This window comes from Saccostrea echinata, unplaced genomic scaffold (genome assembly GCF_033153115.1).
Source record: "Saccostrea echinata isolate AGI-Se365-2 ecotype Australia unplaced genomic scaffold, CSIRO_AGI_Sech_v1 ptg000054l, whole genome shotgun sequence".
Lineage (NCBI taxonomy): Eukaryota > Metazoa > Mollusca > Bivalvia > Ostreida > Ostreidae > Saccostrea > Saccostrea echinata.
The window spans coordinates 36,904,685-36,976,773 of NW_026889803.1; the positions used below are offsets into that span (position 1 = coordinate 36,904,685).

General features: G+C 33.0%; 3 protein-coding genes across 3 annotated transcripts; 1 reads left to right on the forward strand and 2 right to left on the reverse strand.

Annotated features, from left to right (window-relative positions):
• The first annotated feature begins 13,178 nt into the window (after window positions 1–13,178).
• Window positions 13,179–26,929, forward strand: LOC133204847 (uncharacterized). The gene is made up of 5 exons (XM_061340593.1): window positions 13,179–13,230; window positions 20,890–21,210; window positions 24,336–24,491; window positions 26,464–26,556; window positions 26,658–26,929. The coding sequence occupies exons 1-5, from the start codon at window positions 13,179–13,181 to the stop codon at window positions 26,927–26,929; spliced, it is 894 nt and encodes a 297-aa protein (XP_061196577.1).
• A 1,838-nt stretch (window positions 26,930–28,767) lies between these two features.
• On the reverse strand, window positions 28,768–30,138 carry LOC133204849 (uncharacterized protein K02A2.6-like). The gene has a single exon (XM_061340594.1). It carries the CDS (start codon window positions 30,136–30,138, stop codon window positions 28,768–28,770), a length of 1,371 nt encoding a protein of 456 aa, XP_061196578.1.
• Window positions 30,139–31,117: 979 nt separating this feature from the next.
• Window positions 31,118–32,801, reverse strand: LOC133204850 (uncharacterized protein K02A2.6-like). Its single transcript, XM_061340595.1, has 2 exons — window positions 32,330–32,801; window positions 31,118–32,211 (listed from the first exon to the last, which is right to left on the reverse strand). The coding sequence occupies exons 1-2, from the start codon at window positions 32,799–32,801 to the stop codon at window positions 31,118–31,120; spliced, it is 1,566 nt and encodes a 521-aa protein (XP_061196579.1).
• Between the last annotated feature and the right edge of the window lie 39,288 nt (window positions 32,802–72,089).

Consider the following 72,089-nt stretch of genomic DNA (forward strand, 5'->3'; position numbering starts at 1 on the left):
ACATCTTGTGTGAATGATGGAGGATCTCTAGCAATCATCGCTGGCAGTTCAATGGAATCCGCTATTGATACTTTTCTGGATTCAGTGGGGTAAATTTTAGTATATTTCTTTATTGTTATGTCTATTAAAGCAATATGAGCTGCAACTTTGATGTCGGAAATTTTTGTTGCAATATTGTAATTAACTATTTCAATTTCAGTTTATAAACATTTATTTTTTATATTTACGATGGAAGAACGATTGAAACAGAACCATATTATTGTCGTCCTGTACAATATGGATTTCTTAGATAATACTCTACCTTCCACTGTACAGAAAGTTTTTCTTCTGAAACAATTCAATACTTTATTTTAGTCTAATTGATAGTAAAGATTTAAGTTACATACAGGTTTATCATAAAATCACATTTTAACAGTAAAGAAAAATTCTCAAAAATGCAGCTCATATCGCTTTAATTAGAAGTTAGAAACGTTCTGTTTATCTTGACAAGGAAACTACATGTAAATATATTTTATTTCAATTTCAATAGACAAGAAAAAATAAGAAAATCCATGAAACATGTCTGAGAAATCAGACATTGATAATTTTCCAGTGGTTCGTACTGCATTTTCATTATACTTAAAACTAAGTCGGAAATTTCACTTTATTTACAATTTAATAATATAATATCAACCGGTGCCATCATCAAAACAGTTCTACTCTATCTCTTCTTGATACAATCAGTTCTACTACCATAGTCACATTCATTATTAAAACATTAGTATGACATCATCTTTTGTTCATTCCTGGGAAGAATCAATCGCCCCTTCTTCCTCACTTCTTTCTAACTTTGAATAATTTTGCTCACTTTTTGCAGGAGCACATTGTTTCTTCTATATTAGGGATGCAAGGGTGTTTGGACAATAGTCAATGCCCTATTCGTTTCTGACTTCAGCGATGAAAAAGCTTAAAATTTTGTTGATTTCTTTAAAATTACTAAAATCTTTCTTCGTTGCTTGAGCTATACCTTTGCTTTCATTCTGGACAAGCAATTTTTATCATTCTTATGCCTCATTTTAAAGAGGCAATACCCGCTTAGATTCTTTGCTCAGTGTATAGAAATAGGGGGAGTTTAGATAAAGGTATGGATACTTGTACTCAAAGATAATTAATTGAATACATAAATATAAATATTATATCTGTCTTACAGGCGACAGTCGTCATATGTGTACATCGGATATGACGTGGATACGACGTCATCCTACAAACTTAAAACTCTATCTGGAGAGGCTCAACAATACGAAAATTTCTACGCCAAAAATATCAATAATGCAAATTGGCATTGTGTTTATCTATATTTGAGCAGCTGGTTTGTAGGGACCTGTGACTCATACTACTTTTATCTTTGCAGCACTATCCCAAATCTAGGTATGTTCGAATTCTCAAAGTGATCTCTTTAAAGTTTTGACATAGATTTAAATGAATATTATTTTTTTTGAGTTTAACTTCACTGTGTTTCTTATTATCATGTAATGATGTTTTTTTATCGTTAGCAAATTATGTAAAGCGGAGGAATACGAATACCCCTTAAATTGACTAGTCAATAAGATTCAGAATAAAATAATGTGACATTACGTACCAGTAATTAATGATAAATGACAAAAATTTTATTGCATGATCTTTCACATATTACATCTATTACGTTTTACTGGTCTTATCATTACCATCAATACTATGTTTAACCCTTGATTATATTTGAAATTTTCAATTTATCATTTTTATTACCATCTTCTTCTAAAATGAAATATATGGAGATAACGAACAGTATTCAAGCTCAAAAGTCCATTATACAATACAAAATAGGAGCAGAGCAAACACGGACCTCCAAACATCAGAGGTGGGATCAGGTTCCATGGAGGAGTGAGCATCCCCTGCCGACCGGTCACACCCGCCGTGTGCTCCTTGTCATGATCGGGAAATAACGGAAAAATCCGCTGACAATTCAGTGTGTAAATAATGGCCTAACAATTAGTATGAAAAACGTCAGTCAGCATTTGACTCAATGATAAATTGTATTTGCTGACAAGGTCATTGTATCGACCATAGAACTTACGAAATGATGACTTTAAACGAGACAGCTGATATTCTTGTTTCATCAACTTATTTGTCAATAATTTACCTCGTTTTAGAAATTGTACATGCGTAGAGCATGCTCTTGCGTATCGAATCAACTGAGAGATATATACCCCGTATGCAGGTGATGAAGGTATATTGCTGCATAAGTAAGGGAAGTTGACGATTGAAAAGTTAAAGTCATCATAAAGCTTGGTTGTTAGATTACCATTAACGTCTTTTTCAAGTAAAATATCCAAATATGAAACAGATGTGTCAGACTCTGTGGTATCTTTTATCTCAAGTTCACCAGGATATATCGTATCGACATAAGAATGAAAATAGCCATTGTTAAATGACAATACGTCTTCGATATATCTAAATGTCGAGTTGAAGGCCACAGCAAGTGTTTTCTTATTTTCACGTACAAGATTTTGGACAAATTCTGCTTCATATGAATACAAAAAAAGGTCTGCTAATAACGGGGCGCAATTGGTACCCATGGGAATTCTAAAAGATTGTTGGAAGACCTGGTCTCCAAAAACCACATAGATATTGTCAATCAGAAACTCAAGCATCTTTTTAATGTCAACTTCAGAGTACTTGTGTGTACAATCAGAATGTTTTTAACAAAATAATTTTGCAAATGACCAATGACAAGGTAAGTATATTTACGAGTTCCATTTTTATTGAAAAAGCAGCTGTCAATGATATCAAAAAGCCTGGACTTTAATTTATCGTGGGGAATGGTTGTGTATAAAGTTGAAATGTCGTAAGTTTTTAAGCTGTTGATTTTGGTAAAATCTTGTGATTTCAAATTTTCCAAAAGTTCCTTGGAATTTTTAAGTATCCACATCTGATTTACACCACTTCTCGAATATATTGTTGCACAGTACTCTTGAAGTTTCTCCTTCACTACTGTTAATATTTTAGTGAGGAGTAAAGAAAGAGGCTTGGTTGAACATTTACTGGAACCCGCTATGTATCTTTGTTTGTAAGGATTTTTATGAAGTTTCGGAATCCAATATAAATATGGTAATTCGAATTCATTTTGGTTGTTTGGAATATTAAAAATATTCAAAACTGACATATGATTTTGAAGAATTTCTTCCTTAGAAAGGGAACTATGAGTATAAGTTGGATAACCACTTGTAGAATTAAATCCAAGTTCCTCTAAAATACATTTAATATAATGAGCCTTACAAACAAAGACAATGTTGTTACCTGCTTTGTCAGCAGGGACCAGTGCGTACTGATCATGTAATCTATCTAATTCTTTTTTCACTTCTGGATTATTGAATACAGAAGGATAGATGGTTTTCATATTGCCTCTCAATCTTTTTATGCGCGATTTTAACATACATCTGATACATTTAATCCATTCTGACAAAGTGTCAAGGTCTTTTTCATGTCTGGCCCATCGCCTGGCGTAGTCCTCTACAGAATCCATAATATTTATGAAATTCTTACGCCAGTTGAAGGATCTGGGTTCCCTGAATTTAGGACCTTTTAAAATTAGTGATCTAAGGTCCTCATTATTAATATATTTACGTCATCAGTAATAACGTGTCCAGCAGGACTATAGTTATAGGGCGAAGAAGAACATGAACACGATGGAGGATTATGTTTCAGATATTCGATATCCAGGCCCTGTAAAGTTTTCATGTAATTAAAAAGTTTGGAAGCAATAGTCGATGTATATTTGTAGGAAATACAAGGTGTAGTCTTTAACTTGAAATATGTGGAATACAAGACTGGACCCTTTTGTGATTAAGAATATTACTTATATTAACCGCGTCAATTCCTTTGTTGGCATATTGAAGTTTAAGGAAAAAACGGATTGTTTTAGCTGCATTTTCTTCAGTAAAACGCGGGGGTTTAAAAAGCCTATGATTGGTAATATCCATAACTACAGATCCGAGCCTATATTCTGGTGTCGAGGAATCAAAAATGGACTTTCCTTGACCTTTTCAAGAAGACTATTTAAAAGTTTCAAAGGGACAGAGTAAAGTTTGGTGCGAATATGATGTAGACCTAACTGTTGATTTACGTAAGGTAGTAATGAATCAAAAGAGACATCGTGTATTAAAGGTTTATTGCAAGACCGATGCCCATGACTACGCTTACGTCTCTGTGTATGGTTAAAAAGTCCCATCACATTTACATTGTTACACTGTGGACTGGAAAGATTTCCAACACTATCGACATAATTAGACATTTCAATTTTTCTATGGATAGTATTTTATTTCGTTGTTAAAAAATTGTTTTATATCCAAGAGAAGATAAATTTAGAGTTTTTATTTTCTTCCAATTCGGTATCAAGTAATTCACTCATGCAGGAAACAGAAAAACTTAAGGGATTACACCTCAGAACCGAGCACTACATATACATGTATGAATAAATTTATAAAATCTTTTCTGAGTAGAAACAAATCAATATATAGCTTTCAATGCTAGTCTGATTAAAATCACCCTATTTCTACTTCCCGAAAGGATAAAAAAATCCTACAATTGTTTGAATGCTGTAGGCGACTGATGTGTATGTCGAATCTTTTTTTTTTTTTTTAAATTTTTTTTAACTGTATGCACAGTATTTTATAAAAAAAACTAACTTTATTTAGTCCAGAATGTGTTAAAAAATATCAAAAGGGAAAAAAAACTGAGTTATCATTATAACGTATTCATTTATTTTGGTACAATCCTTTTCATTTTATTTATTCAGGTAAAGTGAGCTTTTCTTAATATAGATTTACCAGCTTTCTTTTGCCTCCTTCGGCAACGCAATGTATTTTGTTTGAAGGAAACAAATTAATGCAATTAACCTTAGAATTTTTATGACAAAGAACTTAAAGGTCAACATTTTGTTTTTTTTTCAACACCCCAACTACCACAACGGAATCACAATCAACGTCTACAATGACTTCAACATCCATGAAGTCCACTTCAACTCAATCTACTGCCATCATTACAGAGGCAGCTTCTTCAACCTCAACCTCAACAGCAAAAGAATCAACATCAACTCTATCAACTGCCACCATGGAATATTCAACTTCTTCACATTCACCACAAAACTGTACGTGTCCGAATGGTTGTATCATTAGATATACATCCACCATAAATTCTTCTGAAGAACTGGACGCAATAATTGCAGAAATAAAAAGAAAGATCAGAGTGAAGAAATCCACCTTGTCGTCTTCTATCCGGAAGAGAATATCAGCAGACGATCCAAGACCGTCCGCCAAAACCTTTGGTTATATTGGGGTTATTATCATTGTCTTAGTCGTGGGAGGAATTGTTGCTTTGGATTCCCCATTACTGTTGGTTGAGTTGAAAAGAATAGGAGTTAATGTACTAAACCTGATTAAGTAATGAATTTTGATTGCCCTCTACAATTTCATGAGTTTTCCAGAGGTCGTTCATATCAAACTAAGAAACGACGTAAAAATTATTAGAATCGGTCATTTGTCAATACCTTTCAGTGTGTAAACTAAAACTTCACTACCATAACCTTAAACTTATTTATTGAACATGTTGATTCTAAATTAATCAACAATTTACTGAACACACTGAGAACTGTGAGGTTTTTACTCCAACTTATTGTTTATTTCAAAAATCAAAACTAGATACGTGTACCTTTAATTAGAAAACAGAAAAGATCTCTAATATTTGCATAGGAAATAAAAGCTTCATATGTTGTTTCAATAGGCGATGTAAACACTGCTACGTATCTAATGAAATCAAGAAAAGTTATGAAAATGTTCAACTGAAGAAGTGTCAATTATTTGCTGTTAAATTAACGTTGGCAAAAGCCTATCAATATTAATTATCTCACTTTAAAGTAGATTGTTTTATCCTATGTGAAACTACTTAGGTTGTGTAACAAAAGCGTGTTAAATATATATGAGATTCTTTTTAACTTTGACTGAATGTTTACAAGTCTCTTGCGTACTCGTCCCGAGAGAAGACCATAGAACTTGGGAAAAATATAAAGGATAATTATTATAGAATAGTATCTATACCATAATCTTGAATATCAAGGGGGAAAATCATTAAAAAAAGAAGATGCCTTTTGAAAAGAAAGGGATATAATATTTTCCAGTTTCCGAATCCATTGGAACATCAATTCAAATTTAATCTCTAAATCTTTTGTAAAAGTGTTTTTCTTTTTTTACGATGTTGGAATAAAACTTCTTATAGACTATAGTTTTATAACCAAGTAGCAAAATAACAGATGCTTCTCATTACCAAATACATGTTTTTTTCCCTACAAAACAGCAATACGACCATTTGGTAAGCTATACTTGTCAAAGAAGGTTAAAAATTACAGCTCTTATAATAGTAATCTTTTAATTGACACAGTGATAATCTATAAAGGAAACAGATACCATCATCACTCCAGAATATGTATTGCCCCTAGATCCGCAATTGTCTTTCTCATCTACTGAACTGACTGTCAACGAATCAGGTGTTGGATCTAATTACTTAAACATAATGTTAGTTGTGTGTGTAAATTCAATTGTGTCCGTTTACTCGATCGTGCTAAGAACACACCGCGGTGTGACCGGTCCACAGGGGATGCTTATTCCTCCATAGCACCTGATCCCACCTCTGTTTTCAGAGGTCTGTGTTGGCTTTACATATAATTCATGTTATTAGTCCCCTACCGGTGAAACCGGAGGGGACTATAGGTTTCCTCTGAGTCTGTCCGTCCGTCTGTCTGTCTGTCTGTCCCTCTGTCTGTCTGTCAGTCTGTCCCACTTGGTTTTCCGCACTTTTTTCCTATACGCTTGCAGATATTAAGCTGATTTTTGGCATGTGAGTGTATCTTGATGAGTTACAGATCAAGTTTGCATTTCGTTCCGCTTGAATGATTTTTGGTGGAATTACGACCTTTTCAATTTTTCAGGGTTTTCCGCAATTTTTTTTCTAAACGCTTGTAGATATTGAGCTGATTTTTTGGTATGTGACTTTACCTTGATGAGTTATAGATCAAGTTTGCATTTCATTCCGCTTCATTGATATTTGACGAAATTATGGCATTTTCAATTTTTAGAGGGAACCAGATTACAATTGCCGGTGGGGGACTAGTATTGCTAATGCAATACTCTCAGAATGCTTGTTTAAATGGACTTTTGAGAATGATCATTGTTCGTTATTTCACATTTCATTGCTAATGTATTGGTGGTAGTTCTTGTATTTGAAAACATATAAATCTTACGATTCGAGGTACATTTGAAGTTTCCAATGGGGTAGATCAAGTGTTAACAGTGCAATGATAAGCATATATGTCAATACGCCAACGATATCCACAGTGCTGTTTCATCGAGTTTTTAGGTTAAAAATGAAACAGAGTACTAAATCGTTCTGAAAGAAATGAATACACCCTTCCCCTGATAATAATCACTTGTTTCCATTTCGAATAAATACATCTTTATTTTATACCTATACATTTGTGTTCCATGCTCGTAGGTTTTAATAAATTATCCATCTTTATCAACATTAAAATACAATGTTGTTATTGACAACATAGTAAAGATTGTACCCAAGCTCCTGCAGTAAATCTTGATTGGGAAGCATTGAGGAATGTTTCATTATGACTTGACATATATTTGAACTACATGTATGTTCTGGAAATGAAGAAATGCATGCCTAAAAATTAATTTTCAGACGCTCCTATATCCAAAATTACCCTAAACTGTGGTTAATTGGAGGGAATATAAACATGGGAATCTGGTTGCATGTTATTCTCATATATATATATATATATATATATATATATATATATATATATATATATATATATATATATATATATATATATATATATATATATATATATATATATACATATTTAGCAATGATTTTCTCAAGACCATTTTCCTTAATTATTCTTAGAATTGAAGTGGCATTCACACGAGTTGTGACACAGGAAACGAAAGTGACTTGTTCAATCATTTTCACATTTAAAAACCAAATGCCTAATAATTATATATATATATATATATATATATATATATATATATATATATATATATATATATATATATATATATATATATATATATATATATATATATATATATATATATATATATACATATTTAGCAATGATTTTCTCAAGACCATTTTCCTTAATTATTCTTAGAATTGAAGTGGCATTCACACGAGTTGTGACACAGGAAACCAAATGCCTAATAATCTAATAAATGACGCATATGAGTTGATTAATGCTATTTTCACTATATTAGTATTTCATTGATGCCTAATGCCGGATGAAATGAGTATTTTTATTTTTAGTTGAGGATTACTCAAGTCTATAGTATTCTTTAAATATATTGTTTGAAAATTATGAAAAATCATGCTTCATGTAGTTGAGTCTCTCTAATTTTGTATTCATGTAACATGTTTTATCACTGACTGCTCAAAAGACAAAAGTGGCGAGTACATGTCTAAATTCGCAGCCTTCCATCGGTGTAAAGTGAGAGCTTTCAATGCCCTTAAAACTAAAACAGACTAGACTGGTACTGTGAGCATTTAGCTAGAGCAAAATGGTATCCTCCGCTCCAATATGAGTACAATGACGATGTCCATTTTTTTGCTTTAGGAAACCCCAAATATATATGCGATCAGAACATAAAATAGAAGATGCACGATGGCACTATGTGACAGAGTTCTTTGAAAGTCTCATTAAATTTTATTCAATGGTATTTGAGATGTGCGGATAAGAGATGGGTATTCCCAGTCTTATAGAAAGAACGACAATGTACATGCTTTGCTATGGAAAATTAACCCCAAATATTTCTTCGATCGAAACATTGAATAAAAGGGGACAGTGGTACTAGGTAATTAAGATTCTGCGAAAGTCTCATTAAATTTCACAGGAAGAGTTGCGGATGAGAGATGGATACCTCTATTATTATAGAAAGAATGGCAGTGTCCAAATTTTGCTATGGGAAACCCTATATACCTGCCTCATCGAAAAATGATTGATTGATTGTTTGTTGTTTAACGTCCCTCGCGAGAATTTTTCACTCACATGGAGACGCCACCACTTGCCGGTGGAGGGCTAGTGGTGTACTAGTCTCCACTACCGGTCCCCACGTCCCGCAGTGGGATTCAAACCCACGACGTATGGATCAACTCCTTACTCCGCGACTGTAGAACAGACGCTCTAACCACTGCACCACGCGAGCGACTCGGAGAAATGAAACAAAAGGTGAACAGTGGCACAATGTAATAAAGATTCTCTGAAAGTTTGATTATTCTATTAAGCAGTATAGGAGACCTTGCAGATAAAAGATGGGTAACCCCACCCCACCCCACCCCCAGGTTATGAATGTTCGGCAGTACAGACAGACATCCCTATCACTATATACCCACAGCTTGAAAAACGGAGTTTTTTCAAAATTTTATGCTTTTATTCTTTCAACACTTCAACGTACATAATTCAAGTAGCCTAAAGTGTTGTGTAAGTCCGAATAATTATTGGAAGTAACTACGATACTGAGAATCTTGTACACGATAAGTGTAAGATAAAAGATTCTGTGATTGAAAGGGTTTAAAGTGACAAAAAATTGACAAATGCACCACTTTGAACATAAGTGATGAGTTTTGTAATGAGTCCATGTTACACAAAATTTCTTTTTAAATAAGTATAATTACAAAACATTTAAATTGACTTTGGAAGATTTGTATTTTGACTAAATTCACTTCTACTTCCAAAGCTTATAAAGATAAAGGATCACTTCTTCATGCTTTAGAGATGATGGAGAACAGACTACCGATTAACATCACAGGTCGCTATATAAATTATTCATATTTACATTTATATTTTCTTATATTTTCATGTGTCAATAAAACACAAATTGTGATGTAATGCTAGATCACAAGTAAACTTTTGAAAAACATGTCAGAAAAACATCTTTTGAAATGATCACTGGAGGTAAATTATACATGTTACCGTAAAATGATTATCAAGAGCAAGCATGCAAGTTTTCATAACTCTTCTTTGTGATTTATGGCAAAGAGAAATGAAATAATGCTTAAAATAAATTATGCATTTCCGACACAGTTCTTATTCAACGAACAAAATTGCGTTTAAAGATTTTTTTTCGAAGAATTAAACATTGGCTTTTTAGTCTCTGTGCAAAGTTGAAGTAAAATACTCCATTTGCTTTGACCAAGATTGCAATGTTTTGTTTAATATACTAATATTGCTTCAAGACATAATGAGTCTTGTCTAAAAATGTAATTTCAAACTTTCCTTCAATTTTACAAAATAGCAAAATTATCGCACTTGCCCTTAATTATTTGATAGTCGGATATAAACACTTAACGCATTAAACTTAAAAACTTATTGGTTGCTTTTTGCTTGTGGACTTTTCAATTAATATTAGAGATATTAAAGTTAAAATTCGAAGTTGTTGACCTTGACTCATATCTTACCTAGCCAATGAGATGGCTTAGCAAGACATCCATTATGGATTCAACATTTGTTTTTATTGTAAGTCAGTTCAAAGGACTTGGACTGATACGTTTAACATTAGCTAAAAGCATCTTAAACTAAGACAAGAATGAAGCCTATTAAAAATCCTGTGAGTTGTATTCTAATATGATGTACGAAATATTTATTGAAATGGATGGAGTGATATTAATTATTTAAAATACAGGAAAATGCTTTATTATTATTTTTAGAAACTTTTATTTCATCTGCATATGATATCAAGGAAACGACCGATTTCAATATCTATTTTTCATACACAGTGGTATTCAGTAATGATAAACACCCAAAACAAAACAAAGAAACTTGAATATAGATGTTACATTTTATTGATTGTAAGCAACTGAACAATCGCTACTTTAAAAAAAATAACTTTCAATGCATTCATGGAAATAATTTGTTAGGATAAAAATTCATATCCTAGTCTCAAGGGAATCACACATTCAAAGGATCCACAATTAAGGGAACCCAAGTCTTTCAACTGGAGACAAAATTGTATGAATACTATGGATTCTGTTGAAGATTAAGGAGATACATTGAAACTTTGTCAGAATGAATAAAAAGTAAAAGATGGACAGTGAAATTTCGTATTAAATGGTTGAGCAGCAAAATGCGAAGAATCTGTCCTTCGGCCTTCCGTAGTCTACAATGATTCAGAAGTAATGAAATATGGAGATAACGAACACTATTCAAGCTCAAAGTCCATTCAAACAATACAAATCGGGAGCAGACCAAACACTGACCTCCAAAACATCAGAGATGGGATCAGATGTCATGGAGGAGTGAGCATCCCCTGCCACCGTGTGCTCATTGTCATGATCGGTAAATAACGGAAAAATCCGTCGGCAATTTAAAGTGTAAAACGGCCCTAACAATTATTATGAAAAAAGTCAGTCAGCATATGGCTTAATGATAGATTGTATTTGCTGACAAGGTCATTGTATCGACCATAGAACTTACGAAATTATTGCTTTAAACGAGACTGTTGATATTCTTGTTTCATCAACTTGTTTGTCAATAACTTACCTCGTATTAGAAATTGTTCATACGTAGAACATGCTCTTGCGTATCGAATCAACTGATAGATATACACTACATATGCAGGTGATAAGGGTATATTGCTGCATAAGTAAGGGAAGTTGACGATTGAAAAGTTAAGGTCATCACGTTTATCATAAAGCTTTGTTGTTAGATTACCATTAACGTCTTTTTCTAATAAAATATCCAAATATGAAACAGATGTGTCAGACTCTGTGGTATCTTTTATCTCAAGCTCACCGGGATATATCGTGTCGACAAAAGAATGGAAATAACCATTGTTAATTGACAAGACGTCGTCAATATATCTAAATGTCGAGTTGAAGGCCACAGCAAGTGTTTTCTTCTTTTCACATATTTTGAACAAATTCTGCTTAATATGTGTAAAAAATAATAACGGGGCGCAATTGGTACCCATGGGAATTCCAATAGAGTGTTTGAAGACCTGGTCTCCTAAAACCACATAGATATTGTCAATCAGAAACTCGAGCATCTGTTCAAAAAATTAATGCTTTTCACTATATAATCAATAGGGCCCCGCCCTAACACCAGAAGCCCTGACCCAGGGGCCATGAATTTCACAATTTTGGAAAAAAACATCAGTGCTTAACATAACATGCACATAGTTTGTTTAAATGATACCCAGGAGAAGAGAAAAAGATTTTCAAAGAAATAATGCACTTTCACTAAATGATCTTTATAGCCCCGCCCTAGCACAAGAACCCCTGACCCTGGGGCCATGGATTTCACAATTTTGGTAGAGGGCCCAATGCTTATTACAATCATGCCAACAGTTTGACTGCTTGATGTCCAGGAGTAAAGAAGAAGATTTTTAAAGATTGCATCAATTTTGGTGGTTTTAGCCCCACCCCTGGGGCCCCAGGAGGGCAGGGACCATGAAATTCTCACTTTTTGTTCCCCTTTATCCAAAGATGTTATATGCCAAAATTGGTTGAAATTGGTTTAGCGGTTCTAGAGAAGAAGTTGAAAATGTTCAAAAGTTAACGCACGACGGACGACGCACGACGACGGACAAATCAGATAGCAACAGGTCACCTGAGTGACTCAGGTGAACTAAAAAGAGAAGAGAAGAGAAGAGAGAGAGAGAGAGAGAGAGAGAGAGAGAGAGAGAGAGAGAGAGAGATATCTTTTTATATTTGAATGCTACTAGAAAATGACATTGATGACAAACTAACAACTAAACTTTACGATAAACAAAATGAATTTAACCTTTCTTTTGTCAAATCTGCTCATTTACCTTTGTTAACAGCATACATGTATGATGTTTATTTCTCCCATGATGCTATATGCAAGTATATGTTCTGCATACGAACAATACTCAACAGAGGCAGGCTACTGACAAGTACATTGATGTTACAAGGATATCAACAATTTCGTTCAAAGTCAACATTTCTATGATCGATACAATGCCCTTTCATTTTCAACCTGTAGTTAGATTGAATGTTGACTGACGTATTTAATAAACATCGTTAGGCCATTTTTTTTTCAAATTGAATTTTCTCTACCCGATCAAGACAAGGGGTTCACGATGGGTTTGACAGGAGATGCTTACTCCTCCATGGCACAGTATCCAACCTCTAGTATTTTCAGAGATCCGTGAACAATAATTGGACTTTTGAGCATGATTACTTTTCATCGTCTTCAAATTTCATTCTACAACTTTTCAAGATGACCGATGACTTTCAAAATCTATCTATCACGTGTGTCGGAAGATAATTCTGACTCAACCCGTTGGTTCCTTAAACTTAAATTTGCCAGCAAAGGAATAGATGCAGTGAATATTAGTAACATCCTTAACAGTGTTCCAGCTAGGATCTGAAAATGGAGGGGTGCAAGAGAAGGGCACTTTTTCGCAACCTACCGTTTGTCACGAGCTTTGTTACATAGGCGTATCTTATAATATTAATGAATTCCCTCAAATATTAATTTATTTAACCTTATTGATTTTAAGATATATAAAAAGAGTTTTAAAAATCCTCTGAGAATAAATATTACTTTCTTTCTCTTTTTTAATCATTTTCTATTCTTATTTCCTATTTTCAATAATAGCACTATACTTCTTATTATAAACTAGCTAGTGTCTTTCATTATTCAGTGCAGTACATGTTGATGTTCATGTGCTGATTGAGTCTGTTTTTGGCAAATGTATAAAATAGATACAGTATCTGTAGGTCATCAGTAACATATTAGTATTAAACTTACAATTTAAAGCTAATATCATTTTTGCTTGTTTTATCATATTGGTCATGTTGGTGGCAGATAATTGATTAATGAAATTAAGATTTTAAACTTCTGCAATGAAATCGAATACAGTTAAATATCTGTAAATGTATAAAATACCTTCCAGAGTGTCAAAAATTATAATGAAGGAGAAAATAATTGTTTCTGTTAATTGAATATTTATACTTGTTTCTGTACTATTTAAATTTTAAATTCCTCCCTTTTTTTTTAGAAAAACGTTAACGATTTCAATAAAAGTGAAGGGTGAAGGTCAATGTTAATGCTACTTTCACTTCGTGATTTATTTTTAGAACGCTATAATACAAGACCCTAGTTTTATATTAATTAAAACAGATAGCTTGGACATTCTCAAATTATTTCAGCTTTTAACCCCTATTCAGACTGTCAAGTGATCAAAGTAATTACCTAATCACCTGTTATTGAAAGTAAGCACCTGTATAGTACATAGGTACCGTGATGCGAGTTTCATTGCGTAATCGTCCATGGCAGGAGGTGTGAATTGCTGATTGTCCTTAGGTAATCTGCTTTGGAACACATTAATTATTTTAATGAGGGAAAAGGACAGTCAGAATGATACGGGAAACTAACAAGGGACACAGGGGCGCCTGTGGGAGGCAGAGGGGCGCACTGATTTGAGGGCGGGGCCCGGCGCCCCTCCATTTCACCCTAGCTGGAACACTGCTTAATCAAAAGTTCAGTCTTGCATTCCACCATATTTCAAGTTGAAGTCTACACCCTGCATTTCCCACAGGTATTCTCAAACTGTTGCTTCGAAACCAAATCTTACAGTCTAGATAATGAACAGCTAAAACAATATCCTTTTGAGTGTACTCTGCTCTTCTTCTTTCAGCTATAGTCCTCTGGACACGTCATCACCGGTGATGTGAATACAGTTGAAATGAAGACAATCAATTTAAAAGGTCCTAAATCCCGATCTTTTCGCAACAAAACATTTCTATTATGAATTCTGTCGAAGATTATGCCAGATTGTTGGGCTAAATATGAAGGGGGAACTGAACACTTTGTCAGAATGGATGAAGTGTTTTAGAAATATATTAGAGAACCGTATTAGAAAATTAAAAGACAATATGCAAACCATCTATCCTTTTATTTTCACTAAATCGGAGGTAATAAAAAGAATTAGAAAGACTACATGAACAATATGTAGAGGTTCCAGCAGAAAAGGTCTGTAACAATATTGTCTTTGTTTGTAAGGCTCATTATTATATCTGTACTTAAGAACTTGGTTTTAATTCTACGTCTGGAACTTAAACTACAATTCGCTTTCTTAGGATGAAATTCTTCAAAATCACATTTTATTGTTCAATACTTTTTCCTTTCCCTCTGCCATTTCTCAACACAGTGTCATAGGCTGTGACGTCTTAGTGGAGCGGTTGAGACGTCATAGCTTAGCTATTGTGAGATTGAAAACATTGTAACATGGACTTTTAGCAACATATTTGGGAAGAAATTGGCAGTTTACTCTCTATCAAGATGGTTTAGTTACTCTCTCTATCTTATGTCAGACCAGAAATTATGTTTTACTTACTTTGATATACTTTCACATTGTGACAGAATATCACTTTGGTATCCTTTCACACTTTCACACTGTGACAGAATATAACATTTATTCAATAAATAAATCACAGTATTTCACTATTGAAAATGTAATAAATATATTCATTATATGATTGAATAATACCTAACTCTATGATTGGCTGAGATCCAACAATGCAGAAAAAATACTACGTTATATTCACCTGCACGTGACCTTCCAGGTGAATATAAGGATTTATTTTCTCTACATTGGTAAAAAAATAGATCGGGAAATTCCAAATTGATACAGATAGTTTCGAAAAGCTACCGACTTCCACTCAGGTGAACATAACTTATAATTTGGGGTGGGGTTAGTTGTGGGATGGGGGGTGCAGGGGACCGACCCCCACACAATTTTTTTGCTGAACGTAAATATTTACTTTTAATTTAGACTATAAATATTCATTGAAAGGCTAGTCCCCCTCTAATGGACCTTATTCACCCACCCCCTAAACCCAACCCAACCCCAAAACAAAGTTTTAAGATTTAAAATCTCTGTTCGTAGGGGTTAAGATTTTTTTTCAGCTGTCATTTTTCCCTGATAATGTCCCCCTTTCAAAATCATTCCTGTAAAAGAGCCTGTCAACTAAAGTAGATTTTTAAAAAAAATTCCAAATGAACACGACTGGTTACGTTCATTTATATGGCATGTAAAAGTTTCAATATTCGATCTTTTGCATTTGTATTGATTAATTTTCCATTTAAATTCAGTCTATAATTTTCCATTCGAATTGTATATTTTTCCATTTGTATTGTATGATATTTATTTGTATTCTATAATATTCCATTTGTATTCTATAATTTTTCATTTGTGTTGTATAATTTTTCATTTGTATTGTATAATTTTTCATTTGTATTCAATAATTTTTCATTTGTATTGTATGATTTTTCATTTGTATTGTAGAATTTTGCATTTGTATTGTATAATTTTGCATTTATATTGTATAATTTTTCATTTCTATTGTATAATTTTAATTGGTATTTTATAATTTTCCATTTGTATTGTATAATTTTTTTACTTGTATAATTTTTTACTTGTATTGTATAACTTTTTATTTGTTATTGTATAATTTTTATTTTTATAATCAATAATTTTCCATTTATATTGTATAATTTTTCATTTGTAATGTATAATTTTTCATTTGTATTGTATAATTTTACAATACAAATGGACAAATATAGAATACAAAAGGAGAATTATACAAATGAGAAATTATACAATACAAATGGAAAATTATACAATACAAATTTAAAATTATACAATACAAATGGAAAATTATAGAATACAAATAAAAATTATACAATACAAATAAAAAAAAAATACAAAATAATACAATACAAAATTTAAAAAAAAACCCAGTACAGATGGAAAATTATACAATACAAATGGAAAAGATCGAATATTGCAACGTTTGACATGCCAATTATTTAACCCTGCTTCTCTCATTGTATTCGGCTAGGACTTCGGCAAATGTAAACAAGTAAGATGGCATGAACTGCTTAATGAGTTCGTATCATTTAATCATTGAATCATAAAATACAACAATTATTGCTGATTTTCTTAGTTAATACGATGATTTAGCCACCTTCGAGGTACAATATTGTACTCCTCGGGTGGCTAAATAATCGTATTGACCTCAAAAAAAAAAAAAAAAAAAAGAAAAAAGAAAAAACAAACAAACAAACAAACAAAACATCAATAGTTGTATTATATATATATATATATATATATATATATATATATATATATATATATATATATATATATATATATATATATATATATATATATATATATATATATATATATATATATATTAGGGATGGCAGTTTGTAACCGGTTAATCGATTACTCGGTCGGAACGATGGTAATCGGTTAGAAAATCTGTAATCGGTTAGTCGAAAAAAAATAGAATGTATGTAAATTTGAATGTAGTTTTCTTAAATTCATTTTTATAAAACAAACCTCTGCATAGATGTTGATAATTTAGCGTTTTCACATACTTATTTAAGTTGATTTGGTGGTAATTATGGCTCGCCGGATTGAGATCGCGGGGTAATTGGTCAGTTTGTGAAGTGTTAATTACTGGTTAAACAACAAGTCGTTACCCCGACAGTCCTGTTACTCTTTAATGATATTATAATTAAGTAAATCAAGTATGAGCTTAGTGAATTGGTATGTATCTTTTGCAGTTATCCATCAAATTATATTTACAATGTTTGTCTTATAATTTATTAGACAAACATTGTAAATGAAGCGAAAGTTCCGACTTAATTTTGATTATGGTAGCAATGCTGTATGAAAACTTGTGTGACATCATCTATGTCTGATATCTCAGGCATGTTTCACGGGTTTTCTTAATTTTTTTCCTGTCGATTGAAATTGAAATAAAATATATATTTACATGAAGATTCGTGATCAAGGTAAACAGAATGTTTCTAACTTTTAATGTCTTTTTAGTCTTCTTGTGTTTATGTGAATAGAGGTTCATGGAAAAAAGTCATGAAAATGTGTATTTTGATACGATTAACCGGTTAATCGGTCGGAACGTGTTGCGGTTAACCGATTAGCAATTCTGTATTCGATTGCCATCCCTAATATATATATATATATATATATATATATATATATATATATATATATATATATATATATATATATATATATATATATATATATATATATATATACTCTAAATTGCAAATGAAAACACACTGCAATAAAATTTATGAATATACATGTATGCATCTTAGGGGTTCTAAGAAATCGTCGCTGTTAATCAATTTTTTTATCTACCACTAAGGACAAGTCTATATTTATAAATAATTTAAAGAATTCTCTCATAAAATTTATTTATACGAGTTTAAATACGGATGCAAAAGCCATTTCAAAAGGTACATCTTAATTCGATTTATATCAAGTGGGATAAGTTTTACATATTTACGTGATTTTTATGTTGTTTACATGCATGTTTAATCAATTAATAAAGCTTAGAATTTAAAAAAAGAAAAAGATTTGCTATTATAAGCTTTAAAATATAGTTTATAAAAATTTATTTGGTTGAGTTAAATACCATTTTCATAATAATTTCTTTTTATACAAATCAATAGTCACAACATGGTAGAAATTTTGTAGCGATGTGCTTACCTGTATGAAAAAGCGCATGTTCTGATGAAGACGATCTAATTAAAATCTGATCCTTTGATCCGCTCGCATAGATCGCTACTCTTGAGTAGCTATCTATCTGAGTGGATGAAAGGATCTGATTTTTATCAGACTGGTAAAAGGATTTTCAGAATAGCTTTATGGTGTGTATATTTATCAAAAATTACGCTTATATGGACAGAGTTAGAAATACCTGTATAATTTATAGAACATCTTAAATTCCACTCTTCCATTTATTTATAATAGTCGCCCGCGTGGCGCAGTGGTAGAGCGTTTGTCCCTCTGTCTGTCTGTCAGTCTGACCCACTTGGTTTTCCGCACTTTTTTTTCTAAACACTTGCAGATATTGAGCTGATTTTTGGTATATGGGTGTATATTGATGAGTTACAGATCAAGTTTGCATTTCGTTCCGCTTTAATGATTTTTGACGGAATAACGATCTTTCAATTTTTCAGGGTTTTCCGCAATTTTTTTTCTAAACGCTTGCAGATATTGATCTGATTTTTGGTATGTGACTTTACCTTGATGAGTTACAGATTAAGTTTCATTATGTTCCGCTTCATTGATTTTTGACGGAATTATGGCATTTTCAATTTTTAACGGGAACCAGGTTACACTTGCCGGTAGGGGGCTAGTATTGCTAATGCTTGTTGGTTTGGGTGCGATGTGATCTTTTGAGTCCTAAGATATTTTATTCATATTATACATTGTATACAGATGCAAAACAGAGTTTGTTATTCTTGGAGGCTGTAAATCTTCTCTAATGACAATATCAGATCTTATTCATATTATTTACAGACGCAAAACCGAGTTCGTTATTCTTAGAAGCTGTTAATCTTCTCTAATGACAATATCAAATCTTAATAGCTTTTGATCCTTTTATATCAATAACTCTAAACCATTAAGAAAATAAAACCCGAAATCATTCCTCGTGATACGTTAAAAACTAGTAGATGAAAGATATGAACTAAAATAAACACATAACAGAACTTCTCCATTCGAATTGTCATATATATTTAGTTGTTTTCAATATCATCAATCATATATAAATGCAAAAATTGGCTGATATCTTCTAGGAAAATTGTTTTTCGAGAAAAAAAAATCATATCCCTCTCAGAGCACTTCCTCTTTATTGATTATATGTCAGCCATATTTATCATAAAGGAATCGTCAACTTCATTATACAATTTTCTACTCATCAATTATTCAATGAGAAGTCATCTGACAAAGTCAATTACCGAGCAGTCAATATTGGACAATTCACTTTCACACACTGTTAAAGAAAAATGACAAATGCACAATTTTTGCATGCTTTCTTTCATATTGGATTTGTGTTATACAGTGGTAGGTATTTGAAAAAAAAAAGTTTACTAACTTCATAGAATTAAGTGTTTCATGTATTTTAAATATCGTTTGTTTGTTTGATTTTTAATTCGCGAAGTTGACAACGATATCATATACGTTGTCATCAAAGATACTAGTACACTATAATAAAGGTGCTGTAATTAGGAAAAAAATAAGGTGCATTGACCCTCTGATAAGAGGTATAACTCTCATTGGGATAAATTACTATTATTCCTTTATAAAATTGTCAAGTTAATTCATGTAGGCCATTCTTAAAAAATTTTGCCCCGCAAGGTATTTTGAAATTATGTGCATTTTAGTTATAAATGATATTTCTTTTGGAAAATCATGAGTGCTAAGGGAAAAAAACCCATGAGTGAGCAGAAGGGTGATGAACCTTAAATGAATAGCAATTATACTTTCTTATTTTATTTAAAACTTACAGGCGAATCTGGGTAGTTGTTAGTAAAACAGTCTCTGATTTCCGAATAATAAATGAAATAATGTTAAAGTTTATCAGTCGAAATTGCAGAAAGAATAACTCTTTATGAACAAACATTTTTATGTCTCTGATTACCAAATTATAATTGAAATAATGTTCAAATTTATCAATCGAAATTGCAGAAGAAATAATTCTTTATAAACCGACATTTATGTCTCTGATTACCAAATTATAATTGAAAAAATGTTCACGTTTATCATTCGAAAATGCAGTAGGAATAACTCTTTATGAACCAACATTTATGTCACTGATTACCGAATAATAATTGAAATAATGTTCAAGCTTATTAATTGAAATTGCAAAAAGGAATAACTCTTTATGAACCAACATATCTGTCTCTGATTACCGAATTATAAATGAAATAATGTTCATGTTAATCAATCGAAATAGCAGAAGGAATAACTCTTTATGAACCAACATTTACCAGTGAATGGATCACCGTAAAAGCTCAAGATGACAATAAGTGTGAATTCTACGTCCATTTTCTGGATGGTTTTAAAACAACAACCAGACCTGTCAAAGTAATAGTTGAAGTAAAAATCGAAGATGGTGGAGAATCGTTCATCTTTAACGCTTTCGGTTCCTCGCCACGAGATGATGACAAAAATGAGAAATATGGCGGGGTTGTTTATTTCTACAATGCTAGTGGTGTGCTAATTTTCTTGCCAAACAAGTATAATAAAGCTGATGACGGGAAAGCTGTATATCTGGGTTTGTAAACTTGTATTTTTTGTTTGTTTGTTTTTTTCTTACTTTTTTTTGTTTCTTTGTATTTTGAAATTAAACATATTATTTTGGTCGTAATAAAGACCATTCCAGACCTGTGCATTAAAAATATCAGAACAATCAAGGTTTTGTTTTAAGTGAATATCAATATAAATTTAAAATTTTTACGCAAATGTCATGAATCACAATTTCTGCAAATATTTCATAAGATAAGGAAAAAGACAAGTGAGTGTAAAAATGTTGTCAATCTAATCCAAAGCAAATACATGATGTAAATATATGCAAAGACTGGTCTCTTTCACTCCTTTATGTTTTTAAATATGTAAAAATCTGCAATTAAGCATCTTAACTTTTGGAGCTATATAAGGTGTACAGAAAAAAGTTTAGCATTTCCTAGTTATTTTGAAATTAGAAATAGTAAATTTGTTGTTGGTAACTGACCATAGGACTTAAAAAAGAGACCCATGGGCCTTGATGGTAACCTTAGTATATTATGAGTACCTCTGGTTTCACCACTTTAGCCAAACCTGGAAATGGAACTCTGGCCCCATGTGACAACATTTTTTAGGGTGCTGAGGACTGTATAATCATTGTTATATCCATACAGTTTGTCCCGTTTGTCCCATACAAGTTCTGAAGGTAAGGTAATAAATTTTCCATATACCGGTACATCCAACTGAGCCCCACGCTGTAGCCTGACCCATAGACATCGGAGACATAAATTATTTTATTACAGGCCTACAGCTAATTATAACAATGCATACAATTTGTCTGCTAGATATCTATGACATTTAAAAAAGATATTGAATGATGTAATGCAATGCAATAAATGACCAACCTAACCCAACCCTAGGGTCTGAACCACTGATCAGGGGGCCATGAATTTTACAATTTTGGTAGAGAGTGAGTGTTAATTATAATCATGTAAACAGCCGTTTCTCTGTTACCCGTATAGTGCATTTTCAGTGTCTGATCAACTTAGACTCACCCTGCGGTCTTAAGCTATATGAAAAAGAAGCAACCTTATAGTTTAGAAATAGGGTTAAGTACTCCTTAAATCATATAATAAGTTTTCCAACTAGATGTCTTTTTAAAAGAGGACAATTTTCAAAAAAGTAATGTATTTGTAAATTACTAGCATGTCCGATTTAGCCCCACTCTGGGGCCTGAATGCAGGAACAAAAAGCCATGAATATTACAACTTTGGAAGAGTTAAATACACAATATAATAATTCATTTTTCCCTTCTCATTGTCCATGAGTGAAGCACAAGTTTTTAGACTGCTATTAACAGGAGTAAAAAGAAGATTTTTGAAGATCGCATAAATTTTATAGTTTTTGCCACATCCCTCAGTCCCCAGGGGAGGAAGAGACCATTAAATTCACAAATTGCTTCATACATGTACCAAACCTGGTTAGAATTGTTTCAGCCATCCCAGAGAAAAGGCCCTTTGTATACATAATTAGTTCCATAAAATGTATTGATCTCCAGATTTCAAAAATCGATAAGCAATGGTTATAGCTCACTTCAGTCTCTTATTGAAATTCATTATTCAAATCTTTAGGACGAATCTTTGGTAGATTTGGAAGTGTTTTCACTGCTTGATGATTTGATTTATGAAGACGTATATATATATATATATATATATATATATATATATATATATATATATATATATATATATATATATATATATATATATATATATAAAATGGCAATTTGTAATCGGTTAACCGGTTACTCGGTCGGAACGATGTAATCGGTTAAAAAATCTGTAATCGGTTAGTCGGAAAAAAATAAAATAGGTGTAAATTTCCTTAAAACACGATTTACAATGTTAAAAAAAAAAACCCCGAATATTGATAAGTTATAACGTTTCCACATTTAATTCGGCTGATTTGGAGGTAAATAATTTAATTAAGACTCTAAAGATTGAATTTGTTGGGGGTAATTCATCACTTTGCGAAGTGTTAATTGCTGTTTAAATACCATGTCGTTATCCAGCCTGTCTTAATTGTGATATTAATTAAATCTTTGTTGAGTTCTGTTAAATGATTGCTATATGTGTATCTTACCCAGTCTGTCCTTTGCAGTTATCTATCAAATTATATTTTCAAACAAACATTGTAAATTATTTCAGACTCAGTTTCTGTTTATGGTGACAATGCACAATGACCTTGTGTTGTAACAATATCAATTTCTGCGATATTTAAGAGATGTTTCATGGTTTCCTTATTTGTTCTTGCCGTTGAAATAAAATATAATATGTAGCGTACTAATCAAGCATTAACGCCTTTTTCAGTTTTCTTGTATATATAACTAGAGTTTACTTGAAAAATGAAAAATGAAATATAAGGAAAAAGTGTATTTTGATACGATTAACCGATTAATCGGTCGGAACGTCTTTCGGTTAACCGATTAGCAATTCTGTATTCGATTGCCATCCCTAATATATATATATATATATATATATATATATATATATATACACACACACACATACATACATACATGTTATAATTGAAATGTTCTGACATACTAGTATCAGGCATAAATTTTTTGAGCAGGCCCGTAGTACGCAGGGTGGGGGTGGGGGACAGAGGAGGCGCCCTCCACTTATTCTTCATTCTGAGAAATTTGAAATTTTTTGATGTAGTTTTAAATGTAAATATGTAAATTTTCATTTGGAAGCTGCCCCCTCAACCTTATTGTTGTTTTACGGCCAAATAGTGGTAAATTCCAGCATTTTAAAAATGTACCGTCAAGTTGGAGAAAGGCCCAACTAATGATTAAACTTTCTCGAGATAATATGAGCTGTTTTTAAATTTTAAATAAATCAAACATTTTCTGTGATTATGTTTACCATTTGTACATCACTACAACATTACTATGTATGGATGTACAAAAAGATAAAACAAACTTAAGTGGGTTTTTTTTTTTACTTTTCATATATAATGCATTAACAATACATATATTTTAATAACAACTTCTAATATATTTGACTTTTATGAAGAAAAATATTTGTTACGGGACTTGTACATTTGTTAACACAATTTCTATGTTGCAATCTGGAAAATGGTTCGTAATGTTAAAATTTATTTTAAAAGGAGAAAAGGACGTTTGGTACCAACCAACCTCTCATTCAAACGAGAAAATTAAAAATGAATTTGTTGATGCGGAAGTTCGAGTAAAGATGTGGCGATATGACGATTTGCCCCCACAGTACGATTCTGGTTTCATATACACAATAAAATCAAGACATCAAGGTAAAATAGGAATGTGAACTGTTTAAGAACCCTCTATATACTGCACACTAAAGAGTTCCGATTCCATGGTATTTTTCTGCAGTTAGAGTGATCTGCTCTTATATCTTAAATGAAATAAATTGACATCTTAAGTCAATTTGTAATCAATTCAAGCAATTCAATTAGTTTTATTTGGCCTAAATGGATTAATTGAATACTTTATTTGCATGTACTTTTCCCATTTAAGTAAGCAACAATAATTTCAGTTCAACAAAAATTAATTTCTTTGAATATTTTTCTGGGGGTCAGTGGCAGGTACTCTATGCTGAAAATTAAACAGATAAACTTTTATATGTTATAATTTTCTTAGAGTCCAAAAAACAGTTTTTGTGGTGTATAGAGGGTCCTTAAAAGGGATATAATGTAGATCACAAAATTTTCGTGACACCTTATTTTCGTATAACAGACATATGGTATTACAATAGCGAAACATAATTAATTTTCACGAAATTTTGCTTATTGTTCTAAATAAACTTTAGTGACATAAGTATACGCGGGATTAAAATTTTCGCAAGTACGCGGTCTAGCGTTAATAAAGTTCTCGGAAATAAAAAAGTGATTTACAGTCGTCATATTAATGAATTCAGTTTTAATTAAACGAATTTTTTATTTTGTAAAAAAAAAAAATAACCGTGTAGTATATACTTTCTCTTGTTCCGGAGTGTCGGAATTATCCCTGTCATACTGTAGATTCCTAAATTTACGCGAGGAATTAATTATCGCGTAAATTCGCGAGAAACGCCACCAGCGAAATAAAATTACTCGCTTTTATTTTTATTGTGCTCATTTATTTATATTTTTCATCAGTCTGTATTGTTGTGCTGAGCTTATTTTCCCAATTAATCCTTGAATAACTTGAATATCTTGGGGCCATACGTATTCCAAAATTAAAAAGCATTTTCGGGAGATTGGTTAAGAAAAATTGTCGCAAGTTTGGAAATGTTTGTTTATATTTCAAAACATTGCATCGAAGATTATAATTATTTCTTTAATCAGGCCGACAATTGTTAAATATTTTAACCCAAGCAGTATATTTAACAAAACTGTAACAATCAAGCCTTTTTTAAGACGATTGGTTTCATCATTTGGAGCTTCAAAATGTCATTTTTCAAATTTATGTTTTGGTTGTATACACTTCAAATCTATATACTTATTTCAAACATTGACAAACACGTAGAATTCCTTACAGTATGCATACAAAGGTCTACATCCAATTCTATTTCCTAATACCAATGTCAAAAACCTATTGCATCATGAGGGTAGGATGACACATATGAAGATAAATCAGAACTTATTTATTTCCTCGATTATTCTAATATATTAACATGCTCATTGAATATTAAAATATGAATTATCGGCAAACTTAACATCCCTAGGAAGAACTTTTTTCAAACAATTTATTAAAGTCCTTGCAGCAAAGCAAATAAAAACCTAAATGGATATAAAGTTGATTAAAAACAAAACGAATATATATACTTCTCAGCTTTTTTTTGGCAAACAAAAAGAAAATAAAATTCATCTTTCTTTTGTGTTGCATGTCAAAAGTTGCATTATTCGACTATATAATGCAAATAAAAAAGTATTTTTTACAATACAAATAGAAAATAATGGAAAATTATACATTACAAATGGAAAAGGTCGAATATTGCAACGTTTGACATGCCATACTTTGTAGATAAAATTCAATTAGAGGTGCCCATCAATTTGACTTCAAATCCAGATATGATTGTAGTCCAAGCTGAACCAATAACAATTTTGGACGAAATGCCGGGACTTATTTCGGAAGGAGGCGGTAGTTTTGTAGCAATTGTTCACTTTAATTTTCAAACAAAACTTTAATAAAATTGAATTATTTTCTGCAAGCAAAAATTGAAGAGAGGAGTCACTATTTCGTTTTTATAAATCTCTATTTTTATTAATTCATCTGACATAGGCGTTCCGGGATGTCTTGGTTGTGGTGAACAAGCTGGTGGACTGTCATTTGCATACAATGCTTCTCATGTTCGACTGTGGGTTAAACTGAACTGTAAGAAAACATTTTTTTCTTCTAGCTTTCGATTATATGTATAACAAAATGATAATAACATATATCATACAAAGATAAGGAAATATTCCAATAATTGCTAGATCCGATAACTAGTGCAGCAGACGGATGGGGAGACAGAGACTATCCATCAAACCGTTTAATGTCCTCGGAAGTGAAAGTCAGGATTCTTGCCTGGATTTTTGACAATGCAGTGAACACATGTCAATGGAAAGAAACATTGACAACAGACATTGCAGTATCTGTACAAACAAGTCCGAAGATGATATTCACGCGTGAAGTGGTAACCGAAGCTTCTCTTGTGATGGTGAAGGTACGTCATTCATTTAGTGCCCTGTTCACACGGAGAATTTAATGCGAATTAGTTTAATTCGAATTAGTATACTGCGCATTAATTTACTGCGAATTAAACTCCCTGTGAACAGGGCATTAGTTTACGTTGCATTTTACTGCCATGTGAACGCAATTTATGCCCTGTTCACACAGAGAGTTTAATTCGCAGTAAATTAATGCGAAGTAAAATAATGCGAATTAAACTAATGTGAATTAAACTGTGTTCACACGATAGCTAATGCGAAATATATACATTTGTGGTATCTCTGTATTATATAAACATGCAGAGAGAAAATATCTTCATACCTGTATGAAGTTTTTCGAAAGTCATAGGTCATTACGTGACCTAATCACGCAGCGCAGCAATATCTACATAAAAGGACTTACTTATCAATATAGCATGTTTTTCATGCATAAAAATGTACAAAATACGCAAGTAAAATAATAATCATTTTATTTACAATGTAAACGAGTATTTAATACAGTTCTTGATCGATTTTACATACAGAATAGAAAACTACGTGTTATAAGTTTCATGTCTGAGCTGCATAGTCTCAACGTTTACCCTTATTTTTCTCGCAGACCTCTGTGATAATAATTTTTTTTTCATTAAACTTTACTCACAATAAATTTGAAAATCTGCTGAAAAACATCAATGTAATGCAATCACGCCACAAACAGCTGACAAACACTGCGCTTTGGAAGTTCGGTAGGCACACCTCCATCATCGAGATCGTTGTGACGTTGTCTTAACAATGTAAGTGTTTCACGATGTACTTGTTCATAAATCAACTCTTGAATTCATAAGGAACAACAAGCATGGCTTTGGCATGGCTTCCACTTTTATTGAACACGTGACAAGGGAGCAGTCATTGTATCATGCATAATGATGATAGTGAGTAATCATTATACATATATAGAATACTGTCACATCCCCCTTTCTTTAAAATGTTAAGTTTACAAATTTCTGCTAATACTGAAACTTTACTGTCCTTGAATGATTGTCCATTTGAGTGTTTGAAAACCATGACCAAATCACTATAATAATTAAACATTAAACAAACAGTTTGTACATTCAACATGCAATATTATGTCAGAGAATGAGAAACAAGATTTCATAACAATCAAGTCTGACTAGCAAATACAAGGCTATTTGCCCTGTTAAGGAGACTAGGGATTATTATGCCCTCAACACAGTCTTCCTTTGCAAACTAAACTACAACAGTAAGTTTTAACTAAGGCAAGTAATTATTTACATGAAGTCTAAGCTAAACTTAGAAATAGGTAGAAGAGGAGTTTTTATTACCTCTTTCACTATCTACCTTTGCCCTACACATCACGGTAACGCATTGGTTTCACAACTACACGACCACTACGTGTTTTCATTGAACTTGATGATACTGGTTGCTTGGGACGCTGAACAGGTACGGAATCTTGTGTATTGCGTAATTCTGATGTTGGTGGAGCTGGTTTTGGTTCATTACTGACTATTATAGCGAGCGCAGCGAGCGGCGCGAAGCGCCGCTCGTCACTGCGAGCTCTAACGACAACGCCTGGGCGATGAGAAAATTCGGACTACTGCACATTCATTCAATAGAATTTTTTTCCGCAGTAATTCTGGACCCACAATGCATCGCTTGTTTAAGCTACGTTCTCGCGAGAATAACAACTGCAGTTTAACTATCAAAAAATAAACTCGCCTTGATTTAATGGATATATTGCAGATAAATAATAAATAAAACGTTCTTCATTAAAGTCAACAATGTTCAGGCTTCGGTTTGGTAAATACGACGTCATGTGACGTCAGAGTCTAGACGCACCAAATGTCACGTGCAGTTTGATGAACGAGTCCGATCTAAATTAAACCTGAATAAATATCTGCGCTCGCCCTAACGGTCGCACCGTCAACATATTAGGAACTGGGTCATCATTGCACTGTGATTGATCAGTCAACAGTTCAGGCTCTGAATTTTCATGATCAGGGCGGAATGGTTCTCGACTAAATCGGAGATGACGTCGATTGCGTCGGTATACACGACCATCCTCGGTTCTCACTTTGTATGAATGTATATCACTCTGTCCCTGAACAAATGCTTTTTTCCATCCCTTTTCATTTCCTGTAGGTCTAATACGAACGGTATCTTCTTCTGATAAGGGTTTCAGCTCCTTAGCTCCTCGATTATAGTAGTATGTCTGACGTTCCTTGCGTTCATAGAGTTTTTCCCTGGTGCGGTCAGCATAACGTGGTCTGAGTAGATATTCAGCTACTGGTAATAGCGTTTTGGTGCGTCTACCAAAAATCCGTTGTGCAGGTGAGTAGCCTATTCCTTGAGTAGGCGTATTGCGTAGATCCAGAAGCGCCAAAAATGGATCTTTACCGTCCATTGTACACTTATGAATAAGCCGTTTGGCAATCTTTACAGAGTTCTCGGCCTTGCCATTAGATTGTGCATATCTAGGGGACGCTGTAACATGCTCGAATTCATAACTTTTACTGAATTCTGCAAACTCTCGACTTCCAAATGGCGGTCCATTGTCCGATATTACTCCATCTGGGATTCCATGACGTGCGAACTGTGATTTCATCATGCGAATGATTGAACTTCCTGTTTTACTATGAAGTCTCTCAACCTCAAAGTAATCTGAACAGTAATCTGCGAGTATGAGGTAATCTTTGCTTTCACATTCAAACAGATCACATCGTATTGTTTGCCAAGGACGAATAGGAATCTTATGGCTGATCATAGGCTTCTTCTGTTGATCATCCTGGTAAGTATTACATGCAGCACATTGACCAATGTACGATTCAATGTCCTTCGACATATTTTGCCAGTAGACATAGTCCTGGGCACGACGGATACATCCTTGGATACCAATATGAGAGTTATGTATACGCTGTACTATACTATGTGTGATAGATCTAGGAACGACAACTCGCTCGGCCTTGTAGATGACACCGTTTTGAACGACTAACTCCTCTCTAAACGGAAAATACACTTGTATATCCGGGTGGACTTCTTTCGAAGAGTCAGACCATCCATCAAGTATGATCTTCTTCAGCAACTGTAGAGCTTCATCTTTTTCTGTAGCTTCCTTTATCTGTGAATATCGTTCATCAGATATTGCTAAGTAGGTGCGGTGGTTGATGCTGTGTATGTCATGCATGTTCTCTTCAACTGAATCAGAGTCAGTGATAAGATAGGCCCTACTTAAAGTGTCAGCAAAACACATCTCTGTGCCCTTTTTGTACTCAATGCTGTAGTCAAATTTCTGCAATCTTATATAGCATTCTCTGCAGACGCTTGGGTGCATTATGCAGGTTTTTACGTACAATGATTTCTAGGGGTTTATGATCTGACTGTATCATAACATGTCGTCCATATGTATAATTTTCAAAATGTCCCATGTCAAACAATGCGGCTAAAGTCTCCTTCTCTATCTGTGGATAGTTCTGTTCTGTGGCTGTCAGTGAACGTGAAGCATATGCGATAGGATGATTATCTTGCATAAGGCATGCGCCTAGTCCAGTAGAAGAAGCATCACATTGCAAAGTCAGTTTCTTCTTTGCATCAAAGAATTTAAGAACAGGTGCACGAGACAAGGTGTCCTTGACCTTGTCAAATGCTTGTCCGTGGATATCCGGATCCCATGCAAAATGAGTCTCTGCTCTCAGAAGATCTCGAAGTGGACTGGTGATCTCAGACAACTGCGGTGCAAAACGTTGCACAAAATTTGTCATTCCCAATAATCTCTGAACTCCTGCCTTGTCTTCTGGGGTAGGTATTTCATGTATCGCCTTGAGTTTTTGTGGGTCAACACTCAACCCATCCTTGCTGATCACATATCCAAGATAAGTAACAGATGTAAGCTTAAGTTTCATCTTACTCTGGTTAAGCTTTATGTTTCTCTCCATACATCTCTGCATTAGGGCTCGAAATTTCACATCATGATCCCTTTCAGCTTCTTCATCTGTCTCACCACATCCGTAAATTAACACATCATCGTGTATAGGTCTGATACCTGGAATGCCACTTAAGGCGTCGTCCATTCTCCTTTGGAACTCCTCAGGTGCGACAGAGATACCAAATGACATCCTCAACCAGCGATATTTGCCCCATGGCGTAGCAAATGTAGTTAGGTAGCTGCTATCACTGTCAAGCTCAACGTGCCAAAAACCATCCTTTGCATCAACAATGGAGAATATACGAGCTTAATGCAATTCTGGTCGAATATCCTCTATAGTAGGTGTTGGGTAATGGTTCCGCATTAATGCCTCATTGAGTGGTTTCGGGTCAATACATAGGCGAATGTCACCGTTGCGTTTAGGTGCCACCACTAAGGCAGATACCCAGTCGGTTGGTGTGTTAACTGGTTTAATGACACCTAACTTCTCCAGTCGGTTTAGCTCTTCTTTCACTTTTGGTTTCAAGGCTAACGGTATTTTCCTAGGCGGTAACTGTACAGGTCGCACACTGTCCTTGACCTCCAAATGAAGCTTGCCATCCAGTTTACCTAGATCCTTGAACACATTTGCATACTTCTCATTTATTTCTTCTTTAATGTCAATCTGTGAAATGACGTCATTCTGAACTTGTGTCTTTGTGAGGAATTTGTCAGTATGCACAGTAATAAGTTCTATTCCTTCAATAGCTCGCTTACCCAAAATACAATGTAGCTCTTTGCCTGGCACAATAACGAATTCTAGATTATACTTCTTTCCATTACACGGATTTCGAACAGACATTCTAATGGTGCCCAAAGCCTTGGTTTCCGATTTGTTGTACATCTGTAGGGTAACATCACTTTTCTTAAGATTCTGGAGTTCTTTGTCACCTGTGAGACGTACATACACATGAGCTGACAAGATATTAGCTGTAGACCCATTGTCCAACTGAAACTCAACATATTTATCATGGATATTCATAACAGCCGTATGACGTTTTGATGATAGCGAGTGCACTTGTTCAATACTAAGAACGAGTTCATCTGATGAGTCACTTTCACGAGTCTCAATCTCATGAACTTGGGACTTTCTGCGGTTCCATGTACCACGACGTTTTTCATGATGTTTTGCTATGGGAGGCTCTTTATTAGGACATTTCCTCTCAAAATGGTTCTGCTCGCCACATAAGTTGCAAGTCTGTCCAAACGCTGGGCATTTCTCTCGACTGCGCGGATGTGTTCTCCCACAGTAACGACAAGACTGAACAGTTGGTATGGTTTGTGTGCGGTTGTCTCTACGTTTCTCATTTTTACCATGATTGTCTTGTTTCACTTTCTGTTTGACCTTGACATGGTGAACATCTGCAATAGATTTGAGTTGAGATTCAGATTTCTCATTCGACCGGCATATATCTATGCAACGCTGAAGGTCCAGTTTCTTCTCCTGTAACAACTTTTTACGGGTATGGTTATCTCGAACTCCGATCCCTTATCATCTCATCCTCCATGTCTCCAAATTTGCATATTTTCGCTAGTGTACGCAATTCTGCAACATAAGCATCTATATGTTCAGACTGTTCCTGATTTCTACAGTTAAATGTGTAACGCTCATATATGACGTTTGTTTGGCCTACGCAGTAAGTGTCAAGTGCTGTAATAACCTTATCAATATCTTTCTTATCGTCATCTGTATCAACTTTTAGTCCATCTACAACGTGTAAACCATCAGATCCTAGACAAGTGAGAAATGTTGCACATCTGAGTTGGGTATCTCTCTCCCTTAACCCCGTAGCGATCTCATAGTTTTCCCACACTCTTTTGAAATGTTTCCAATTGGTAGCGAGGTCATCTTTCAAATCTAAGGGCTTAGGAAATGGTATATTCATAGGAAAAACATGTAAATTTTGTACTGCAGCAGGAGCTGTTTTAACTTGCTCATTCTCTTCAGGCATTGTTTGTTACGAACAGAGGAAATTCGGTCCAAAGGAAAATCGGGTAGATTCTTCAATATTTGGAGCAATTTAAACAAATGACAGGCGATCAAGACGTTTGACTCACCATAAGGATTCAGTAAACACTTCTGACACCATGTTTCACTTGTTCATAAATCAACTCTTGAATTCATAAGGAACAACAAGCATGGCTTTGGCATGGCTTCCACTTTTATTGAACACGTGACAAGGGAGCAGTCATCGTATCATGCATAATAATGATAGGGAGTAATCATTATACATATAAAGAACACTGTCACAGTAAGTTGTCGCCAGTGTTTCCATGTCAACATCATAAATTAATAAATATGCCTGACTGAAATCGTAGATTTTATGTTTTTGATCAAATTTTGTACTTGATTTCAAGTTATCTGGTCCGGACAAGTGTCTCCATCCATCCCTTTCCGACCGAAATTCCTCCAACTTTTTATTATCAAACATCGGACGTGTTTCTTGTGTTTTTTTAACATCGAATATGGGTTCTCATGAATACAGAAATTCCCAGACACCAATATGCTCACTATAATTGATCACAAGTAGCCTTTCACAGAATATTCCCTTCAAACAGAATCCTTTGCCAGATGAATTTGAAGCGTAACCGCTTTTCAAGCCGATTTACACCTAGCGTAATTTGTCAAAATCTACGACGTACAGTTAGTGCAATATTTATATTCGATTACATTCGATTGTCCGTCTCAAATGTATATATAAGTAATAAATAACAAGTTTAAAAACTTCAATGGGAATTGAAATGGGTCGGTACGTGATCAAATCTTCTGAGAAGGCCTTCGGCCTTCACAGGATTTGATCACGTGACCGACTCACTTCAATTCCCATTGAAGTTTTTAAACTTGTTATTTATTTCTTAAGTAAACTAATGCGAATTAAAATTTTATTTCTACAGTAAGGCTATTTAGTAAGGCTATTATGACGTCATATGCAAATCACGTCACCTTATGTAGAGCAGATCCATTTGACATAATTTCATAGTGTTTGTCCACATTTTAGTGATTAAGATAATTTTCCTTTGTTTTTCACTAAAAAATAACACACTTACCTATATTTGACCACCGACATGATTGTGGAATATGACTTAATTTTGCCATTACGCATGCGTCAAAATTTAATTCGCATTAGCTTCGCCTAGCGGTCACACAGAGCTAATGCGAAGTAATTTGATGCGCAGTAAATTAATTCGAATTAAACTAATTCGCATTAAATTCTCCGTGTGAACGCGATTCAAATTTAATTCGCAGAAACTTATGTTTAATTTGAATTAAACTGTCCGTGTGAACAGGGCATTAATTCGCATTATTTTTACTTCGCATTATTTTTTTTGCGTATTAAATATTTAATGCGCATTCTTGTTAACAGAACAAAACACTGAGATAGAACTTGACAAATTTCCAAAAATTAATAGTTCATACATATCTCTGAAGCCTATGTACATGTACATGTAACGATAATTTGTTTACAGATTCGACCCGTGGATGGTCCAAACGTAGGTTTCTCATTTTATGGCGCTGGTTCAGTAGTGACATCTGGGAGCTATGACACAAGAAATAGATACACGGGTCTGGTATTTGGCTACAACAATTTTGGGGTGTACGTCTGGAGGGTCAAGCCTACCTCAAGGTCTTTTGTTTTTGATATCGATAGTCCATGGGGAGGCGGAAAATATAGCCAACAAACTAATGACGTGGAGATTGACATTATCGCCCTTGGAATGATGTCAAGAGGTTTAGTTCTTAAATCACATGTCGCGTTTTTTGATGTATTTTATAAAGAAACAGCATTTTAAACTCACAATCACTCTAAATGCACGGAACCCAGTTGAGGCCAGTTTAGAGAAAAAAAAATTATTGCATTTAAACGCAAAATTATTGCGTTTAATCGCAATAATCATTGCGCACAACACATTGCGTTTAATCGCAAAAGATTGTGATTGCGTTTAAACGGAATAATTTTGCGATTAAACGCAATACTTTTGTGATTGAACGCAATACTTTTTGCGGTTAAACGCAATAATTTTGCGTTTAAATCAATAATTTTGCGTTTAAACTCAATAATCTTTGTGTTTAAAGGCAATCATTTGTATCAAACAATGGACCCAACAATACTATCTTTTATTTCTTTTTCTTTTTTACTTATAAGAAATTGTGCATTGTCTAGCTTTATAGAATCAGATTGCTTCGAGCAAACGCTCTCTGAAAGGAAAAATCACTGATATGAATTTATAGAAGAGAAAAAAAAAGTTGGGCTATAAAAACAAAGGCAACCTTACAACAAGACATGTCTTTAACTTATTAGATCTCTATATTCTTAATGAAGATTTGGTCAATTACTTACAATCACAAATCACATTTTCTATTTTGTTATTTGTCTACTTTTTAACAATTTCTGTAAACAATTAGAATGGATCTTCTTAATAGAAGGCTAAAGAATTAAGAAAAAATGGTTTAAAAAATTTCCCCCACGTTTAATTCCTGCATGTATAAAGACGTTCAGGAAACGACGGATGAAATGTTGGAATTGCGTACAGCAGAAGTGTTTAAACTTAATTAAATGAAATATTTAAACTTAAATGTATATTTACAACCTTTCCTATGGTTGCATGCAGTAAACACGAGTACATAGGCGATGGAATCATATGAGATCAAAATCAAATAAAAATAGATTGATCGATGTGCACTACCAAATTGACAGGGGCTATTAATACCACTGAAACGTTCTTAATTAGTTGTTAGTATACGTAAGCAATTGATCATAGGCTTCATTAAGAATGTTAGGTTATAATACGTTAAAGATACTCTGGTTGTTAAGATGCCATTGTCTTACTACAATTTTTAAAAACTGGAAAATTTTGCAAAAAGTCACAGAACCAAATAGTTCTTTTTTGAAGTGTCGTATCCTAGTAATTGTAAGCTTTAGGTAATTAATGTCTGATTTTGAAACAACAGTATTATTGTGTTAAATGCAAACAAATCCTTAAAAGGAAGGATTATTGCGTGTAAACGCAAAGATTATTGCGTTTAAACACAAAGATTATTGCGTTTAAACTCAAAGATTTATTGCGTTTGATCGAAAATGTATTGCGTTTAATAGCAAAATAATAATTGCGTTTAAACGCAAAAATTATTGCATTTATACGCAAAAATATTATTGCGTTTAAAAGTAAAAAGTATTGCGTTTAATCGCAAAAATTATTGCGTTTACGCAATCTGTTGCGTTTAAACGCAACGTTTATTGCAATTAATCGCAATATTTTGCGTTTAAATGCAATAATTATTGCTTTTAAACGCAATAAAAATGTTTCTTTCCCTGAACTGGCCTCAACGGACTTCCGTATAAATGTAAGAGAGACGTACCGGTATATTGAATGATACTATGTAAAAAAAAAAAAAAGAATTCGCAAGTGTCACAACTTTAAGCGCATATTTTAGGTATATGCAACAAAACAGATTTAACATTAGCGAAAGCTACAATCAAAAGAAACATGGTGCGGCCGTGTACAGAGGAGAAAGTAACATGTGATTATGGGTATCATTCTGTTAATAGCAGTTTCCAGACGGTACACTGTCAATTAAACGCAATATATATATATATATATATATATATATATATATATAGTTTTGTGCCATGCGGATTGTGGGATATTTTGTGTCTTTTTCACTCACGTTGTGGGTATCATGGATGGTTTATGGGTCATTATATATTGACCCACAAACCATGTGCCTAAAAATTTGTTTATGACAATAATATAGTTACTATTTTCATTTTTTACAAAAAAATTTTTTTTGACCCATAATTACACACTCAAAAATGACCCACAATGCAATTATATATATATGAAATCTTACCACTCTGTGGATTGGCAGAATTTCGCGCGTGACCCACAACTTTTTATATACTTCCCCATGAGTATTGGAGGGATTATGGGAAACAGCTAGATTGTATAGCCTAATTGTAGTGAATCATTATCAGATTGTAACGCATTATTTATTTACATGTATGTCATGCCATGCATGAGCTTTTGTTTTTAATGTACTATGTACTACATTGTATAAATCTAGAAAAAATAAGGTTAAATAATTTGATTAGTTTTAATCGTTCTATAGTTGTGTTCTTCCTAAAGTCTATATAATTATTCAGATATGAAAGAAAGCTTCAAGTATATCATTTTATAAGATAAAATGACTTTAAAATGTTACTATAAAGAAGGCGCGTTACCCTGATGTGAACCGTGAAGTTTAAGTAATAAAGAAATATGTCAGTATGAAGTTTCAGAAAATCATTCACAACTCAAGGATTATTCAGAAAAAAATTATCACGCGTTAAGATTTTAGGGAAGTGTAATCAAATCAATGTGATTTTAACATTTTATAGATAGACAAGTACAACTGTACATATCCCACGATGTTCTTTATATCAATATATTGATCCAGAATGATGTATAGTTGCCTGTAATTTGATCCCGCAATATTCTATATCTATATATATGTACATATAAATGACCCATAATTATCCGATGCATGCATTACATGTACATGTAGAACCTTGATATAGATATATAGATATATTTATGTAATATATGTGTTTATAATATTAACACATTTATGTGAGAGAAAGAGATAAAAGATTTGGGAACAAAAAAAAATTTACGTCAAAAACGTATTGAATAAAACAAGTAATTCAAAATAGGACAATCTCTAACCATTTTACTGACTAAATAGTCTCGAGTATTTGCTTTCATCCTCCCACGGGATGAACCTCTGCCATTCAGTCGATTGAATGGTCCCTGATGGTTTGAAAAGGTGACCACTTCGCGGTTTATAAAGCGTAAACTGCCTAAACCCAGTATATATCCAACAATGTTCTTTCACTTTTTTGGATATATACGTATATCTTTATACTTATATACTATCCCACAACAATATACTCGTACTGTACATTGATCCCGCAACATTATATATATATGTATACAAATTAATGACCCACAATTATATCACATATACCTAAATATTGAGTTATATAAACTAATTAAAAAATAGATCATTAATGACATAAAATGTCTCTAAAATTTATTTTAAAACAAAAGGTTGGGTCATGATGTTGGGGTAAGAAAGATCTGCCACTTACAAACAAGTCTTAAGCATCTGACCATGCAGATATTTGTTTTGTAAGACATAAACACAGCGGTTCTTAATCAATGTAAAGTTTTCCACCAAGAAACTACTCGCACTCGATCATTTTGCTTAGTAACTTATATTATAGAGATACATTGCTTCTAGTAAAAGAGGCTTCGTTTCGGGATAGTGTATTTTGTGTATTGAGTGTTTAAATTCACTAATTATATTAAAAATCGGAAATCGCTGAAATCCAGTTTTTTTTTTTTTTTTAAAAATCATATTTCAATGTACATAAAAAAAGGGATGACACTCGACATTTTCGATACCAGGAAGTGCCTCGGTCCACACTATAAATAGGCGTCGGAACCGGGAGGAGGGTAGGGGGGTTAACCCCCCACTTTTTTGCTAAGGTATACATAATATAGGCATTAGAATTGAAAATTGAAGCTTACTTTTTTTTTAAGATTTAACCCCCCCCCCTTTCAATTAGCCCCTCGCTATAATTTGCTTTTGACGCCTATGCTATACAATTATTTAATGCCTGAGCAGTCAATAGACCAGATATTTTCCCCGAGGTGCACAGAGCAGCTGTGCCTCAGTGTGTTCTATTGCCCGAGGCCAACAGCCGAGCATTGTTTCAAATTATTGTTTACCACTGACGTCTGTTCAATGTTACATATAAATTCGAAACCCAGATCGGTTTTTCCGAAATACGTTGCGGTCCAATAGATCGCAGTATATTGACCAGCAGTTCAATAGATCGGTTTCAAAAAGTAAGATAACTTAAATGAAAAATTACATTAATTTTTAGGGACCTTGTAGAAAAGAGTTATCCGTAGTAAAGTATAAAAACAAAGGCATGAAAATAAGTATGAACTTCGCCAGTAAATTGTTAACGTTCTGAAAACTAATAATTATTATACAATTATTGCTGGCTTTTGAGGTCAATATGATGATTTAGACACCTGAGGAGTACAATATTCACCGAGCCCGAAGGGCGATATGAATATTGTACTTCGAATCGAAGGTGTCTAAATCATCGTATTGACCGAAAAAAAAGCAATAATTGTTTTATCATATGATTCAATGATTCAATGATTCAATGACACACATTCATTAAGCAATCCATGCCATCTTACATAATGCACTTGTTCACATCTACTGAAGTACTAGCCAAACATAATGAGAGAAACGGGGTTAAAAAAACAATATTGTATTATTCTAGAATTTTTAATTCTAGTTTAGGTGCAATGTAAAAAAAAATAAATGTCAAGCACATATATAGGATTGATTTTGAAAAAGGGGGTATTAAAAGGAAAAAAAAAATAACAACTTACCTGAAAACAAATCTTTGACTACCCCCCCCCCAAAAAAAAAAGAAAAGAAAAAGAATTCGCAGCTGGTGCACATTAACAAAATTTACCCTAGATGTGGGTGATTTAATCGAAATATTTACAAATCGGGGGCACATAAAAATTAAATGGAAATATGAAAAGGAAGAAGAATGTATAACGAATTTATTGATGTATGCATATTCCATTTTTTCTTATGCTTTCGATAAATAATCAGGCGAAGTTTAAGCGAGGTGAGGCAAACGATGAGAAAAGAGTTGCAAGCCTTCTCTCTTTTATGTATCAGTCGAAAACGATATATTTAAAAGCAGCTTATAGAGACAAAAGAGTTACATTATTGATAACATACAGTGCATATTAGAATACAAAAATAGGAAAAAGGTGACTCGACCCCAGATTTAAAAAGAAAAAAAAATGGAAAAAAGGGGGGGTCCATACCCCAAGTGCCTGTGGTATGTAGGTCACAAACAAATTTTTAATATCGCAAGGGCATACCCTAGTTAGAATTAAAAATTTAAGTAATAAATTGTTCCTACATAACTTGTAGTTTATGGAAAGTGCTGCTGCTTTAAATAGAATTCGCATTTTATTAGTTTAAATTTCAAGTTATCTGGCTTATGTCGAAATATCTGTGACCTTTATCAAGTATTTTATGTATTTATTAAGTAATGCTCTCGATTTCAGGAAAGCAGCAGCACTTTTCAAGTTAAGGAATGTGTCCGTTATGTATATTCAAAAAATGGTCAAGATCTATTAAGTTTATGCCCTTGCGAAAAGGCTATTTAATGAGGCACCTCGGCGTGAAACATGCACACCCTGTAGACAAAAACACGGTAAAATTAATTCAATACATTCTTTCGATAGTTTTAAAATAATGACACTAAACAAACGTTTCAGATTTGTATTAATGGTCTACCTAAGATTTGCAAATAATATTCTGTTTAATAATAAAATGCATTTTTCACTGTGAAAAAATTACTTGATCCGCCTCTCACTGCACATAAAATGCGTCAAATTTTACCGTGATGACGTCATGTCGACAAGTGCATTGCGATCGGTGACTTGTTTAGATCTTGCTGTGTGGGATTTAACTAGCGACAAAAATGAATGCAGTGGTAAGTTTTGATGTAGTTCATTACTCTTATGCAGTTTAGATTAGCAAATTATTTCATTTTCTGTTATTGTGAGGAATTGCTATATATTTGTGTGATGTCACAGTAAACTTTTCCCGAATAAATTATGCCCAGCCCTCTTTATGCAGCCTTTACAGAGCTGCGTTCTCCCAACTCAAAATTTTATTTGGTGGGATGTAAAAAAGGTCCATAAACGAGGGGAGAGGGGGACTTTCATTAAAATTTTTCATCCTTAAAATTTAAATTAAAACTTCACTTTCTCAAAAGGTGGGGAGAGGGGTAGGCCACCTGCAACCCCCCACCCCAACCCCTCACCCAATAATCTGTGTGCCTTAATGTTATGTTCATATGAGTGGAAGTCAGGTGCAAGTGAAATAACTTTCCAAAACTATTTGCATCAATTTGGAATTTCCCTATCTATTTTTGGTCCAATTTAGAATAAATAATTCCTTATATTGACCTGGAAGATCACGAGAATCTGTTACAATTTTATGTACTTGTATACCTATGTACAGATGTAACTGTGCATAGGATGGATTACTAAATTATTAAGGATCGATAAAATGATACAAAATATGCATCATCATTATGAAAGAATAAAGATTTTCTTTTATGACATGACCTTGTACATATGTATGCCATATGACATGACCTTGTATGCCATTCCGTTTGCTCTTAAAAATTTAAGCATTTATCTTTAAAAATGCGGATTTTTTTTTAATTCCCGATGTAGAATTTAAAAGGCAAGTATCATTGATATTCATTTTCATTTTTTAAGGAATTTATTTCATTATTTAAACATTAAGGTATTGTAATACATGGGGGTAATTATTGTAAAATTACAGTCATTTTCGAGTCAGATTTCTCTAATTCCTAGCACAGGTACTTGTGGACAGGACCCCCCCCCCCCGAATATACCCCCCCCCCCGGGTCAAAAAAATATTTTTATGTCTTTCTTTCATAAGCTATTCTTTTAGTACACATTTACAATGTATTCCATTTGAAAAATCCAGAAAATAATGCAGAATTAACGTTTTACTAAAAAAAAAATCATACCCGCGGTATTATAAAATAGAGAAGGTAAGTCACTTCCATTTGTTTACACTGGACCCCTCTTGGGTATCAGGCCCGAAATATCATTTACCTACTACATGTCACCAAAAAGTGTCATGATATCTTGTTTCGGTAGATATTTTTGTCTTTAATCGTGCTATCTAACTGCCCAGGCATTCCATAATAACCCTAGTACTCATCGTCAAACGTGAAAAATGCTACAAGGTTTGGAAATGTCAAAGTAGAAATTACGGAAGTGATGCAAAAACGACACCAAGCGTGTAACTCGAGAGTTCCGAGTGTTATAGAATTGAGGGAAAACCAAGAGGTCTACGAAAAAGTTCGGGAAAATTTTAATAAATAAGTCGAAATTGATTCATTAGAATTTAATTCTGCTTAAGATTTTCGAGATGAGTGAGGGTAGTCGTCAATATTCCCTTTAAAGGATGTTATCACTGATAGCAAGTAGCGTTTTAAAATACTAAAGGAAAGGAACACAATCTTGTAAACAGCCCCGCTTCGAAGCACAGGTACTTGTGGACATAGGAACCCCCCCCCCGAATATACACCCCGGGTCATAAGATATTTTTATGTTGTTTTTTTTCCCCCATAAATTATTCTTCCAGTACACATTTACAATGTATTCCATATAAAAAAATCCAAAAAATAACGCAGAATGAACTTTTTATTAAAAAATCATACCTGCGGTATTATATCCAAAGGCTATGACTTGATAGGAACCCTCGTGTTCCATTAGTACAATTATGTATATAGATAAGGCCTCTTCGGAGATCAATCGCAACTTCTCGGGCCTTTCCGACAAGCGGAAAGACAAGCTCGAATGTGTTTCGAAATCGTCCATGACAACCCCCTTTTCAAAAACATTGAAATGAATGTTGGGTGGCCTTTAATCTGTAGAGTCTTGTCCTTCCCTTTAAGGAATGTAAAGATATTATTCAAAATATGCGAAGGAGGGGATAATGAACTGAATACCAAGCGACTCCATTTTGCATAAAATTTTAACATCCGGTGCTGTTAATACATTCGAGGTGTTTTTCCGAGCTTTCCAGAAAGGAAACATTACAAAAAAGGTCCCCATTATCATTTTCGTGAATTTCCTTTGTGTTTCTCTTATTATGTGATATTAAATCAAACTATATACACCACACTCAGATAACCTCTGGAAATAACGACATCTTACGCTTGACAGCAATGGCCAAAATAATTATCATAAATTCGTTGACTTTGAAAAGCCGTGTCAAGTGCGTGTTTTTTGTTGTATGCGTCGAATCTGGTTAATCTTTAAAAACACATTTTTTTTATTGTTTAAAATTTGTTTGAAGCGCTCATGTTGAACAGACTATAGTGTATATCGAGTTAATCCGATCGGGTAGTAGATTACAGACAAACAGACCGACTCATGGCCACTCATGAATACATTTAACAGGGCATTAATATTTGAATATGAATTCCAAACTTCAAGTTTACTTAATATGGTTAAAAAAATAAAATTTTTGCAGACAGACAGGTGGACATGATGCCCAGATCTTCGACCTTCTGGGGCATAGAAAGTACATGTACATGTAACTTGATGAGATATAATCCCAAAACCTTTAAGGATTCATGAGTTTAGCAAGTGTAACTTTTTCTTTATTGCGTGGAGAGTTCTAAGCTTCACGCAGAAAATATATAAGCGTCTGCGAATTGAAACCGGATGCAATGCAGCTTGCACATGCACCCGAGTGCTTGACAGGTCGCTAAGACAACTTGCTCTTAGGACTATGCACCCCGGTCAGAATCGACTCACCGTCGGGAAAACTCGTTATATTCACACGTACATGTACATGTATAACTCGCCTAAGCACATTTATTTTATGTGATCGACTTACACGCAAAGATTACACTTCTTTTAAAAATCTAAACAACAATTCTAAATACCATATAGGTACAGTGTATATATTTAATTTGCGGTTCTAATTATAAGCTCGGAATCTTGATTATAAAAAAAAAATTGTTATAGCTTTGTAAATTGTATGAAGTATAGAAGAAATATTTAATATATTCGCCAATTTAGAGAGGGAATATCTATGATACAAGTAACTTATAGAGTTTGAAGTGGTGGTGAGTTGGGGTGGGGTTGCTGATTCATATCTGATAAAGTTCACATCCACTGCGATCCCTGTATTCTGAGGTCAATGATCAAGCCAATATTACAATTAATAATAGATGTGTAGATCATAAGACTGACCTTTTATCCCCCGCTTTTACTGAAAGTGGGGGATATTATTTTCGGTCCGTCCGTCCGACCGTAGGGCTGTCCGTCTGTCTGTAACATTTTCGTTTCCGCGTGATATCTCGAGAAGCTTTTGGACTTTTGCAATGAAATTTTACACAACAACTTCCCATGGCGATTTTGAGGTCGAAAGATCAAAGGTCAAGGTCGTAAATTCATAAATTCTGTCTGTTTTGACACTTTCATTTCCACGCGATATCTCGAGAAGCCTTTGAGCTCTTGCAGTGAAATTATATACCACAACTCCCTATGGTCTAAGAAAGACCCCAATTGACTTTTAGGTCAAAGGTCAAAGTCGTAAATTCATACATTCTGTGTGTGTGTAAAACTTTCATTTCCAGGCGATATCTAAAGAAGCATTTGAGTCTTTGCAATTAAATTTTATACCTTAACTCCCCATGGCCCCGTCCGCCCTTCTTAAAGTGCCCCCCTCGGATCCCCACCCCCTTCCCGATCAGCGCATGCTTTTTTTTTTTTCCTTAAGCGTGGGACACAGTTTCTCTGAATTAGCTTGTCATGATTACACCACAACAGCATATTATTCAACATCAATATAACATTAATTAACTGTACAAATCACAATACATTTTTACTGGTAAGAATACAATTCAATTAAAAAAGAGAACAAAATCAATATTCAATACAGTCAATTTATTCTAACAGCTTGGTCAATTTCGTATTACTTTGAATTTAAAGTCGACCTTCGAAACGTTTGGGCCGGAATGTGTCGAGCACATTCTGTCGTCGGCGACAATATGTACTGTGAATATTTGCACATTTTGTCGCCGATATTTTGTGTTGAGGAATATTTACTAAGGTCGTGAAAAGAGAGAGAGAGAGATATTGAGACACACAGAAACAGAGAGAGAGAGAAGGATAGGCAAAGTGTATGGCAGATAAATAAGTAAACAAGTTGTATTTATCTAGCATAACTCCCAATAATGTAGGGGAAAGGTTTTGGTCAGAAAATTGTGTCCAGGATTGGTGTATATCATTATGATATGTCAAGATACCGTATTTCTTGAGATATCTGATAAATCAGTCTAACCTTTTTTTCTCGTTGTATATACATGTACTTCGATATAGATTTTTTTTCAGTAGTAATGATTATCTGGAAATTATTTTCGCGTTATTCTTATTCATGTGCCGATATTATTGGTGCTGGGGTTAACATATTTTGCTCACCTGAGCTGAAAGCTCGTGACCTTTCCGGATCACATTTTGTCTGTCATTCTTCTGTAAACTTTTTCACATTTTCAGCTTCTTCTTATTATACCCCACGCAACAAGTTGCGTGAGGTATAATGTTTTTGACCCGTCCGTCAGTCAGTCAGTGTGTCAGTCAGTCAGTCAGTGTGTCAGTCAGTCAGTCAGTCCGTCAGTCCTGTTTTTTTGTCAGCGCAACTCCTCATAAACCGCTGCACAGAATTTCGTCAAACTTTGCAGATATTTAGGACAGAATGTGTAGATGTGCGTATTACCAGGAAAATCCGATTCCTTTATTTTTTCTTGGAATTTTGGCACTTTTCAACTTTTAGTTTTTGCCATATCTTGAATATAGAGATGAACAGTTTGTCAGCGCAACTCCTCTTAAACCGCTGCACAGAATTTGGTCAAACTTTGCAGATATTTAGTACACAGTGTGTAAATGTGCATATTTCCAGGAATTTCATATTCCATTATTTTTCTGGGAATTTCGGCACTTTTCAACTTAGATTTTTGGCCATATCTTGAATATAGAGATGAACAGTTTGTCAGTGCAACTCCTCTTAAACCGCTGCACAGAATTTGGTCAAACTTTGCAGATATTTAGTACACAGTGTGTAAATGTGCATATTTCCAGGAAATTTCTATTCCATTATTTTTCTGGGAATTTCGGCACTTTTCAACTTAGATTTTTGCCTTTTTTGGCCATATCTTGAATATAGAGATGAACAGTTTGTCAGTGCAACTCCTCTTAAACCGCTGCACAGAATTTGGTCAAACTTTGCAGATATTTAGTATACAGTGTGTGGATGTGCATATTACCAGGAAATTCCGATTCCATTATTTTTGCCTTAAGAGTTTTAATGCCTATTATTGAAGAAACTTTCCAACTAGGTAATAAGGAAATCCACTGGAATCAGCTTTTGTAATGAAACTTTATGTGAAATATTTTATGACCTTAAAAGACCCCTATTGATTTTGAGATCAAAATATTAATGATTTAATACACACACAAAATCTTGGATAGTTCTCCCCCCCCCCCCCCAATCAAATTGGTGCTTTGCCTTAAATAATTTCATAAGTACAGTATATAAACAAATTTATGAATTATACTGTGTATTTAAAATGCACTGTGCCATTCATTGCGTGTTGCATTGTCGAGTTTTGGGGGAGTGTGGGGTATGTGAGCTTGCTCACTTTTTCTTTCATTATAAGTAGATCTACTTCTGAGACAATTTCAACCAAACTTGCCACAAAGCATCCGTGGATAAAGAGGATTCAAGTTTGTCTAAATGAGGGACCATGCCCTCTTTCAAGGGAAGTATAATTATGAATTAGTGAAAATTTAGTGACATCTTTTAAAAATTTTCTCAATAACCACTTTGTCAGAAAAGTTAAAATTCATATTAAAGCTTTCTTATAAAGTGTAATTCAGTTTTTTTTTAGAGCATGTCCCTCGAAGAAATGGTGGGGCTACAATAGGTGATCAGTTTTTTCATACATGTAGAATAATTCTTTCAAAATCTTTTAAAATTCTGAAATACGCATACTTTTTCTTTTCACTTGCATCTAATAACGTACTGCCCGACTATTGCATTTTCACGTGACCCACAATCATATATATATGTAGTACTGCATAATGCCGATGTCGGCCGCTAACTAGTGAGTGTGGATCGTAGTTGCTGATTTGAGGGAAGAAATTCTGTGGATGCTTTAGACTGAACTGAATCGAAGTGCAATTAACGCTAATCTTTATATTTCCCATGAGAGTAGTGCGAGGCAAATGATGTCAGCAGTTTTGAGGAAAGGATGCAAACTTTTACAAATTTCAAATTAAAGCTTTAAAACTTTATTCTCATAGAACAATATGAGGGCTTTCAACATTTTTTTTTGGAGGGGGGTGGGGGAAGTAATGATTTCAATATCCTACGTGCTCAATAACAATAATGAGTAAAACTATAAAATAAACATATGGCAGGAAATAAACGAGTAAACAATAAACAGTAAAATAAGAAAAGAAATTAAATGTTCGAAACTGTAACCTTTAATTTGATGTTATAGAAAGCATAAGTACTTAATTTACTCCATTTCATTGAGCATGCAAGTAATACCAATTAAAAAATACATTTTTTCCCATACAAATATCTGGAAATGTATACGGGATGGAATGGTCTGATTTAAGGGCATAGATGGAAAGGAGAGTGTCTGTGAAAAAAAAGAGAAATGTGCCTTTGAATGCATAGTAGAAAAGGTGTAAATAGGCCATATTTCCCTTTTTTGAAGGGGTAAGTGAAATATGAGGGTAGGGTACATGTAACATGCGGTGTTTTAGCAGGACTTGCACAACTATGGATTCACCTTAAATTCAGAAATATTTTGGGGCTTGAATCAAAATTAATTCTTCGTAAAATTGAAATACATTCCACATGTAAGAAAAGAAGAACGCATGGTAGCAAAATAACTGACCATATTTGATACAGGAAATGAATGCTATAAATGACATTCGAAGGAAATATTTGTTTTTTATTTTATTTTTATTTTTTCCCAAAGCTTCTAGCTACAATCAATTTTCTCGAATCATTCTTAGGAGAATATCAGTAGCACTTTTATTGTGTTCAGCTCAATGCTAAATTGGCAAGGAATTCTTAGGATGTATCTGACAGTGAATATCGCCACCCTTACATTTTTTTCGCCGGCGATAATATGTACCTGGCTACCCTTACTGTACATGTCGTTCATTGATACAAATTAACACCGACGCCAATTTGAGACTTTTTTCCCTTTATGAAGAATGGACGATGGAATGGTCCCTGCATACATATTGGCACATAATGTTGTCGGTGATAATACAATGTAAGTGCAGCGAACTTTCTGCATATTTTATCACCAAAAATATCGTTTTAAAGAATGTTTTACTGGGGTCGGAGAAAGAGAGATTCTTTTATTTTTTTTCGAAGAATCCATATCTCTTAAGATCAGCCCGAATACACGTTTTACATGCAATATGGCATTTTATTGCAGCTGCTTCCACGGAGTAAAAAATGACTTGTGCTTGAAAAAAAATGATTTGTCATTTAGTGAACATGCAATCTCATGAAATTTAAATATTTGATTCTCGATTTGAATACGATTTTCGTGTATACTCACGCGTATTGATGTACACAGAGAAATTTTGATTTATGAACTTAACAGTAGCTCAACTCAGTAGCTTATTGAAATATGCCTACTTAACAAGTCTGTATGAATTACACGTCAATAATATACATATTTGATATATAGTGTGTAAGTGTTTGAAAGTTGCCTTGTATTTCAAGTTTAAACGTTATCCAACAGAATTATTGCTGAACACCACTAATTCTGTATCAGATGTAGGTAATTTCGGGAGGGTTCACTCTTCATTAAGAAGCTCCAATGGATCGATTCCCTCTCTGGGAGCGTAATCTTTTGATTTCAACTTTGAAGCGACATTTCATATCAGCAAGTAGCCCTATAGAGCATACGGATAACATAAAAGTTTCTGATGATATTTTTTAGGTTTGGGAGTCTGATGCACAAACACTACATATAATATGTCAAGATGACACTATATTCTGACGTTTGAAATGAAGATACACTTAATTGTTCATTCACTTGTTAATAAAATTTGTTTAAATAACAGCCCATCCATGCCAAGAAAAGGTACGCATTCTAGCTGTAGAGCGAACTCAATAAAAGCCGACTTAGCGTTAATCTGTTATTTTCCCCCAGGGAGATGTGCGCGAGGCAATTAAATCATCAGTTTTGAGGGAGGGATCTTAAGTTTTACTGGGTTTAAATTAAAGCGAGAATACTAATTATTTAAAAGCCTTTGCACCTTTTCCCCCGTTTTTTTTTTTTTTTGGGGGGGGGGGGTTCCATCCAAATCAAATGCGGTTAAAAAAAAGTAAAATAAAAGGAAAAGAAAAGTTAAATTAATTATAGTAAACTAATTGTTCATTAAAAATTAGATGCCTTTCAAATTTTTAAGTATTTCCATATATATCAAAATATTTTTTTTTCCTATAGTATAAATTAACATCGGGCACGATGAACTTGGTTGCGCCGTATTATGGTATCATGCCGTCAATTGTAGTTCCATACATATAGAATTATTATTTTTTCTTTTGATTTTTTTTATTTCCTTCCAGTCTATTTTTACAATTTTGGTACCTGTGCCTGAGACATTTTACGTACTTTGTAAATAAATAAAGGTTTTTGACAGGAACTATTTTTTTTTTCAGGGCATAGGAGGCTACTTCTTGGGGTAGAAGTTTATTTTTCTTTAACTAAGAAAACTGAAAACTTAGGATCCACCCCCTCAAATCTGCTCCCGTTAATTGTCTTGCCAGCGTTAGGGAAATATGGGTGATTTGCATCAATTACACTTTTATTGACCCCATCGCTGTGGAAAACTGGACGGGATTTCTTGGCATGTTTAGCAGAAATAAAACATGTTTGCATATGCATTAATATTTATAAAATATCCTGTTTACACTATAAACACAAAGTGCATGTTATGTATTATGCTAACATGTATCACACCCCATTTGATGTTTGTGCTTCTTCTACAGAAAAAGCAGATAAAATGAAACGAAACTCAATCTTCTTATTTATATATGGTTGGGCAGCATCAGGTACAGAGTCCCTGAACTCTCTAAATGACAAAATAAATTGTATTAATAATTGATAATTGACGAAAGTGAATAACAGATGTCATGAGTTGTTTTACAAATTGAGTCGAAGACTGCATTTTAAATAAACAATAGTTGTGTCACTCAAAATACCTACTTCTGGCCATATAATTATTATACCCCCGCTTGAAAAGCAGGGGGGTATATAGTGATGGGGGTGTCAGGCCGTCAGTTTGTACGTCCGTCCATCCGTTACGCTTTGGGGTACCCATCTCTTATCCGCAACCCCTCTTATACCAATGAATGAAATTTAATGTGACTTTCACAGAATCTTTGTTACATATATAAAACCGTCATATACGGAATTACACAACAAATTTCTAAAAAGGTATAGATTTCATTGTGGAGAAAATGTAACGTTTATCCAAAAATGCAGCAGTTCTAAATACAATTTTTTTTTATTTTAAAAAGGCTGTGGTCACACTTTTATAGGGTAATTTTAATTTTAATCTCTGAAGAGGAGAAAATCACCCTAAATTGGAGAAATTCGGAATGTTTGACGGTTTTTGAACACACGTAATTGGAGAAATATAGAATCTCCCATGCTTTGTGGTTGGATACGATTTTTATCCAACGAGTTGTGTGTTTTATCCCCGAGCCATAGCAATTATTTTTATCACATGTTTTTTAATAACTATCAATATTTTAGATTGTTTTTATGTTATGAATCCACACTATTTACTTCATCATTTTCATTCAAAACCCATTGTGACGTCGCAGCAGTGGTATATGATAAAAATATCTAATGAGTGATATCCACGGGATAAAGTGGTAAACATGTGATAAGAATTGTTTCCCATTTCATACACAGGTAAACCTTAACAATTAATATATACACAATCGATAAACTGTAAACGTGTGTTTAATTTTGCAAAACAAGGGCTGACAATTGTTACCATACAATTAGTATGAGGAAAAATCCTAAGAAACGTGTTTCATAAAAACAAAACAAAACTGCATTATGCATTATTGGAATATTTGATACTCTTCAATTATATAAATGTGACGGTGATGGTGCGGGGGTGGGGATGGGGGGGGGGGGGTTAGATTTTACTGACCAAGAATTCACAATGTTTTCAGTATAGAATTGATCAAGTATGATATGCATTTTCTCAATACCTTGGAACTTAATCATCAATTTCTACGGGAGAGAAGGGGAAAGGAGGTTGAAGAAGGCCGAATTTAAGCTATTTATCTACCTAGCCTGTTGACCAGGCACCCTTATAATCTGAATTTAGCTCCAAGCATAAGCGTAATCACAGGGGAAGGGCAGATGAGGTTAGTGTCCTATCTTATTTTTTTTTTTTTGAGGGGGCAATGGAATCTTTGTGCCCACACCTACACTTCGGGTAAAATTGTACAAAAAGAAGATATAGTAACATGTTTACTAGGAAATGCTCGTAGTAGGTTTCAAATTGTAAAAAAAAAAAAAAAAAAAAAAAAAAAAAAAAAAAAACTGTTACTTTATTTGCTTCTCAAATATTTTACTCAGTTGACACCCCCACCACTTCCACTTAATGACTGCGTCTTTGGCAGGTTTGTAATGGAAAAATGATCTGAAAAAAGGATACATCGTACTCGTCCATTCCATTTTTTTTATGAGATACATACCTTCAATTACAGAAACGCGTCACGAATAACATATTATAGACTTTTTTAAGCACCGTCAAATCACTAAATATAAGAGACAGAATTTCATGTAGGGAATGCCCCCCTTTTCAAAACTTGTGTACAGACATGTGGAGTAAATTCATTGAATCTTGATTTTGGTAATCTTAGATTAATTTTATCATTATTTACCCAGTTCTGTTACGGATTATAAGAATAATAACTTGATTTATAAACATTGATAGTAGTGTACTTCATATTTAAGTAAAAGTTACAGCAGCATAGAATATTTAAATAATAATATATAAATGGTGCCTGTTTTGGAGGGTAACAGTTGAAATTGAATGTTACCCTCCACAACAGGCACCATTTATTTTATTACACTGAATGTCTTATTGATTTAGGATGTCAACAAAAAAATTGTCGATCGTTTAGAAAACTTTCAAACTCCAAGCTTCTATTTTTCTCAGTAAGAAAGCTTCGAAAAAGATTTACCGACTTCTTTATATTTTATTATTTTTTTTTTTTGTTTGATACTCGAAAAGTCCTTTATCATTTAAAGTTTGTTTCGTTCGCGTATGTTGTTTTCAAGTAAGCTACATCGGACGCAAGCTTTTATTGACGTCAAGTTTATTCGGCTTCTTTCAAACGCACAACTAACGTTTTGGGATATCTACGGCAAACCGTACGCGCATGATTTGCACGCATGTGACATTTTCGTAATGTTACCCGCTGTCAAGTGTGTTGCAAACGCTGAGGGTAACATTACGGATTGTTAAATGCGTCTAAACCAATCAGATTTTAGTGTTTAACAGGAAAGTATAATATACAGTTTGTTACATTTTCAACAGTGAAACACTGTAATATTTATTGAATGAGAGTGATATTTTTGGAACTCTCAAAAGAACGTTTTTATTTTCACATTGTGAAAATAATGTTGGTTTCACATAGTGAAAAAAAAAACAAAAAAAAAAAAAAAAAAAACGAACGCGCCACGTACATGTAATACAAATGGGAACTTATGGGAAACGATCCCGGATTCTTAAGAGAAGGTTTATAGACCACGAAAAAGGTAAAAAAAAAAATTATGTAGTTAAAAAGAATTAACTGTGTCTCACGGTCTGCATTTCATTTCCGATATTATTGAAAATCTTGAACTTTTATTTTCCGGTGTTCTATATACTTTTCATATTTGGCCATAAAATTAAACTGGAAACTTTACTCGATATAAAATATGTTCTTAATGAAAGGTCTTCTTTGACTTCTGTATTAATATTCCATGAAGAAATACATGTATATGTTTAGCTTATGTGATTTAGGTCTGGGATGACCGTTCTTTTGTTTGTCTATTTTTCTGTAAATACATTTTCGAAGTGCTACATTTTCTACAGTTTTCGTCCAGTTTTGATATAGCTGCAGAACTGTAGCTCCGCGGAAAAAAATATTGACAGACCGGAGAGCTACAGTGCCACCCATTGAAAAAAAGTGTATATTTATTGCGCACAAAAAGTGCACTTTTTCTCGATAAATTTCTCTGTGTTTTTCAAAGTGCCATCTCAAAATATTACTACCCGTGTGTACCTAACATATTCTTTTACTATTTCCACAACAAAACATTCCTTATAGCCGGTGTAAATAGCCCTCCTGGGTCTTAAATATAAACCGTCGAAAATTTTGCCTATGTACACTGCCATTTTGGGCGGCAAGATAATGCGGTCCAACGCGCTTCGTGCAGATATCAAATATGAGAGTTGTTGACAGAAATCAAAGGAATATTTTAATATCGAGCTTTTCTGCAGTTGAAGTAAGAATTTGGAGAAATTTATCCAAAACTGAGCGCAACTTTTTGTGCGTAATAAATATACTGTTTTTTCTATGGGTGGCACTGTAGCTCTCTGGTCACCCATCACAATTTTTTTTCAGAGCAGCGATCTACAGATCTGCAGCTAGTTTTAATAAAACTTGGAACATAAGTTAGTAGACTACATAAAGATAGAATTTATTAGGCTTATTATATGTACTAGGGATGTCATTGAGTATTCGAGTACTCGACTATCGTTCGGACATAAAGACTATCGACTAAATATTTTTTTACTCGGTTACTGACGTTAAAAATTTGCTATTGTAATCTAAATTCATCTATAAATCGATTTTTTTCTTCGGTTGTTATCAAAGCTTAGACCCTTTGATTTGCGAACCAAATTACTTTCAACTAGAATGTTTACGTACTTAAATTCTAATTAAATAAATTCCATAGTGGAATTTGTTGTTTGCACAAAACTTGCATAATTAAGAATTATCACAGGCTTTTCTTAAATTTTGATGAAAAAAAAAAACAGTCGAACTGTTCCGCTGTCAAGCGGATCAATAAATGAGTTGGAATTATAGACACGATTGATCGTTCAATTACTTATACATGTATTAGCATCTGGAGAAGAAATTACAAGCCATAGTTAGTATTTGATAAAGTGAACTTAAGGACAAGATATGCGGTAAAGATTTTAATTTTAATTGATATACAGAAGCATAAAGTATAGGTGTGACAGTGGCTTGATTTGCTATTGAGTGTACAAGCATTTTGACAAGGAATTACAGACTAAAGACCCCGGTTATTCGGCTAGGCTACCCAAGTAAAATTGACATCCCTAATATGTACATTTTTAAAGATACGTTTATATGTATATACATGTGAAGGAAAAAACTGTTATTATACTAAAATGTTTAAAGTAATTGTGTTGAAATAGAAACATGTTAATGACTTAGAACATACGCGGAAGTCTGATTTTGCCATCTATGAGATCTTACACGATGATCTGTATCTTGGGCCGAAACTGCAAGTATCCGAAAAAGCATAAGGATTGAAAATCTTTAACCCAAAATTATGTGTTCTCATCTGCATCCCCCACTGTTTAAAATAATATCCTTACACATTACAAATATTTCATAAAAAGTCAATGTTTGGTAAATTTTCAAGAAATGTTTTGATGCTTATGTAGTGTTGTAATGATAAACTGATATATCCTGATACAATGTACGTTTGGACCAAAGTCGGTACATATAACCGGTCAGTACGGCAATCCAGAAAATTCCTTTTTATTTGATACGGTTTATTAGTTAAAGCTGAACGCGATTCGTAAAGGGAAGAAATCTAGGTTTGTCCACCATATTACTTTGCATTTTCCGTTACCTGTACGGACCCAAAATAAGCCGTTAACTTGGTTTTCACCGGTTACGTATTGTATTCTACATAGCTATTGTAAAACTCTAGGGTAGCGACAAAAGTAACTCCTTCCACGGCAGAAAACAAAGTTACCAAAGAAACTTACATCAGTTGCACAGGTCAGTGAAAAACAAACACAAATACACGTGAACTGCAATAAAATGTTTGTTTGTTTGTATGTTGTTTAACGTCCCTCTCGAGAATTTTTCACTCATATGGAGACGCCACAATTTGCCAGTGAGAGCTGCGGATTTTGTCCTATACTCGGCACTCAGGGCCTTTGAGCAGTGAGGGATCTTTTTCGTGCCACCACCTTCTGCGACACGGGACCTGGGTTTTTACGGTCTCATCCGAAGGACCGGTCTCCACGTCCCACAGTGGGATTCGAACCCGCGACGTAAGGATCAACTCCTTACTCCGCGACTCTAGACCAGACGCTCTAACCACTGCGCCATGCGGGCGACGCAATAAAATGTAAACAAAGGTAATGTAAGATAACCAACAGGAACACTTGTCATACATTCCACGCAGGTACCCCTGACAAGAAAACAGTCAGGTATAACAAATGCGAAAAGTATACCCCGTTGCTTATATCGGAGATAGGAAAACTAATATGGCGTATGCATTTTTACGAGTTGTGCTTTGCATTTAAAAGCAATAAACGCAGTCTTTTTTGTTTGTTTAAACGCATTAATTACTGCGATTAAGGAGATGGATCATGTTACAAAAAAGCATTAAAAATACCCAGTAGTATATTTTTTTATACAACACATAGAGCTTCATTAAAAATGGAAAACGTATTTTTAAGTCCGTTGGATGGGACATTAAATGGTGCCCCGTGTCAAGGATTACAACAAGATCGTTTCTCTGGATTTCGAAAAAGAGTAGGCTCATCGGGGGCAGCCAGAGAAACCAAAACTTTCAAAAACTGGTCAATCATTTCAGAATATAAAGGTTTTGCTGAATTTCAGCAGAATGGTTATAATTATATTAAAAAAAAATTAAATGTGGGGGTTTATGTAATGTTTTTTTTTTCTTTTTTCATAGATATTATTAAATGGTGTCAATTTTTAGCATAAAGTGAGGCTATTATTTTATCTGGACTTTCACAATAAATTTGCTATATTTTTCACAAGATGATAATAAAATTCATGGCAGTTAATTTGATGAATAATTTGGGACCAAGATAAAACATTTCACTGCACAGAATAACTCTGTGTGCAACTTGCATGGAAAAATAGGAATTCAAACTTAACAGTGGTGTAAATTCTTTGAAAAAGAAAAATCTCATTTTTTTTCTGAAAAAAAAAACTTCCGTCAGAAGATATATTTCCTCTCCTAATGCTTTTGGTATGGAATTTAATCTTGGAATTTTAATTGAATATAGTTTAATTGGCATTGTAGACTCAAAATTTATTGAAGGAACTAAAATAATATGCAGATTTTTTTTTAATAGACATCAAACCAAAAATATGCTCAAAATCTGAGGAGCGAACCTCTTTAAACGCAGTTTTCTCAGCGGGTCTCCGTTCAATCCCTTACTCCTAAAGTTATACCAAACCTTTTATAATTTTTGATATTTTTTTAACTTACAGAACAGATATGAAAAATGATATACATTTTTCAATATCAACATACATGTATCACGAATTTCTTTTTTTAATCTGTTTGTATCGATACCTATATCGTACAAAATAAAGTTGTATTCAAATTAGGTTGGTTGGTGAGGAAACAATAAAAGAGACATGGCCCGCCCCAAAATCCTCTCTCAGGATCAAATCTTAGAATCATCCTTCAATAATAATCCCCTAAATAATGACCATGATGACCAGTTATCAAAATTAACTTTATTGATTCTGTTTACAATGTACATGTCAGATATCACGCCGTTTGCATTGTCGGTTTATGATACAGAATACGATAGATGTGTTCGGTATAAAATTTATCACTTCTTTATTGAAAATGTCCTTCCATTGTCAAAATTCGAGTGTTGGTAAAATGGGTTGGTGCTGTCGGACCTGTACGGGCAAATTAAAACCCTGGTTGTAAAATATTCTTCGTTAATACTCAGTCAATTGAATTGAAATGGGTGGATTATGAAGGTCGATTATAATAAGAATATTTATTAAATGAGATGTTTAACTATTAGTAATTCTAATTGAATAATATCAAAGTTGTGTAAAATGGGAGTAAAATTTCTTGTCATATATTTGCTTTCAAATACATTTTGTTGAGTGTGTTCAGCAGATAATATTAGTCGGAATATTGCAGTTTTAAATTAGCCTTTTGATGTTTGTTGTGTCGGCATATATCCATCAAAATTCATACAATCTTTAAAATCTTCTTAACTACTGTACATTATGTAAAATTTTTCACAGGGTGCACCCCCTTCCTGTAAATTATTAGGACCAATGCACAGGCACTTGACGCTTTAAACCTTTCTCTTCAATGATAAGAATATCATCATATTATAATGATATTATGGTATGGGATGGACATTATGTGATGAATGAAGTGATTATACCGGTTTCTGGGTCACTGTATAAATGTATATATCGAATTGTGGGATAACTATATTCACTATACCTGTTTGTGGGTCACTGTATATATGTATATATCGAATTGTGGGATAACTATAGTCACTATACCTGCATGTTTGTGGGTCACTGTACATATGTATATATAAATATATTGTTGGATAAATAAAGTGATTATATGCCACTCTGAGGTTCACTATTTTTAAATATGCATAAAAACTATTGGATACGTAAGCATATATATAGATTAAATATATCTTGTTAAAAATCTCATAATATAAGGTTGATAAGCAGCTCTGTGTTGAAGAAATAAATAATACATTTTGGGATGGACATTATGTGATTAATTTAGCAATCATACCAGTTTGTGGGTCACTATATGTATATTACGAATTGTTGGATAAACAGGCGATTACATGAAATATATTGTGAAAATCTAATAATATTAATTTGATAACTTGTATGTTGAATAAAGAACAAAATACGTTATGGATTGGCCATTAAGGGATTTAAACGCGATGATTATACTTGTTTTTGGTTAAATAATAATTACATTTAAAAGAAATTCTGGGATAAGGAGGCGTTTAGATAAAATATCTTGTTAAGAATCAAATAAATTCGGCTGATAAGTTGCATAATGAATAAATAATTAATACACTTTAATTATAAATAATTAATACACTTTCGAGTTGGACATTATGGGATCAATGTATAGTACATTCTAATACCTGTTTGTGGGTCACTATATACATGATTTACATGTATATGAGAAATTGTTTGAAAAGTAGGCGATTGCAAGAAAAGTGTAACATGCAAGAGTGTCATAATATAAGGCTAATTAGCTGTATATTGATATATAAAATATTAGTACGATACGATAAACATTATGGGATCAGTCTAATGAATGCACCAGTTTGTGGGTCACTACATGTATATGTAAGAAATTATTGGATAAGTATAGGTGTTATGCATGAAATAATATTTTAAATAATGTCATAATATTGAATAAATGAATAAAATATTATGAGATGGACATTACCGGGCTAAGGTAATGATTATACCTATTTTATTTCACTTTCTATGCGTATATAGCAACTGTGGGATATGTAGGCGCAGGGATAAAATATTTTGTTAAGAATTTCTAATATATGGCTGATAAGCTGTATGTTGAATAAATAAATTATGGTAATAGTAAATATATTATGGTAACGGACTGAATTATGGGATAGATGAAGTGATTATACCTGTTTGTGGGTCATTGTATATATAGATATGACGAATTGTGGGATAAATATATTGCACGTGATTATACCTGATTGTTGGTTACTGTATATAATGTATATAAAAATGTAGTGCTTGTAACAGTTTGTGGGTCACTGTATATATGTATAAATGAATTGTGGGATAAATATAGTGATTATACCTGTTTGTGGGTCACTGTATATATGTATATAATGAATTGTGGGATAAATATAGTGATTATACATGTTTGTGGGTCCCTGTATATATGTATATAATGAATTGTGGGATAAATATAGTGAATATACATGTTTGTGGGTCACTGTATATATATGTATATAATGAACTGTGGGATAAATATAGTGATTATACCTGGTTGTGGGTCACGATATAAATATGTCTCTAATAAACTTTTGGATATGTAAGCATATACATAAGATATTGTCTTTAAAATCTCATAATATAAGGTTGATAAGCTCTTTATTGTTTAAATAAATAATTCACGAATGGAAGGTCATTATGTTATAAACGTATAGTGATCATAGCTGTTTGTGGGTCACTATATATATATATGTATATAACGAATTGTGGGACAGGCGATTGCATAAAATATGTAGTGTAGAATCTCATAATATTAGTCTGCTATCCTATATGTTGAATTAATAAAAATACGTTACGGATTGGACATTATGGAATCAATGCAGTGATTATACCTGTAATTACTTTCAAAAATAAGAATTCAATGCTTAAATGTGGTTCACTATATATATGTATATAAGAAAATCTGGGATAAGTAGGTGTATAGATAAAATATGCCGTTCAATATCTAACATTGCTTAATGAATGAATAAATTATAAATAATACATTGTGGGATGGACATTATTTGATTAATCATCTTTGTCACTATATATATGTGTATGTAAGAGATTATGGGATATATATATATAGAGAGAGAGAGAGAGAGGATATCCCTAAAATATCTTGTTCAGAATCTCATAAATCGTATATCGCAGTGAGTCATTAATATGCAATATGACCCCAAAATACTTGAAAAGTAATAGTTACAATCTTATATTGAATCCCCCAAAACTGTTCTTAATGATTCATTCTATTTTGTACATATGTAAATATACATATATATTATTTATATCAAATATTAATTCTTATGTCTTTCATTGTGAAATCCAGGACATGATATATATAGCATGTGATAATATTGTGGGTCATAATATTCATAAATAGAGCATTGTGCGATGTATATACTTTATCCCACAATGCTCTATATATATGAAAATAATGACCCACAATGATATACAACATTTTTAATCTTATCTCAAAAATTATATTATATATTATATAAGGACCATATATAACGCTTAAATCATGAATATGACATAGCTATTCAATGTAGAAATGCGAGATCCCACAAACCTGTTTAGAAGGTCGGTGCCCACAAACAACCTCATATACCTATATATATATATATATATATATATATATATATATATATATATATATATATATATATATATATATATATATATATATATATATATATTTATATTTACATGTATATATATATATATATATATATATATATATATATATATATATATATATATATATATATATATATATATATATATATATATATAAGACAGTGAGTACAGATATTTCAAAGTTTTAAAAATATATTCTAGCACGTAATTATTATGAATATTTAAATTTAATGAATTGTGTTTCAAGTAATGCCGGAGACAAAATATACAATGTATCTATGAAATGTATTTCTGATTTCAAATTTATTATACGGATAAGAAGTAAAGGTTTTTGATACATCTTTATTGATAGAAAAAAAAGATCATTTATAATTTTGTACATGTATGTAAAGATATTTTGCATATGAATGTAATCAACTCCTAGTATATATATATATATATATATATATATATATATATATATATATATATATATATATATATATATATATATATATATATATATATATATATATATATATATATATATATATATATATATATATATATATATATCCATTAAAACCATTTAAAAAAAAATCATGTCTTTTTATTACCATATTGTGAACCTGAATATATAGAATATACATAAACCTTTGATGGTTATAAATAAAATTTGGTAATTTATCAAGAATGGAAAAAAATGTCTCGAAAGATAGCTCCCCTGGTACATGTACATGTACTTGCAACTTTATGCAACATTAATTGTTTTTCTAGTAACTGTGTTGTTTATATACAGAACTGTAAACTGCAAACAATTTTATCAGAATCAAATATTGTTATTGTCTTTGCTAAGCTAAAAATACCGAGGTAGTGACTACCACTTTAGACTTTTTCCAGATGTGAAAGCTGGACATCTCAGAAAAGACAGAAAATGTTATATTTAATTGCTCATGTCTGCCAAAGCAATTGTCGGATACAACGTGCAATTTCTTCTTGTAATAAATGAATTCTATTGAAGAATAAAGTTACAACCTGTGACTGTAATAAGATAATTCGTATTAAACAAATGAATCTGATTCCTGATATAAATGAAGACTATCTAATATCACCAACATTAAAAAAAAAAACTTACAAAAATATACTTACTGGCATATAAAAGTCAAATTTTTGTTCAAACACAGCTACATTTATTTTAATTAAAGATCCGAGAATAAGCACCGATGTCAAGCTAATCATTCCTTTCACTTAACCAAATCTGTAAGGTGGTCGTATAGCGTTTGGCAGCGAAGTCAGTTTTACCCCCACTCTCGTAGCATGTGATGGAATAGTGCGAATTCTTTCCATATTACACATGTACAGCCGAGAACAAGAATTTGTCAAACAAATCATTTCTTCCAATGTGTTCGGCATGCATTTTTTTCCATTAATTACATGTAGTGTTTCATGGTAACAAAAAAATGTAAAATGACATCACACGAGACTCCTCGTTATCTTTACCTCATAAATATTCATAAATACGAAACGACCATGATAAATAAGCAAAACTACATCTGTCGGACATATTTTGTTTTCTGCTCTCCCTCTCTCTTTATGTGTGTTTATGTGGGGTGGGGATTATACCCACGACCTCTATCTCTGCTAACGAAGCGAGAGTTGGGGGAACACGAAGGGTGGGGGTAAATTTGGTCATATATAAATATTTAACCATTTAAAAAACCTTCTTCTGTACTTTAATAGATTTGTATGCTGGATTAACTGCACCGTATCAAGGAGGGTTGTGTCTAAATATCACGAGCCTAGCGTTATTATGAATATTTATGAGATGCCTCTAACGATTAAAAGGAATCCGATGCAATACTTTATTTCCGGAATGTTTGGTATCATTGTCAAAAAGAATAACGATTGATAGCAACATCTCAGTTTTTCCTTTTAATGTATTCCACTCTGAGTTAACCTTATTTATCTTTGCCGATAATAACTGAATTTAATTTTTTTTTTCACATCAAAAGAATTGTGGAAAGCTATTGCTTGGTTTTCATGTGCAGTTGTACATTAAAGAAATAATATAGATAAATTCTAAAAATATATTTATAAATAAATAAATAAATAAATAAATAAATAAATAAATAACAAGGGCACTGAAGAAAAGAAAAAAATGTAAATGATAAAAAGTAAAAAAAAGAAAAAGAAAAAGAAATTAAGATTGTAAATGATGGGAAGATAGATATCAATTTTCTAAACTGCTACAATACTAGATAAATTGTAATTATATTTAATAAATAATTCTGAAATTAACAGTATTAAAATAAAACAAACAGGAAGCAAATATGAAACATATTTCAGAAATTCACCTGATCTAATCTGATAACATTACGTCCAGCATCCATTTTCCTGATATCCCAAGTTACTGTATTGGTATGTTCTACTGAATACAATATCCCGTACGAAATTCTGGTCACGTATTTTCAAAAAAATGTCCAGGCGTATTTTAATCTTAAAATCCTGGTGGAAATCTCCATTGAAATGAATACATAAAAGCAGGCATATAAAGTGTATCCAGACGTACAAGAGGCGTATTCCTGGCGTATTTTTTGCCAAAATATGCAAATTAGTACGCCTGGAAATTCAAAATACGCCTGGAAATTTTAACAATAAAATTACGCCAAATTATCAAGCATATCAAAAATACACCCGTAAAATAAATACGCCCGTATAAAAAATATGCCTGCCTTACATTTTAAATTCCTTTTGAATTAAATATTATCATAGCTATGGGGACTACATTACCAGCATAAATATTAATGTACAATAAACTTTAGTACAATTAGGATACTAACAGTCCAAGTGCATATAAATACATCTACAAAAAAAGATCAGACAAATTAAGCTTACTATCAAACACCATTTTTATTTTATTAATACTTTTCAGCGTGGTCAAATGTGAATGAGAAATAAATGATCATGTCATTAAGAATGAGAATCTTACATTTACTGTTTCATTAATCATTGTCACATGTTAGAAAATATTAACTTTTCCTGTTTCACAGCATTTTAACTTCCAGGATTGACACAAGTTTAGTCAACAGTTGCAATATCCAATAATCACAGTGGAATCACTTTATTGAGAATCATGCTGTCTCATTTAAATCCTGCCATTCTCTGTATTCCCTTATGGCACAAAAGATGCAATTCAGGAGCAATTCTGTCATTCATCATATCCTCTGATCACATCTTCATAGAAATATTCACAAAAAGATGTTCAGTCCTTATTCCTGATTATTCATTCAACGGCTGCAGTTCACTGGCATGCAGATCTATGGAAAATGCTGCTGGTCAACTCTTGCAAGATCTTTTCTGACCTCTGATATGAAGTTGTGGTATTTCATTATTCAATTGATTGTCCAATTGATTTATCATATGGATTTAAATATAAATCATTATCTGGAAAAAGAAAAACATAAGATCATTAACTCATGATATACTGACCCATTATATATTTCAATCATGAACATCTGGCTCTGCAAATGGGGTGCAAGTGAAAACGGTACCTGGTGAAAACGGCACTTGGAAAATATGCAAAACGGCACTAGAGAATAGTCAAAACGGCACTTATTTTTTTTGTAGAGGTTTTGCAAAACGGCATTGGAAAATTTGGAAATGGCACTTGAAATTACATTTTTATTATTGATAACATTTATATAATTGTTATTTCTATTATTGAATAAATAACGTTAGCGCTTCATGATAAATATGCCGGCGTGAAGCGTTGTAGTTCATGTACCTCATGAATCTTCAAAAATTAAATTCATTTCTTATATTTACATTATTGTTTCCACAATTTACGCAATTCAACTGTCATTTTTAAAGCCAAACAGTTTGCACTATAGTTTTGACGTCAAGTGCGGTATTCTGACGTAACAATTGAGATATTCATGCTCATCCATGGTAGTTCATGAGAAAATGAACAGTCCTCTAATTTGCAAAGAATCTTAAGGAAAAATATTTGGAAATGTAAATATAATAATATATCTTGCAATGTATTATTCTATCTAATTATCTTTCAATTACTTTATTTAGAAAAAGAACAAGCCAAATTATTTATTCTTCGATGTTGAACTTTGTATTACTATCAAAATAATGCGTCTGCTAAACAGTCATTTGGAATAATTCAAGGATTAAATGAGGGGCTAATGATTGCATAATTCATTAATTACATCCTGTACACATCAAAACATACACTATGTTATTTACTTTTTCATTGTATAAAAGTTTATCTTTTATAATTAATTAAGTCACAGATAATGTAAAATTTTATAAATTAAAAAAAAATCTAAGTTTAAAAAGAATACTATAGGTTCAAATAGTTTAAACTTTTCAATTACACCTCTTTTTGGGGTTGTCAGACACAGATGATCCCAGAAGCCATAAACAAGAGACTTTTTCACACCTCCCAATTGCTGACCTGTGAATTTGCAATCACATATAGTAGTGTTGTGTAATGTGTATAATGTAGTCATATATTTCATTATTTCCATTATCTCAATGGTCCATGCAACATTTATTTTTTTCTTACTAATTCAACTTTATAAAACAAGTTAGAAGATAAGAATTTTAAGATTCTGTCCCACCAATATTGGATATGAAAATGAAAATAATACAAGAAAAAAAAATTGAGACTAGAAGATAAAGATATGGATATTTCAAGAAATGTCATGAAAAAAATACTTACAAATTGGTATTAATGTATGAATCTGTGGGGAAAAAGTTAAACACAGGATCATATAGACTCTTATCTTATATATCACATAGATTTCTTTATATACAGTATTTACATGAATTGTATTTGTTTTCTTAGAAAACCAGAAGTCTCTGATGAGACTGTAGCTCTACTGGTCTGTTTGTATAACAAAAGAAAAGTAGCACTTGGATTTGAAACATTGCAACATGCAACAATAAATAGAACTAGATGAGATCTCGTTGCGAGCAACGAGTAGGTCTTCCGTCCGATTTTTCGATAAGATGAGATATGATTTTGACCATGATCTTTGTTAAAAGATAATAATATATATAGACTTCCCTAATTAGATTTCAATCCTTTGATTTTATATACATTATCAAAGAGCTATCGATGAATTGCTTTTGGCCCCTCTGAGCCCCTAATTTGAAGGGTCAGCCCCCTGTTCTTGATATCAAATGAAAGGTCTCGAGAATTTGAAGACTTTTTGTTCAACAACTATACAGAGATTTCTTTTCGTTGTGGAGATATGCTGAATGGAAATATTTAGGGGCCACCCCTCCAAGTCCTTAATGGGGCCGTTTGACAAAAACTGAAAGGGTGCACATTGTTTAGAACATTATTCTGACCATCTTTTGTTCAGCATTGCATATCAAAATATTCCCCCTTTTCGAGATATAAAGCGTCAAAGATTTAGCATTCTGGCCCCTTGTGACCCCTTATTACGTAACATATGATCAGAATCTTATCATATATTGTTGTAAAACGTTAAGATAAACATCTTTGCTTCAGTGATGTGTTACAGATTATTGATCGTTAAAGAGTTATAGATTAAAGACTTTTGGCCCCTCTGAGCCCCTAATTTGAAGGGTCAGCCCCCTGTTCTTGATATCAAATGAAAGGTCTCGAGAATTTGAAGACTTTTTGTTCAACAACTATACAGAGATTTCTTTTCGTTGTGGAGATATGCTGAATGGAAATATTTAGGGGCCACCCCTCCAAGTCCTTAATGGGGCCGATTGACAAAAATTGAAAGGGTGCATATTGTTTAGAACATTATTCTGACCATCTTTTGTTCAATATTGCTTATCAAAATATTCCCCCTTTTCGAGATATAAAGCGTCAAAGATTTAGCATTCTGGCCCCTTCTGACCCCTTATTACGTAACATATGATCAGAATCTTATCATATATTGTTGTAAATTGTTAAGATAAACATTTTTGCTTCAGTAATGTATAACAAAATATTGATCGTTAAAAAGTTATAGATGAAAGACTTTTGGCCCCTCTGAGCCCCTTACTTGAGGGGTCAGCCCCTTTTTCTTGATATCAAATGAAAGCACTTATCATTCTGCACAACTTTTGTTATATATGTTTTAACAAAATATTTACAGGTATAAAGATATGATAGAAAACTTGTCAAATTTTGCGAGATGCTTGTGAGCCTATTTTTCGAGCCCAGGCGAGCTTTGGCGCCTTTTGCGCTGGAAAGATATGGACGCAAAAAAGCATATCTACAATCCCTCCTCTACCTTCACTGAAAATCTCAACTCAATATCTTTATTCGTTTTGGAGTGATTACCAGGACAAGCCGACCCTCTGAAAATCAGATAATTGTCTATATCTCACGACCGGAAGTGACGTCATCAATATAAAAAATTTCCAATAAGGTTCAGATCAATATCTATCAGATCTGAAAGTTTCATGAAAATCGACCGAGTCGTTTCCGAGAACTCGCGTGCACAAAATCGGTAAGAAAAAAAAAGAATAATAATAATAATAATAATAATAACTAGAGCAAAGCTCGTTGCAAAGCAACGAGTAGGTCTTCCGTCCTGTTTTGACCGGAAGTGACGTCAACAAGCAAAAGGAATGAGTTTAGGCGTCTCCAGTGACTTTAAAATTACAATTTTGCATCAAAACCTACAAAATAAGCTATTTCTGGCTACTTCCGGTTTGACCGGAAGTAATGTTGAGGGATGATAAATTGGGTTGGACGCTTCTGGTTACATAAATTAACTAATAACATGTCGAAAATGGCAAAAATATGCATTTCTGACTACTTCCGTTTTGGCCGGAAGTGACGTTATTTGACGACTTTCGACAGTCTTATTCACTTCTACTTGTCATTTTAAACAATTTTGCTTCTTTGATGTATCACAAATTCTCAATAGTTTTGGAGATATTGAGAAAACACTTTCAGCCCCTAGCTGTAGATCCCTTATTGTAGGGGTCAGCCTAAATTGTTGATATCAAATGAAAGAGCTTGCCATTCTGCACAACTTTTGTTCTATATGTTTTAACAAAATATTTACAAGTAAAGAGCTATTCTTGAAAAAATGCTAAAAATTTTGATATTCTCAATAAGACTATTTTCGGAGCATACCAAGCGTCAAAGTGCGGCATTTCCGGGAAAAATGAACTACCTAGTACATATTTATGAACATTGCCTATCATTGTTGAAAATATCAAGTTCCTATTTTTAGTGTTTTTTTAGAAAACGAGCGGACAAAGTGACCCTCTAAAAATCACCTAATCGCAGAAATCTCCGAACCGGAAGTGAGGTCATCAAAATAAAAAAATATATCTAGATTTTTTTTATTTTCTACCAGACCTGAAAGTTTCCTGAAAACCAAACAACCCGTTTCCGAGAACTCGCGTGCACAAAATCGGTAGGAAAAAAAATAATAAAATTATGCCTGGACATGTTTTTTTTAATTTCTCTGCAAGTGACCTTGAACTTGTCAGAAAGACCTTTGATCAAGGTCATGACACAGCCTCCGTTCATAAGCAATCTCTGTTTCAAGTAAGAGCTTCCAGTGATTTCCTATTACTAAATCATAGCATGAAATAGAAATTAATTATTTTCTGTCAGTATCCTTGAACTTGACGGAATAACCTTGGGTCGGTGTCAAGACAAACCCTTAATCTCAAACAACCTCTGTTTTAAGAAAGAGGTTCTAGTGATTCCCCCTTAGAAATTCATAGCCTAGACCGGAATCTTTGTACCAAGTGCGAACATAAATAATTACAGCCTAGATCGTAATAATACAATTTTCTTTGTCAAAGTCGAAGCAAACCTTTTTGTCACAAGCAATCTCTGCATCAAGTATAAGCTTCCAGTGATTCTCAATTACAAATAAATGGCTCGGACAGAACATTTATTCTTTCTCTACTGATCTTGAATTTGCTGGAATGACCTTGGATCAAGACCATGACACACCCTAGGATCATTGGCAATCTTTGTACCAAGTATGAGCTTCCAGTTAATCCAAAAAGTCATAGCCTGGGCAAACTTGGAGGGACAGACGGGCAGCTAGACAAGCGGACAGACAGACGGACAATTTGTTTCCTAATCCCCCTCCCCCTGGCCAAGACACTTCGTTTGCGGGGGATATAAATTTCTATGTTAGATTTCGAACACCCATTCTGATTTGAAAAAAATTAAATCTTTACTATTTCAGGGAGATATTATAAGTATGTTTTCTCATTCCGGCCCACAGGTTTCTTGAGAATAATTTTTTTTCAAATGACCTTTCCAATTTTTACTACTTGTATTACTTTATTATCTTCTGTTGGAAGAGAATGTGATTTAATTTGATCAACAACGTTTGGTTGATACTGACCCAGTGATTCTTGAAAAGATAAGAATGAGAAAAAATTACAAGTACCAAGTTTATAGCGACAACGTCGATTATGCTTACACCGAGAAAGCCAACATCGAAGTCAGAGAACAAACAAATTGTGAGCAGAAAATCTTACTTATAGCCTTTGGCATGGAAGATGGGGTACTGATTAAAAATTGAAATTATTTTTATATAGTCAATTTTTTTTTACGGTCGACGTTTTGACTGAAAACTTCGCCTCTGAAGTGAAGCATTTTATCTACTTCCGGGGGGGGGGGGGGATATACGTTTACTGATCAGTCTGGTCGAACCCCCGAACGGGGGTAAACGGAAATGGGAAATCCATACCCGCAAACGGGGGTACGAGCATGCGCAGATGCTTAAAAATGTGCGTATTTCACGCAAAAAGTAGGGGTTTACAAAAATCGCCGGTGCAAAGTAACGAATTATTTGGCAAATGTAAAACCACTCGGAAATGATAGATTAAAGGTGTTTTTAGAGTTTGTATTTTACAAAAATACAACTTTATTGTACAAATCGGGATTTATTCACTGGCAAAGTTGGCGATCTTTTGCTCCTTGACATGCAGGTATTTAAGATAAAACATTCGATAAACAGACATAAGCAACTAATAAGAAATTGAAATTATATATAAAATGTATTATTCTACATTATATCTTTTATTTTCATAATAAAATGCAAGAAAAAATGGTGCTAATATCGAATTGTTTATGATCGTGGGTTTCAGTCCGCGTTTCCTCTGACTAGCAATCAACGGTCTTTATTATCGATAATCATGCCCAGGAAGTGTAACAAAAATACATATAAAAATAAAATTCAAATGAAATCTATCGTATTTATTGTCTTTTATATCTTATAAGAATTAAATAAAATGTTTGGCAACATGTTGTTGTAGTTTGTTTTTTTTTATATTAATAAATATGATTGTTTGAGAAAACACGATTGTATTTTATTTTATTTAAATCTAGGTTCTAAATTAATATTTTCCTCATTCTTAGAATATTTTTCCTTGTGTTTTAAATTCCACAATCTTTATTGAGACGTCCTACAAAATAATAAATAATTTCATGAAAGGGCGGAAAATATTTCGTTATTCCTACAGTATAAATTCAAACTATGGAAAACTTAACCTGTTAATTTTTTTTCTGTTGAAATTTTAACAATTTCATAGCAGAAATAACATTATTATCGATCTTTTTCCTTAAATAAATGATATATAGGCAAGTTTGTTTATATTGGATACGGCAAGAGTTACTGTTCTTGCGCATTGCATGACGGGACGGAAAACCCTCGTTTGGGGGTATACCCCCGTTCGGGGGTTCGACTAGACTGCTGATGAGAGGAAATTTAATCAACTATAAGTCCTATAAATATGAATGATTGCTTCGGAATATTTGGTTACAATTACATGGCTTTTATATTTATTTATACACGTAAGTTAATGTCAGCTAAGAACTAAATTAACATCTGCTATAGACAAAACCAATAAATTTTTAGCTATTTAGGGTTATTTACATATATAGATCTATTTGTAAGAACCACTTTTTATAAAACACATTTTCGCTCATGATATATTTGGCACTCTATTTAATTACCATTTTATTCGGATGTCGATCAACACATTTTTTTTTTTCAGAAACCCCGGACTGCAAAATAAGCGAAACTGGCCAATGAAGATGTTTAAAAATCCTGATTCCGCAATCGCATCATCTCGGGCGTTTCCGTCAGAGGTCGGAAAAACAATCCCGAATGTTTTAACATTACCGGATGTTAAAATTTTATACAAGATGAAGTCGCTTCCTATTTATTAAGGATAGACGGGGTTGAAAGTCCCTTCTAGCTTATTAGTATATTTTAGGTAATATCTTTACATTCAATAAACTTAAACTCAATACTCAACAGATAAAATATCTTCCCTTACTGAGGGAAGATCTTTTATAGTCATTTATTTCAAAGTTTGGGAAAGGGGGGGGGGAGAGAGTCTACGTAATATATTGGAAGTTTTTTCCGTTAGTTGGAAAGGCCCGAGAAGTTGCGACTGACTTATCTTGGTCTAAAAACACTTTGACAAACCCAAACCACGCAGTTTTATTCAGGACACGTGTACAGTGAAATGAAAAAAGTATATTCAATCCAGTTAATTTAAGAAAAAAATAGTCCGGCATTTTTTCAACCTCGTTCGGTTAATTTCTTAATTAATCTTTTTTCCGTGAAGGAGGAAGGCATGGACGAAGGATTAAATAAAAAATATTTTCAGGTGTACAAAAGCACCCGTGCATGGACTTCATTTTAGTACTACATACTGTGATTGAAGTTGAAAATAATCAACAAATAGATTTACAAAAAGAGAGATTATGATTGATATTGTAAATAAAATTAAGAAAATTGAACAATATTTGATACAGGAACTACCTGGTATATATGTACATGAGCAAATGAGTCTCTCTCTCTCTCTCTCTCTCTCTCTCTCTCTCTCTCTCTCTCTCGATCGTATATTTTAAAACTAACCCAGAAAAGTAATGTACGTAAGTTACAAGTCAATTATTTGAATGAAAATACTCAATTCTATACGGTAAACGATACAAATAGTTCATGATACAAAGGCTGCCGATTATGATTTTAATAATTGAAATAAAGTTGTCAAAGTGTATTAATTAAGAATGCTAAATTTGTGATATTCAGTAGCTGCACTGAAGTTCACTGGTCTGAAAAAAAAAATATGGATGACCAGAGACTCTCGGTTCGTCAATAAATTATTTTTTTGTTTGTTTTTGGGAAAGCTACATGTACAGTTCTGCAGTTAGATATTCAAGTGATACTAAAATTTTCCCGGTGTCTACCTTTTCCGTCCCAATTAATATTTTAAAAAAATAAATTATATGCATTCTGAAATTTACAGTTCTGGACATACGATATAGGTTTATTGTTTTCTACATGTATAACCCGCTACCGATATTTAATCCCACAACAAAATTATGATGTTAGCATACTATACTTAAAAAAGATCATTTACGGGTTTTGAATTAATTATAAAAGCAAAATTCATTGCTTTAAAATCGTGAGGTATTTTATTAAAACTTTACTATCAACCCTGTAATATAAATAGGCATAATGCAACACAAGTCGCTTATGAAGTTCAGACCTTGGCCACGTGACGGAGTTACCTATCAATGTTTAATCCATTTCATTGTTTACTTTTCAATAAAATAACGAATCATTTTTAAAGTAAGACTGGTCACCCTTATGATTCGGAAGATTCTCTTTAAAAGTTTTAAAGTTGGTATAATCATGATAAAAACCTGTGATGAAAAAAAATATGACTGGAAATATTTGTGTTGAAAACGGATTAATTTACTATTTCAAAACGTAGAGAAAGCGCAAAGCTTGTGCGTTTAATGGTTAAATTAGAGTAACCGCAGATCGCTAAGTCCATACGCAATGAATCACCAAATTAAAAGTAAAATTACACACGGTTGGGAAATAAATTGTTGGTAACGTTAAAACAATTGAAATATGGCGATAACGAACATTTAAAATTCAAGACTGATTAATGCTTAGCGTTTTGTACTTAAATCAAATCTAAGATATTAAGATAATTTATTTGAAAGATTCGATTTACTTAAAGAAAATAATATTTTCCCGTAAGTCGTGTTTGTAAATTAGATTTAGAACAACAATGTTTGATGACTGCGCACTGGTTTACATGCACACGATGGACTGCTTTGACCACAAGCGATCGAAGGAAATTCAATGGTTAATGGTTGCGTAATCGTAAACAAACACAAAACCTGGCTAGACGTTTTGGATTAAGGCTACATGTATCATGATCAAATTTAAAACAAAGATAAACCAACATAATCTCAAATATTCGATATTAATAATTGTCCATTAATTGTCGTGTTTACAAA

What these genes read in the sequence shown, in the direction of transcription:
- LOC133204849 (XM_061340594.1), bottom strand. Translation starts at nt 30,138, where the DNA reads ATGTGTTTTGCTGACACTTTAAGTAGGGCCTATCTTATCACTGACTCT.
- LOC133204850 (XM_061340595.1), bottom strand. Translation starts at nt 32,801, where the DNA reads ATGCCTGAAGAGAATGAGCAAGTTAAAACAGCTCCTGCTGCAGTACAA. An exon ending in TGAGATGATAAGGGATCGGA is followed by an intron (nt 32,212 to 32,329) that starts GTTCGAGATAAC and finishes AATCTATTGCAG; the next exon opens with ATGTTCACCATGTCAAGGTC.
- LOC133204847 (XM_061340593.1), top strand. Translation starts at nt 13,179, where the DNA reads ATGGGTTTGACAGGAGATGCTTACTCCTCCATGGCACAGTATCCAACC. An exon ending in GGCACAGTATCCAACCTCTA is followed by an intron (nt 13,231 to 20,889) that starts GTATTTTCAGAG and finishes CAATCGAAATAG; the next exon opens with CAGAAGGAATAACTCTTTAT. An exon ending in AATAAAATCAAGACATCAAG is followed by an intron (nt 24,492 to 26,463) that starts GTAAAATAGGAA and finishes CATCTGACATAG; the next exon opens with GCGTTCCGGGATGTCTTGGT.